The 72,089-nt window shown below is 43.1% G+C and overlaps 1 protein-coding gene and 1 pseudogene across 1 annotated transcript; both read right to left on the minus strand.

Annotated features, from left to right (window-relative positions):
- Positions 1–32,136: 32,136 nt before the first annotated feature.
- On the minus strand, positions 32,137–33,220 carry LOC103646915 (Acyl-CoA N-acyltransferase (NAT) superfamily protein). Its single transcript, XM_008671533.4, has one exon. The coding sequence runs from the start codon at positions 32,927–32,929 to the stop codon at positions 32,342–32,344; it is 588 nt and encodes a 195-aa protein (XP_008669755.1). The 5' UTR covers positions 32,930–33,220; the 3' UTR covers positions 32,137–32,341.
- Positions 33,221–70,052: 36,832 nt separating this feature from the next.
- On the minus strand, positions 70,053–71,134 carry LOC103646916 (uncharacterized N-acetyltransferase p20-like; annotated as a pseudogene).
- Positions 71,135–72,089: the final 955 nt, after the last annotated feature.

A 72,089-nucleotide genomic window follows, 5' to 3' on the forward strand; every position in this document is an offset into this window, starting at 1 on the left:
ATCAAGTGCTTCATTTTTCCTATGTGGCTACAAAAGACACAAAGGAATATTCCAATTAAAAGCAATGTGCACTTAAGAATTAATTGTTACCATCCTTTGGATATCACTTGGTTGTAGGCCTTTTGCTTGATTCGCACAAAGGTTAATCCTTATTTCCTACAACACAAGTTCTTGCTAGAGATGAATATGAAGTTAGTGATATAACAACTCAATTCATCTTTGGGTCAATCTTAAAGGATAGACAATGTAAGATTGATAGCTTGAGATAAGAATTGAGTTGAACCGCTCAAGCACCCCAAAGCTTCATATCATCTCTGGGTACCTGCAAAACTTATTAAGTACATTTTGGTACCCATCTCATGATAGGTCCATCAAGGTTAGCCAATAAGGACTTAGGCACCCAAATAGCCTTGGTCCTAGAATGTGGTGAACTCATCACCTTTCTAGCACAAGAGTCAAATTTGGGTCTCCTAAGCATATTTGAATGTATTGAGAAGTTAGGCTTAGGTGTTTTACCCTTTGGACAAACCTTGAATAGATGACCTTTTTCACGGCAATTGTAGCAAATGCGATGCTTGTCCTTGCAATGCATTTGCCTTTTGATTTCATCCTTTTTGATGGTCATCTTTCTTGATCGTGCAAGGTCTTGATTCTTCATGTGGGGGCATGAATCAATTTCATGGCCCTTCTCCTTGCATCCATAGCACCTCCTATCGCTTCTCTTTGATCTTTCTTTGTTGAAGCACATAGGTACATTGTTAGAGAAAATCATATGAGCATTAATTTTCTCACCATGAATTTTGCTCATGCCCTTCTTGGAAAACTTGGTATTCTTTTGAAGGGGTTTTGTGCATGCTACGGTTGTCCCCTTATCAAGATTTTTCACCATATTATCACGGTTATCTTGAGAATGTTGAGCATGATACTTTCCCTTCAAACGAGTTAAGCTCCTTCTTAGCATTCCAACTTCTTCCTTGAGCTCTTTATTTTCTTGTGTGATAGAAATATCACTAATTCCTGAAATTTCTAGCTCAATGGAAGATTGGCTTTCTTGAGAGCAACATTTGTTAGCACATGATAATATAGTTTCTACTTGAGTACATGTGCATATGTGAGGTTGGTATGATTTCAAATTAGTTAACACAACCTCATGAGCCATTTCTAACATGATATGTGAATCCATCAATTTATTATGAGAGAACACAAGCATATCATGTTTTTCTTGTAAAGCTAGATTTTCAATATTTAGCTTTTCTATTGTGTTCTTGAGCATATCATTTTTACTTTCTAATTGAGCAATATATGATGAATGATTAACAACTTTAATTAGCTCAATTGAAATGTCTTCATACCTTTGGACCAAATCATCATGAGAGCATTTTAGCTTCTCATGCTCTTTGGTCAACTTCTCTAAGTCTTTGATTTTTTCGATGAGGATATCTTCTTGCTTATGAAGCATTTCCTTTTGTTCTTCTGCTCTTTTCATGAGTTTGAGCAAGCTCATCCGGTTCTTCTTGCTTAGTTGAGCGAAGAATTTTTGAAGATCATCCTCATCTTCACTATCACTTTCATGCTCCTTCTCATCCTCACTTTCGCTTTCACTGTCACTCTCATTAGCAACAAAGCACATATGAGAAGTGGATTTGAAAGACGAACCTTGTGAAGAGGTGGATTCATCGTTTGGTCTCCATCGATCATTTTCTTCTTCAATTTTGTTCTTCGCCTCATCTTCCTTCATTTTGAGGAACATCCTTTCGGCGATTCTCATGGCAAGATCTATTGCCCTAGGATCAACATCTGCACCAAAAGATGAAGTCGAGGCAACCTCAACTTTTTCAAGCTTAGAAGCACTTTTGTTTCTTATTCCCCCCGACATGATCTTTCCTCACGCGGTTAAGCGTTAGAACAAGGATTAGGCTCTGATACCAATTGAAAGTTGCCTAGAGGGGGGGTGAATAGGCAAGTTAAAACTTTTTCAACAAAAACTAGAAGCAAACTGGGTAAAACTGAATTGATCTCGAAATTCACCCAGTTAACTTTGGAAATGAGATGTTCTAAATGATCCACAGGGTTCAAAGTAGTAGATCTGAGAAGGGCACTTCTCAAAATTCACACACCAAAAATATATAAACAAATCTTCCACGCAATGGTGAGAGAACGAAGAACACGAATAAGCACAATGAACAAGAACACAAGAGACACAAGATTTATCCCGAGGTTCGGTCACACCACCAAGGTGCCCTACTTCCTCGTTGAGGCGCCCACAAAGAGCCGGGTCTCTTTCAACCCTAATCCTCCCTTTGCCGACCACAAAGGTCAAGCCCACACAATAATCTTTGCTCAAACGAGCGGGTAATACAAACTTTCTTGTGGTCTTCCACAAGATTTGGAGACTCACAAGAGACACCTAGTCGTCTAGGAGCTAGAAACTCCAAGAGTAATGAATCCACAAAGAACTCGATGTAGTACCAAAGCTCGAGTCAAGAAGAGCAAGAGAGATTTGGAGATGAAGCACAAAAACCGCAGCTCTCAATCTCACTCAAAGATTTCTCTCCAAAGATTTGAAATGGGAGAGGCAAGAGGTGTGTGAGAGAGAGTGGGAGGTGTTTCTCAGGTTGGGAATGAAGTTTTGTGCGTGCTATGCTGTGGGGAAGAGTGTGGGAGGTGTATATAAAGGTGGGGCTCCAAAACTAGCCGTTTTTGACTTTTCTGCCCAAAAACCGGTTGAACCGGTCCCAAAACCGGTTGAACCGGTTTTTCAAAAAGCCGTGCACAGCTTTTTGGCTGACACAGCAGACTGGCAGAAAAAAGTGAACAGTGCAAAAACCGGTTGAACCTATTTTAAAACCGGTGGAACCTGTTTCCACCAGACAAAAACCGGTTGAGTGTCTGGTTGAGTGTCCGGCTGAACCAGTATTTTCAAAAAGGTGAACAGTGCAAAAACCGGTTGAACCTGTTTTTCCAAAAATCAATTTTGACCAAAATAGACTTAAAAAGGTTGTACTACATACTTTCACTAAGGATTAACAAGGGTAAAATGGAAGTTTTAGATCAAGGATTTTGAACTTTAGTACCAACACCAACCTTCTTTGTGGACCCCCCTTGATAGTACGACGATTCCTATACTCAAGTTAAATAAAATATAATTAAGTAAACTCCTTGAGTCATTGGTGTCTCAAGTGTGATTTCTCCATGATGTTGCTTCATAAGGATCACAAACATCTTTGTCTCACCTTTTGAAGCAAGCACAAATCGAGCCTGTGACTTGTGCCATTTCACCATATATGAGTTCAAATCATGGCTTCAAGTCACCTTACTGATGCATCAACATGTTGTAACTCTTCATAGCTGATTAGTTCATCGACTTAGTGCAAGTACTCTCTTCTTCACCTTAGCCATGGTACCTCGGTCTACAAGCCGTCGCTTGGCCTTCACCTTCGCTTAGTTCCTCGAAGCCCTTTCCTTGCTATCTTCACCATATCAAGCCATTCTTGAGTCACATGCTATTGAGCATCCATTGAGAGAATCATTTCTTCAATATTGTGAACCTTGCTTGAATGTCATCTAGATATAACTGCTAAGATCAATCAAGCTCTAGTTTGATTCTCATATATTCATATATGGACTAATAGTAATATGGTCAAGCCAATTCACGATTCCTCATATCTTATTCACTTTGTCTTGACCAATCCTCTTAATCACTTCAACCTCTATTATGATCATATTTATGCATAGTGATTTCTCAGGTCTTGTCCATATATTCAAACCAATATAAAGACCATATTATATCCATTTGCATTGTCTCACTGGTTATTTGACCTTGTGTTGAACCTTGTTCACTGATCATTATACACTATTCAAGTATGTTCATCATACTGAATTTCCTGTTCAACACTTAGCAAACTTGTTAGACCTTTAAATGTGTTGTTATCCAAATCACCAAAACTCACAAAAGGGATGAATGCACTTTCACTTTGGCTCTTCGGCCTTATCTTTACCAGTCTTTGCCTCAGGTGCCTTCGGCATGGTAGCCAGTTCTTCAGCTTTATGCGTAGGAGGAATTGGCTCCTTTATATCAATAGCTGAAGAAGTCTTCCTGCCAAACTCGGGCACCACGGCTGGCTCAATATAACAGGGCCGGTGGGTGAGGACTTTTAACTTTTTACTCTTTGGCGCAGGCTCGCTTGGAGCAGCCGAAGCAGCAACCTTTCCAGAGGTTGCACCCTTTCTTTTCTGCCCCCGTGGCGGGTAGCGATAGTTAGGGTACACAAATCCAATAGCATCAAAAACCCTATTTAATCTTTTCTTTTTTCGACCCCCGAAGGTTGCAGATAGTGCATTATCTTCGGATTTGGAATATACTCCAAGTAACTCATCGCTAGTATTTTCAATACACTACAGCCAGTCATCATCTGGTTCGACAAACTTGTCCCCAAACCTGAAGGTGTATTTCAATTGAACCAGGCCGCCTTCGCTAGGGTTAGTGATGGTTTCTTTCGGCATTTCCAAGTTTTCTATAAGTGGCCATATCCTGTAGGCTACATGTTCTTGAAGTAAGTCTCTTGTCCAAATAAAAGAGCAAACTGTGTTGAAGGCCCTTCTGTATGCTTTGGCTGCCTCATCAATTTCTACCTTCGGCTTTCGGAGGCCGAAGCGGGACCAAATGGGGCGCATGATGATCTCTTTAATGTCTTCTCTCGCCTTCAAATCATTTTTCACATAAAACCACTCTTCCATCCAGGCCCCGGGCCATCTCTTCCGAAATGTTGGCACTGGGTAGCTTACGCCAGAGCTAGCAACGAAGCTACAGCAACCGAAATTGTTATGATATTGTTCTTTACCACAGGCCTTCGTCTCATACGAAAGTTCATGCATACTACAAAAACATCTTGCAATTGGCTCTAGACCTTGACTTCTCACAGCCCAGACGAAGATCCCCATTCTAGTAACTGCTTCGGGAGTGATCTGGTGAAGGAAAATCTGGTATGTCTTTAAAACTTCAACCACAAATCTGCTCAATGGGAACCGAAGTCCAGCTTTGAAGAAGTTTCAGAAGATCACAACTTCGTTTTCTTCGGGAGCAGGAACGGCCCTGTCTATGTCAGCCCTCACAATAGACATATCTCGAAAATACCTTCCTCTCATATTATCAAGATGACTCTGTTTGATAGTTGATTTCCCAAAGACTGCATGACTTGGTCGCCAGGGCCGATCTTCAGAGTCTTCGCCTCCACTCTCCACATCATAGCTGTCACTATCATCAGTATCTTCAGACAAGCCTTCCAGTATCTCTTTAGTAATCTTCTCTATATTTGTTTTTGCTATTGACTCAACAAATCCAGCAGTCTTCTCCTCAAGGAGCTTCTCCACTTCGGTTAGATTCGTCTCAGCAACTGTCTTCTTGTCTTGAGACATCTTTTCTTGGGAAATGACGAAAACGTGTCCTTCAAACCGAAACTCAAAAGCTTGAGAGCTATCAAGCACTAGTAAGCACAAGTTATAAAATTGAGAAAATAAGGCAAATGGCACAAGCAGTGTATTAAGTGCAGTCGGTGTGAGTTCCTATTTATACGCCCAGTGCGCTCCAAGTTGGAGGGCCCCGTCTGTCATTGACTGTTGCTATTCTAGCAAAGGGAAGGTGTTTTTTCGGACCTTCGGCTTAGGGCCTTCGTCCATGTCGCAATCTGAATTTGTCATTCTAACAAATTAATATTGCGAGGGGCTACTGTTGGGGGCCTTCGTCTTCCGAAGGTCCTCAAAAACATGATTTAACAATGTTTCCCGAGTGTAATGTATGAACAGGTGCCTTCGGACTCGGATCAGAACCACGCAGTGCGAAAAGCACGAATAATACGAAGGTTGACGCAGCGCCGAAGCTATGCGCAAGGGAGCTTCGGCATAACAATAAAAAAGGGAACCGACTTAAAAGGGAAAAGGTTATTTAGACCTCGGTGGACTACCTTAAAGTCATTAGCAAATGTGAAGGGCATGGATGTAATTTTACACGGGCTGTGTCGTGTGCCTATAAATAGATGAACAGTACCCCCTTACTGTTCACGCTGACCTGTACTTGCTTTTGCGTCACGCTAGTATTTTTGCCTTCTATCAAGCCGAAGGTACTTTTTGTAATTCAAGCCGAAGGTACTTATTGTTCCTGACTTTCCATGATTATATAAAATGAATCAGTAATGTTATGTGATTGTATATATATTGTTTCCCATATTTCATATGCTTCTTCTTCTTTTACTTAACGTATACTGCGGTGATGATGAAGGTATGTCCTTCATGACCTTCGTCTGAAGATTATTATATTCTAAGGGAAATAATGATTCGAAGGACGAAGTAGTTTAACATTTAATATCTTGTGTTGCCTTATTCTTAATTCATAGCATTTGAAAACAAGTCCCCAACAGATAGCTCTTGTCAGTGGTCACTGTCAACTTGCAATTAGAGCATATTTGGTCAGTGGTCACTGTCATATTTGGTTTGAGCCCTGACAATGCCGCTTAAGACCTGGGTCTCTCTTTTTTTTAAGAACGCAGGAGGGGTTTGCACCCTACTCATCAAAATAAATGAAACCGGAAACTTGCGCCTACTTTTGAAGGCCTAGGCGGCTTAAGAGCTTCCACTAATCAAGCAGGTCTACAAGCAGGTCTGGTGCCAACTATTGCCTATAATTAAAATAAGATGTTGTTTGGTTTACCAAATGTAACGTAAATGATAATATTAATAGTTCACACTCGATTATCAGTGGTAACAAGTTTGAATAGGCTAGTATTAGTTTCTAGTGTGGTATCTAATTATGGTTGGATCTAAACAAACATGATTATCCATCACGTTATCATGTAATTACCCTGTTGTACTTGGCAGGAATGTAGTTGGTAGCTAGGGCATTACGGTACTTAGTTTACCAACCCATGGCTACCCTATAAATACCCCGATCCTTTAACATTCACCCTTGGTAATACAATCTCGCCTGCAGTTTGCTGCTTGATTGTGCTACTCGCCTCCGTGCTTTCGAGTGTTAGGTTATGAGTTTCCGTGCTAACAATTATCTATGGGTAATGAAGTTCGGATTCTACTTTCCCAAACTCATATCTAATGAGAGAACAATTTACTCTAAAGTTGTATTCACGGGGGTTTCAAATATTCCCATATTTTAACGCTAATAGAGGAATTCCTCCTAGTTAACGGATATCGGGTCCCATGTAGGGGTGGTAATGGATCATGACCCTAATACTTCCTTCACAAAGCAATAAGACCCTTAATTTTATTAGTTCAAAATTGTATTGTTTTATGATCCGGCCCTAACTTGATCTGATCCTTAAATTTGCTAGGCTAAATTAAATGGCTCGTTACCACCCCTAGTCCCATGGACACCTCTATCTGCAAAGCATCGAGTCACTGGTAACTGGTTGGCTTGTGTTTCGATTGGAGTTGAGAGCCTCACTCTGTGTCTTGGTACATTTTTTCTCTTTAGTTTTTTTTTGGCTTTTCGATGTGGTGAGTGTCCGAATCTATTATCTGAATATACCATGCGTCATCTAGTGAGTGAATGACTCAAGGACACGTAATTGTTAAGGACAACTACTAAATTGAAAGAAATTTTCTCTAACTCCTATTAATTATTCTCCGTTCGTTCTTCCTCAATGTTTAAGATATAAGCTAAATTTGTTTTGATAAATTTTAATCACTTATCCTCTAGTCGCCCCTGGGTCGTTTCACTTGCATCATCAACGAGCCTCACATCCAACGAACCGATCAAAACGAATTCAAGTCGACCGAAAAAATACCAAAAATCCTGACGAGCTGTTGCTTTTATGTAAGTCTGATTGGAGATGGGCGCGTGAGCGTGGTGGTTTTAAATAACAGCCCCTCGCCCCTTGTCAGTGTCCGCCTCCCCACCCCTCCGAGTTTTTTTCATTTTAGCCCCTTTTACGAAGAAATTTCACATTTAGACCCCTGTAGGAACAAATCCCAAATTTAGATCCTTTGCTCGGCGCCATAAGCCGTGGCGCCGAGATAATACGTCTCAGCGCCATAGATCTTGGCATCGAGATTCTGGCCTCGGTGGCGTAGACGGATCGAGCTGGCGGCTCACGTGGCAGACCTCGTCGCCGTAGATCTTAGTGCCGAGGTCTGTGATATAGACTAACGCGTGTTTTCCTATTCCCCGTGCTCGGATCAGGTAATAGAAGCATAGGAGGGTGGATTGGGGTCGCTGACTCGCTGGTGCCTGTGTTGCAGTGGGGTCGTGAACGTGGCTCGCGCCGGGACCTACGGTGCCAAGCTGCTTTCCCTCCTTCACTGCACGTATGCAAGCAAAGAAAGGCTGTGGCACGACGCATCTAGCAGAGGAAAGGCTACGTGATCGACCTGTGACTCGCAATTGACTAGACAATGTCAGCCGTTGGAACGAAAGCAAGCTGTTGGTCACTTGTTCTTAAATGCTCTGAATCAAGAATAAGGCAACACAATTGTTAAAGATTAAGGACCTTTGTCCTCCGAAATATTATCTCCTTTCGAACATAATGATCTTCAGATGAAGGTCATGAAGGACATATCTTCGTTATTTCAATATGAAAGTCGCCTAGAGGGGTGTGAATAAGCGAAACCTGAAATTTATAAAATTAAGCTCGCACTAAAGTCGGGTTTAGCGTTAGAATTAAATTCTACTCCGAAAGAGAGGGGAAAACAAATCAAACAAGAATCAAGGCGAGTGAACACGATGATTTGTTTTACTGATGTTCGGTTCCAGAGAACCTAGTCCCCATTGAGGAGGTCACAAAGACTGGGTCTATTTCAACCCTTTCCCTCTCTCAAACGGTCACTTAGACCGAGTGAGCCTTTCCTTAATCTCACGGGTCACTTAGACCCTGCAAGGACCACAACACACTTAGGTGTCTCTTGCTTCAGTTACATGTCACTTGAGAAATAGAAGTGAAAAAGAAAAGGCCAAACCAAGCGATAAGAGCAACAAAAGAACACAAGTGATCCTCTCACAAGCCCTAATGCACTAGAGTTGATTTTGGGGCTTTGAGCGGATTGATTGCTTTTGATTGTGTCTTGGAGTGTTGGGCTTTTGCTCTTGCAATGAATGAGAACTTAGAAATGCTTGGATGAAAGTGAATGAGGTGGTTGGGAGGTATTTATAGCCCCCAACCACTTTGTATCCGTTGGCAAGGGCTGTTGTCGATGGGCGCACCGGACACCCACTGTTCCTTGTCCCGTGCGCCGCCACGTCAGTTAACCGTTAGGGTTCGAAGCTGGTCGACCGTTGTAGCCTTTGTCTTCTTGCGGCATCGGATAGTCCGGTGCCACACTGGACAGTCTGGTGCCCTCTGACTTTGCTGCTCTGACTCTGCCGCGCACTGTTCACCGTGGCAGGCGCTTTTGCAGTCGACCATTGGCGCGAGCTAGCCGTTGCTCCGCTGGCTCACCGGACAGTCCGGTGGCACACTGGACAGTCCGGTGAATTATAGCGGAGCGCGCTTGGCAGAAACCTGAGAGTGGCTGGTTTGCTGGCTGCCTCTTCTGGCACATCGGACACTTTCCGGTGCGCCAAATTCCAGCACACTCAAGTCCTTTTTGCTCCAAATAAATTGTGTCCCTTACTTGATTTTTTCTTGGTTTGTGTTGAACCTTATGCACCTGTAATACATGAATTCTAGACAAACTAGTTAGTCCACTTGTTTGTGTTGATCATCAACCACCAAAATTAATTATAGGAAATGGTTAACCTTATTTCCCTTTCAAATCTCCCCCTTTTTGGTGATTGATGGCAACACAAACCAAAGCAAATAATAAGTGTAGGAATGTAATTAGTTTGCAATTTATATGATTGTGCAAAGGTTACATGGAATTAAACCAATAAAAGATTTTGTACATATGAATAAGAGTGAATGGTTTGGCTTTTTTTATTTAACATTTTGGACCACATTTGCACCACTTGTTTTGTTTTTGCAAATCGTTTGAAAATCTTTTCAAAAACTTTTGCAAATAGTCAAAGGTATAGGAATATTATTGCAAGAAGCATTTTCAGATTTGAATTTTCTCCCCTGTTTCAAATGCTTTTCCTTTGACTAAATAAAAACTCCCCCTGAATGAATTCTCCCCTTAGCTTTCAAGAGGGTTTTTGAAATAGATACCAATTTGAAAGTTGACTTTTAAAGATACTAATTGAAAGATCAATTGAAAAATTCACTAAAATTTTAAAAGGTGGTGGTGCGGTCCTTTTGCTTTGGGCTTAATACTTTCTCCCCCTTTGGCATTAATCGCCAAAAACGGAGAGCTCGAGAGCCCTTATATATTTTCTCCCCCATTGATAAAAGAAATATAAGTGAAAGATTATACCAATTTGAGAGATTGCGGAGTAACGACAAAGGTTAAATGATACCGTCAGAGTTTGGAGTGGAAGCCTTGTCTTTGCCGAATACTCCATTTCCCTTTCAATCTAAGACTAAGGATAGAAATATACTTGAAAGCACATTAGTCTTAGCCTTGGCACAAGAATAATAAGAAATATGCATTTGTACCAAATGAAAGAGATATGATCAAAGGTATATAAAATAGCTATGTGTGCAATGGTTCAATCAAAATTCCGAGAATCAAGTATATTTAACTCCTTCCTAAGTTTGCTAAAGGTTTCTCATCTAGTGGCTTGGTAAAGATATCGGCTAATTGATTGTGGGTATTAATATAAGCAATTTTGATATCCCCCTTTTGTTGGTGTTCTCTCAGAAAGTGATACCGAATATCTACGTGCTTAGTGCGGCTGTGCTCAACGGGATTATCCGCGATGCGGATTGCACTCTCATTATCACATAGGAGAGGGACTTTGCTCAATTTGTAGCCATGGTTTGCCTCATCCAAAGTAATTGCGCACAGCAATGGCCTGCGGCAATATACTCAGCTTCGACGGTGGAAAGAGCTACGGAGTTTTGTTTCTTTGAAGCCCATAACACCAGGGATCTTCCCAAAAACTATCAAGTCCCTAATGTGCTCTTTCTATCAATTTTACACCCTGCATAATCGGCATCGGAATATCCAATTAAACCAAATGTGGATCCCCTAGGGTACCAAAGCCCAAACTTAGGGGTGTAAACTAAATATCGCATGATTCTCTTTACGGCCCTAAGGTGAACTTCCTTAGGATTTGCCTGAAATCTTGCACACATGCATACAGAAAGCATGATATCCGGTCGAGATGCACATAAGTAGAGTAAAGATCCTATCATCGACCGGTATACCTTTTGATCTACGGATTTACCTCCTGTGTCGAGGTCGAGATGCCCATTTGTTACCATGGGTGTCTTGATGGGTTTGTCGTTCTTCATCCCAAACTTCTTAAGTATGTCTTGAATGTACTTTGTTTGGTTGATGAAGGTGCCCTCTTGGAGTTGCTTGATTTGAAATCCAAGAAAATATTTCAACTCCCCCATCATCGACATCTCGAATTTCTGTATCATGATCCTGCTAAACTCTTCATAAGATGACTTGTTAGTAGACCCAAATATAATATCATCAACATAGATTTGGAATATAAACAAGACTTTTGCAATAGTTTTAGTGAAGAGAGTAGGATCTGCTTTACCGACATTGAAGCCATTAGTGATAAGGAAATCTCGCAGGCATTCATACCATGCTCTTGGGGCTTGCTTGAGCCCATAAAGCGCCTTTGAGAGTTTGTAAACATGGTTAGGATACTCACTATCTTTAAAGCCGGGAGGTTGCTCAACATAGACCTCTTCCTTGATAGGTCCATTGAGGAAGGCACTTTTCACATCCATTTGGTAAAGCTTAAAGCCATGGTAAGTAGCATAGGCAAGTAATATATGAATTGACTCAATCCTATCTACGGGTGCATAAGTTTCATCAAAGTCCAAACCTTCGACTTGTGAATAACCTTTGGCCACAAGTCAGGCTTTATTCCTTGTCACCATACCATGCTAATCTTGCTTGTTGCAGAATACCCATTTGGTACCTACAACATTTTGATTAGGACGTGGAACTAAATGCCATGCCTCATTCCATGTGAAGTTGTTCAGCTCCTCTTGCATTGCCACCACCCAGTCCGGATCTCTTAGTGCATCCTCTATCTTGTATGGCTCAATAGAAGACACAAAAGAGTAACGTTCATAGAAATGAGCAACTCGAGATCTAGTGGTTACACCCTTATGTATGTCACCAAGGATGGAGTTGACGGGGTGATCTCGTTGAATTGCTTGGTGGACCCTTGGGTGTTGTGGTCTTTGGTCCCTTATTTCTTGATCATCTTCCTTGTCTTGATAATCCTCATCTCCCCCTTGATCCATGTCCTCTTCTTGAGGTGGCTCATCCTCTTGATCTTCATCTTCATCATCTTCAGCCTGATCCTCATCTTGGGTTGGTGGAGATGCTTGGTTGGAAGATGATGGTTGATCCTATGCTTCTGTGGGCTCTTCGGATTCCTTAGGACATACATCTCCAATGGACATGTTCCTTAGTGCGACACATAGAGCCTCTTCATCATCTAGCTCATCAAGATCAACTTGCTCCACTTGGGAGCCATTAGTCTCATCGAACACAATGTCACAAGAAACTTCAACTAATCCAGTGGATTTGTTAAAGACCCTATATGCCCTTGTGTTTGAGTCATATCCTAGTAAAAAGCCTTCTATAGCCTTAGGAGCAAATTTAGAACTTCTACCTTTCTTAATAAGAATAATGCATTTACTCTCAAAGACTCTAAAATATGAAACATTGGGCTTTTACCGGTTAGGAGTTCATATGATGTCTTTTTGAGGATTCGGTGAAGATATAACCGGTTGATGGAGTAGCAGGCAGTGTTAATTTCCTCAGCCCAAAATCGGTCCGGTGTCTTGTACTCATCAAGCATGGTCCTTGCCATGTCCAATAGAGTTCTATTCTTCCTCTCCACTACACCATTTTGTTGAGGGGTGTAGGGAGAAGAGAACTCATGCTTGATTCCCTCCTCCTCAAGAAAGCCTTCGATTTGTGAGTTCTTGAACTCTGTCCCATTATCGCTTCTAATCTTTTTGATCCTCAATCCAAACTCATTTTGAGCCCCGGCTTAAGAATCTCTTTAAGGTCTCTTGGTGAATAGTCATCCACAATAACTAGACAGTACTTACTCCCACCGATGCTTATGTAAGCGATCAGGCCGAATAGATCCATGTGGAGCAGCTCAAGCAGCCTGTCAGTCATCATTATGTTCTTGTGTGGATGATGGACTCCAACTTGCTTCCCTGCTTGACATGCGCTACAAATCCTATCTTTCTCAAAATGAACATTGGTTAGTCCTAAAATGTGTTCTCCCTTAAGAAGTTTGTGGAGATTCTTCATCCCAACATGGCTAAGTCAGCGACGCCAGAGCCTACCCATATTAGTCTTAGCAATTAAGCAAGTGTCAAGTTCAGCTTTGTTATCATTAAAATCAACTAAATATAGCTGACCCTCTAACAGTCCCTTAAATGCTATTGAATCACCACTTCTTCTAAAGACAGTAACACCTATATCAGTAAAAAGTCAGTTGTAGCCCATTTTGCATAATTGAGAAATAGAAAGCAAATTGTAATCTAAGGAATCTACAAGAAAAACATTAGAAATGGAATGGTCAGAAGATATAGCAATTTTACCCAAACCTTTGACCAAACCTTGATTTCCATCCCCGAATGTGATAGCTCGTTGGGGATCTTCATTTTTCTCATAGGAGGAGAACATCCTTTTCTCCCCTGTCATGTGGTTTGTGCACCCTCTATCGATTATCCAACTTGAACCACTGGATGTATAAACCTACAAAACAATAGGCCCTATTCTTAGGTACCCAAGCGGTCTTGGGTCCTTTCCCATTAGAAACAAGCACCTTGGGTAGCCAAACACAAGTCTTGGGACTCTTGTGTTTGCCCCAACATATTTGGCAACTATTTTGCCTGATTTGTTAGTTAAAACATATGATGCATCAAAAGTCTTAAATGAAACATTATGCTCATTTGATGCAGCAGGAATTTTCTTTCAAGGCATTTTAACATGTGTGGTATGCCTAGAGCTAGAAGCCTTATTTTTGTACATAAATGCATGGTGAGAGACATTATGAGGTTTCCTATCATGAATCTTCCTAGTTTTGTGCTCAGGATAGTTTGCAGGATATAAAATGTAACCTTCACTATCCTGAACCATGGGAGCCTTGTCCTTCACAAAGTTAGACAACTTCTTAGGGGCATTAAGCTTGACATTGTTTTGGTTCCCATGTTGGAACCCAATGCAATCATTAATGTCATGGCATCTCCCATTATAAAGCATGCTACGAGCAAATTTAAAATTTTCATTTTCGAGCTCATGCTCGGCAATTTTAGCATCTAATTTAGCTATATGATCATTTTGTTGTTTAATTAGAGCAAGGTGATCATTAATAGCTTCAACATCTACATCTTTACATCTAGTGCAAATAGTAACATATTCAACAGAAGATGTAGATGGTTTGCAAATACTCAATTTCTCAATCTTAGCATTTAATTTATCATTCTAAATTCTAAGACTAGAAATTGTATCATTGCAAACATTCAATTTATCAATCTTAGCATTTAGACTAGCATTTTCATTTCTAAGACAGATAATTGAATCATTACAAATGCTATGCTCCTTAGACAGGTTATCACACTTTTCTACTTCTAGAGCATAAGCATTTTTCAACTTAACAAATTTCTTGTTCTCTTTAACGAGGAAGTCCTCTTGGCTTTCCAAGAGTTCATCCTTCTCGTTAATGGTTTCTATTAACTCATTTAATTTTTTTCTTTTGGTCCATGCTAAGGTTAGCAAAGAGAGACATTAAATCATCTTCATTATCGCTAGAGCTACCCTCATCACTAGATGTTGTATATTTGGGGGTGGCTCTAGAGTGTACCTTCTTCTTCTTGTCGTCCTCAGCCTTGAGACACTTGTGGCCGACGTTGGGGAAGAGGAGACCTTTGTTGACGGCGATGTTGCAGGCATCCTCGTCGGAGGAGGAGGAGGTGGAGCTCTCGTTGGAGTCCCATTCGCGGCATATGTGTGCATTGTCGCCCTTCTTCTTCTAGTACCTTTTCTTCTCCTTCTTCTTCCCCTTCTTGTCTTCATCCCTGTCACTTTCACTAGAAATTGGACATTTAGCAATGAAATTACTGGACTTACCACAATGGTAACACACCCTCTTGGAGCGGGACTTGTAGTCTTTTCCCTTCCTTTGCTTAAGGATTTGGTGGAAGCTCTTGATGATGAGCGTCATTTCCTCGTTGTCGAGCTTGGAGGCGTCGATTGGAAGCCTACTTGATGTGGACTCCTTCTTCTCTTCTTCTGTTTCCTTAAATGCAACGGGTTGCACCTCGGGTGTGGAGGTGGCACCTTGCTCCAAGTTGACAATGTGTTTGGAGACTTTGATCATAAGTTCAAATCTCACAAACTTGCCAATTACTTCCTCGAGAGACATCTGTTTATATCTAGGGTCTCCACGGATTAGTTGCACTTGAGTGGGATTACTAAAAACAAGTGATCTAAGAATAACCTTGACCATCTCATGGTCATCCCACTTGGTGCTCCTGAGGTTGCGCACTTGGTTCACCATTATCTTGAGCCAGTTGTACATGGCTTGCGGCTCTTCTCCTTTGTTGAGGAAGAATCGATCGAGCTCGCCCTCAATCGTCTCCCGCTTGGTGATCTTTGTCAACTCGTCCCCTTCGTGCGCGATCTTGAGGACGTCCAAATTTCTTTGGCGTTCTTTAACCCTTGCACCTTGTTGTACTCTTCTCGACACAAGGAAGCGAGGAGTATAGACATGGCTTGAGAGTTAAAGTGCCTAATTTGGGCGGCATTATCCGAGTCGTAGTCCTTGTCCCCCACCTTTGGTACCTGCGCTCCATACTCAACTATATCACAAATACTTTCGTGGAGTGAGGTTAGATGGTGCCTCATTTTATCACTCCACATACAATAATCTTCACCATCAAAATTTGGTGGTTTGCCTAGGGGTACGAAAGTAATGGAGCGCGCTTTGAAATACAAGGATAACGTAGGGGCATCTTACTATACTTCTTGCGCTCATGGCGCTTAGAAGCGATGGACGACTCGAAGCTTGATGTGGAGGGCGACAAAGAGTCAGTCTCATAGTAGACCACCTTTTTCATCTTCTTCTTCTTGTCACCTCTCCGATGCGACTTGATGGAGGAAGAGGATTCCTCCTTACCGGACTCCCTTGAAAGAGTCCTCCCCGAGCTTGCAGGCCTCTCACCGGTCACGATCTCCCTCTTGGCGTGATCTCCAGACATCACTTCGAGTTGGTTAGGCTCTTAATGAAGTACTGGCTCCGATACTAATTGAAAGTCACCTAGAGGGGGGTGAATAGACGAAACCTGAAATTTATAAACTTAAGCTCGCACTAAGGTCGGGGTTAGCATTAGAATTAAATTCAAGTCCAAAAGAGAGGGGAAAACAAATCAAACAAGAATCAAGGCGAGTGAACACGATGATTTGTTTTACCGAGGTTCGGTTCCAGAGAACCTAGTCCCTGTTGAGGAGGTCACAAAGACCGAGTCTATTTCAACCCTTTCCCTCTCTCAAATGGTCACTTAGACCGAGTGAGCCTTTCCTTAATCTCACGGGTCACTTAGACCCCGCAAGGACCACAACACACTTAGGTGTCTCTTACTTCGATTACAAGTCACTTGAGAAATAGAAGGAAAAAAAAGAAAAGGCCAAACCAAGCGACAAGAGCAACAAAAGAACACAAGTGATCCTCTCACTAGCCCTAATGCACTAGAGTTGATTTTGGGGCTTTGAGCGGATTGATTGCTTTTGATTGTGTCTTGGAGTGTTGGGCTTTTGCTCTTGCAATGAATGAGAACTTATAAATCCTTGGATGGAAGTGAATGAGGTGGTTGGGGGGTATTTATAGCTCCCAACCACTTTGTAGCCGTTGGCAAGGGCTGTTGTTGATGGGCGCACCGGACACCCATTGTTCCTTGTTCGGTGTGCCGCCACGTCAGCTAACCGTTAGGGTTTAGAGCTGGTCGACCGTTGCAGCCTTTGTCTTCTTGCAGCACCGGACAGTCCGGTGCCCTCTGACTTTGCTGCTCTTACTCTGCCGCGCACTATTCACTGTGGCAGGCACTTTTGCAGTCGACCGTTGGCGCGAGCTAGCTGTTGCTCCGGTGGCTCATCGGACAGTCCGGTGGCACACCGGACAGTCCGGTGAATTATAGCGAAGCGCCCTTGGCAGAAACCCGAGAGTGGTTGGTTTGCTGGCTGCCTCTTCTGGCGCATCGGACACTATCCGGTGCGCCAAATTTCAGCACACTCAAGTCCTTTTTGCTCCAAATAAATTGTGTCCCTAACTTGATTTTTTTTCTTGGTTTGTGTTGAACCTTATGCACCTGTAATACATGAATTCTAGACAAACAAGTTAGTCCACTTGTTTGCATTGATCATCAACCACCAAAATTAATTATAGGAAATGGTTAATCCTATTTCCCTTTCACAATATATAAACCAGAACAGAAAAGAATATAAAGGAATAAGGATAGTAATTTCATATCATTAATTCATTCAAATTTGTATTCCATAAACATGTATGAATATCAATAACATTCGTATTACATTGATACCTTCGGCTTGCTAGAAGGTGAAGACGCGAGAGTGACGCGAGAGTGATTACAATCCAGCGTGAACAGTACGGTGTTACTGTTCATCTATTTATAGGCACAGGACGTAGCCCGGGTAAAATTACATTCATGTCCCTGACATTCACTTATAATCATAACACAGATTATTAAGGACATATAGTCTTTTTCCCCTTTTGGTCATCATCATCCTTGGTCTTCGTCACCATACTAAGCCGAAGCTCTTCGACCATAGCTTTGGCGTTCTTTCTTATCACCTTCGGACTGCATCTTTACATCGCGCATGTCTTTGCCATGAGAGAAGATCTTCCTCTCGAAGCCGAAGCCTCCTGTAATAATCTATGTCATACTGAAAATATATGGCCAGTCACATTTTTGAGGACCTTCGCAAGAAGAAGGCCCCCAACAGTAGCCCCTCATAGTATTGATTTGTTTCTTTGTAACAAATTTAGACTGTGAGGTGAACGAAGGTCTTTCGCCGAAGGTCTGAAAAAACACCTTCCCTTCGCTAGAATAGCGAATGACACTAACATGCAGGACCCACCAAACCGTGGGGCGCTGGACATATAAATAGGAGCTTGTATTGAAAGCATTTCTTGTGCCATTTCAGTTTCTTGCATTGTGCTTGTCATTTTAAACTCTTACTGTGTCGAGTTTAATTGAATTTCAAGCTTCGGCATTCCAACGACCATCGACTTAATGGATGACGAGAAGAAGATTGTTGATTCGGTGCTATCTTAGTTTTATGAAGCTATGGAAAAAACTAACACAGAGAAGATTGCACATGAGATGTTAGCTAGGATATCTGAGGGTTCTAGTGATAGTGAAAGTTTTGATGTAGAAAGCGAGAATGAAGATGCAAAATATCGGCCCTGGAGACCAAGCCATGTTGTCTTCAGGAAATCAACTATCAAGCAAGGACAAATTGAGGCAATGAGGGGAAGGTACTTCCATGATATCTCTATTGTGAGGGCTGGAGGGGAAAATAATGTCCCTCTGCCTAAAGCCGACGACGTGGTAGTTTATAGGAGCTTCATGAAGGCAGGGCTTCGGTTCCCTCTAGATAAATTGATGGTCGAAGTACTGAAAACTTTTGAGATATACCTTCATCAACTTGACCCCGAAGCTCTTATTAAAGTGGGAGTTTTCATACGGGCCATGAGGAGCCAAGGGTTAGAACCGGACGCATGGTGCTTCTATAATATTCATGTGTTATCTTATCAGACGAAGGCGACTGGGAAAGAGCAATATCACAACAACTTCGGGTGCTACAACTTCGTGCCCCGCTCTGAGGTTAGTTACACTGTGCCTACATTTTGGAAGAAGTGGCCAGGATCTTGGATGCAAGAGTGGTTTTATGTGAAGAACGATCTGGACCAGAGGGAAGATATAAGGGGCATTATTCAACACCCTATTTGGTCGTGCTTCGGCATTAGAAGACCTTCGGTCGCGCTTGGGAATGACGTACAAGCGTGTCAGATGGCTTTTAACACCATATGCACTTACATTGGCACTAGGGTATGGCCTCTTGCCAGCGGATGGGAAATGCCGAAGGAGGCCGCCGCTGGCTCCAGCCAACATGGTCTGGTGTATCTTAAGTATACATTTCGATTCAGGGATCAGTTTGACGAGCCAAATGATGACTGGTTGGGTGCCATAGAGGCAACAAGCGATGAGCTACTTGGGTCCTATTCGAGGACTGAAGACGAAGCCATGATAGCCAGCTTCGGCGCTCGAGGGAAAATGAGACTAAATAGGGTTTTTGATGTCATTGGATTCATGTATCCAGACTACTATTATCCTACGCGGAAGCAAGGGAAGAAGACGAAGACTGTTACTTCGGTGACTTCTAGCGTGCTGAAGTCAAATAAGATTAAAGTTCTGACACATCGACCTAGGCGCATTGAAACGACCGAAGTGTCGATGTTAATTGAGGAGTCCACTTCTATATCTGAGCCTAGTCGCTCTGTGCCTGTCGAAGCTAGAACAGAACCGGTTGAGGAGCCAAAACTGAAGAAGGCAGCGGAGCAGCCGAAAGCCCTGAGTCCACCACGCGAGACGGAATTGCCGAAGGCATCAAGGATTCCTATAATGACTCCGAGGAAGAGGAGAATGGCTAGCGTGCTAGACGCTGTCATGGAATCTGTAAAGGCATCAACTCCTGCCTCTGCCGAAGCGCCTAGTGCAGAAGGCAAAATTTTGAAGAAATCTAACGAAGTTGGTACAGTGCAAGCTGCTGCTGAGGCTGGACCCTCATCTTTTACCGAAGCAAGACATGCGGAGACTGCACCACCAATCTTGGGAAAAGAGGGTGCCGTTGAGGAGTCTCCTGCCACCGAAGCACCTACCAAAAAATTGGAGTTCATTGTGCGACATGCTTCGGGGAAACAATTGTCAAAGAAGCAGATTGCCGAAGCTAGACAATATGTCAAGGATCTGAAGTATCCCCGAGGATCCTTGGTATACAGCGGCAATGATGAAGATGATTTTCTCTATTGCCTACCAGACAACAAAGCGATATCTGTTTGCTGGGAAATTACGAGGAACATGGGATTCCCGAAGCTCGAGCTCGACCTATCTGCAATGTCAAAGGATGATCTTGCAGATATCCTTGCTTACAATAGCTTGAAGGTGCACATACTTTTTCTTGTAAAGATGAATTATGTTTGTAGATTTTTCTTGCAATCGTTGTGTTCTAATATATTTTTGTTATTAGGGTTGATTTTAAGTAGAGCTTTGAGGGCCCAAAAAGAAGCAGAAGATGAGAGCTGCCAAGCTGTGGCGGAACCGCCCGAATTATTCCAGCTTAAGTGCCCACGTCACGCCTTAGAGGCAGCAACACACTTAAATCGGAATAACCCGTCAGTCCCTCAGATCTAGTCTGATAAAGCCACCTCCCTGGGATCGAATACTACTAGCTCACTCGAAGGTGAGTCATAGAGAGAATACAATAATGCATGAAACTACAAATTAAAGTACTAGAGTTATTATATAAATCGGAGTTTTAGATAAAAGGGAACAAGTTCTTGAATAAAGTGCAGCGGATAATTGATAATGTCGAATATTGAGGATTAGGGCAAGGCCTAGCCCACTACTCCTCCTGGTCCTCTCCTGCCGGAGCAGCATCCCACTCGACCGTCCAACACGGTGGCAGGGTGGAGGGCCAAGTCACACCATCAACCATGTCCTGTAGCATACCTGCAAAAATTGTGCCACAAGCAAGGCTGAGTATACTAATACTCAGCTAGACTTACTCGGTGTGAGGAGTCTACTCCTCTACCTCTAGACCATGCAGCTATTTGGCTGAGGGGTTTGTTTTGCCAAAAGCACTAGCTAAGTCTAAAACCAATTTTAGCCTTTCCAATTCTAGCATAATTATTTCAGCTAGGTTTGTTCCTTTCTAAGCATACATGGTACCAATCATTTAGTACAATCAACATGTTATCTCAAGTAAAAACCTCATTTCACTTTTTACTCAATGCAGTACAAGGAGTCAAGCAGTCTCATTAGCTGCGAGAAGCAGACGATTCGAATCAAGTTTTAAACCTTGCAAGGTAAACCGAAACATACAACATGTAGGGGCACTTCGTCCCCACACACGTCAACCATCCCCATCGATTCCCCGTTTGTGGCCAGGACTCACCGCCTTGTCATACAATGCTCCACTGACCCCGGCTGTCGCCGTGCAGTGACCGCACTTGTACCCACCATAGCTAGCATGGGAGACCCAGTCTCAGGATGAGTGAGGGGTAAAGTCCGCGTCCGGCTTCACTCAGGTACTAGGCTTATCGGTTACCATATTTCCTGACATGTGCTTAGTACAATCAAACGCTTGACTCAGGTATCCACACATTAATCCTTAATTCCATTTCTGTCTCATAGACAAGGCATCCACCCTGGATCCATGTCCATAGACCATCATAGATCCCATTATCAAGATGAATACATTCAATGCCTAACCGCACGCGAGTGCTAGAAAAATCACCCGACTTCTACCGAGATCCTGATTAGCAAAGCAGCTACTCGACCTAGTATACTAGTATCCATCTCAAAAAGGAATCCTGAGTTTATGCAACTAAGGGTTTCAAGCAACTCCTACACTTAAGTGCACATTACAAGCCTACAAACATTAAGTGTAGTAAAGTAGCATATATAAACGGTTATACATAAAACCGGGGCTTGCCTTCAAATGCTGGGGCTGCGGGCAGATCCTCGGTGGTAGGCTCGGGAGCTGGCTCCTAGACTTCCTCTTGGATAGCTCCTTGCTCGGGAATGAACACGTACTCTCCATCAGCAAGGTTGCAATCTAATGAATATAATGAGTGAGATATATGTATGCCATGATATGCAATGTAGTAGTAAGAGAAATGGTCAAGTTGATGAGGTAAAGTTTAATCTTACTACTAGAAGTTCTAGTGGTATACTTAGCCATTTTAGGGTCAAGTATGGTCAAGTTTAAGTGGTTAGATTATTTTAGTGTCCCACTATTCTTTTAGCGTCTTAGTGAAAAGTTTATCATGATCCTTGTTGAAATCATCATGGGTGAGATTCATTATTCTTACCAATTCTCTCTCAGTGAAAAGTTTATCATGAGTGTCTTAGTGAAAAGTTTATCATGATCCTTTTTCTATTATGCTTTTTAAAGTGGGTTTGAACTACAACATAGCTTTATAAATTTCCAAAAATTCTGTAACAATTACAATAGTTTTTCAGTGGTCTATAACTCTCAGTATAAAAAATTGAGGCCTAAAATGATAAGGGTTCACTCTGTGCAAAAATATTAAGTTTTAGGACAGAAGGGTGCTTTGAACTACAACTCTCCTCTAACAGTAGATTATTCCCTAAGTATTATTTTTGCTGGCATTTAGGTGCAATGATATGACTTTCTACCAAGTTTTAGCCACTTATACCCATTGGTCATTTTATTTTGATTTTCTAAAGTTTTTGGCCATAGTGGTGCTTTCTACTACCACTATACTTGAAAAATGTCAAACAACAGATTTCCTAATTTTTATATTTTCTTCTTTGTGCAATAGCAATCATTCTAGAGTTGGGCAACTTTTTGCTCAAGGGAAAGGGTGGTAAAATTTCTTGGAATATATGGCCTTTTTCTTAGGGTAGGGGGTAATGTGTGTTACCTTACATTTTTACTTAAATGTTATATTTTTCCCTTGTGGTTTACATCATAAGTAATTGTGTAAAAATTTGTTTGCCCACTGTTGCACATTTTTAGGCTTTCTCATGATTTATTTTAAGCATGGGCAAATTTCAAGTTTTAATTGTTCAACTCACTTATTGTGATGGGTTGGGGTGTTTATCATTTTTGTAGTGGTGTTCTAGTAGTTAGAAGTCCACTTAATTTTTCTTGCCATTTTTGTATTTGTCCTTATATTTTTCATCATGGCTTTTCTTTATTTCTTAGTGCCTAATAAAATTTATAACCTTGTACTAGCTCTGGACTAGGGTTCCCTAAATTTTTTCTATGTTCTTTATCACTTAATATACTAGGAAAAATGTGTTCATCCTCTAGTTATTATTCTCCATTACCTTTCTTAAATTTCTAAACTTTGGGCAGAAATAGTTTTTAATGGGCATTCTTGGGTTATTCTTGTATACTGGGTACTTGGTAATTTTAAACAGTGTGTATGTTGGGTATGTATCTCTACAAATTTTCTTTAGCCTAGTATAGAAGTATTCCTATTTTTCTTTGGATTAATAAGGTTTGGGTATTTTCCTAATTTAAATCAAAACTCTATAAAGTATTGCAAGAACCATGGGGTTTACTATTTTTGCTTGATAGTTTATAATATGTAGGTCCTAGCAAAATTTGTTTGACCAAATTTGGTTGAATATAACTCAAGTTATGAATATTCTAAGTTCTCTGCTCATTTGGAAAAGAATAAACATAAAGGTTTAAAGGAAAACGACTTTGCATCGGGGTCCCTGGACTTATTCCTATCTGAGTCATTTAAACCGTGCCCCTGAAGAACTATTCAAATGTGTCACTGACTTAGCACTTAACCCCCTGGCCTTTTACCCCCTCTAATTCGTGCTCCTCCCTCGTCTGAACAGTAACCGAGGAGGAAAGAGCGGTGGCGTGGCTTACCGGCGACGGTAGAGGTCCGATGAAGGGTCGGGTGAGGTCCAGGGGTCTCTGGCGATCACGTCGAGGTGCGGGTCGTCGGTGGTGGTGACCAGAGGTGGGCTGGCCGCGTGCGCAGGCGGTCGGGCTCGCCGGCGGTGCGTGCTCCGGCCTGCTCACGGTGGTAGAGTCAAATCAAAGTGCTTGGGGAGCGTCATGGGATATTAGTGATGCCGTGGGTGCAAGGAATTGGAGAATGGCTCACCGTGTGACACGGTCCACGCACGGTGGCGGGTGGCCGAAGTCCGGCGAGGTCGCACTCGCTTCTCCGGTGAGGCAATGTCTCGACTCGAGCTTGGGAAAGCATCACAGCCTCTCGGGGAAGCCGTCCCGGGGCTAGGGCGAGGCTGGGGGTCGACGAGAAGGGCTGGCCACGGCGACCGTGCTCGGGTAGTGATGGCGGGCGATGCAGAGCTCGTCGGAGTTGGAATTTCTACTCAAGGAGTGAGGCGGAGTGAGGGGTGGACTATTGCGCACCAAGGGCACTTATAGGCGCCCTCGGGCATAGATGGGTGTGGGGATAGAAGCCGACTATGCGCGGAGCCCGAGCAGAGAGCGGCCAGTGCGCAGCTGAGCGCTTGAGCATGCGATCAAACACGCGGAGGTTTGTTTCTGCCCTAGTTCAAACACCTGTTGGTCGACCTAAACGTGCATATCTTGCCAAGTATCATGTGTATCGTCTCTTCTCCGTACCAAGGGCTCTCTGTCTTGTGTGAGTCCCGAGTGAAGATATGGTTTGCGTGGGAAGATATGGTGGTGTGAAGTCAGCTCTATCTGCAATGTTCAAACCGAGACAAAACTCTTGCCAAATCGTGTCAAACGATTTTGGTTTGCTTTCAAACTTCACCAGAGTGTGCCTAGGGTATTTTGGCACCACTTTGATATTTGTACTTTGTGGATTCGAGCTTTGGAAAACAGAGAACATATCTGAACTTTGGAATGGGGTTAAAATTCAGATTTCTGAATGTTCTAAAAATTTTTATAGAGTTCTCACTTGAATGGTTATTTTGATAATTTTGCCGGGCCTTTCTTAAAAATCTTTCTTACTATGCTTTGTAGCTTATTTAGTATACTATAACTTTGTTATTTAGTCCTCATCATGATTTAGGGTTTTTCATGATTTTTCACAACCTTTTCCTTTGTGCTTAAATGGCTCATTTATGGTCATCTTAAGTTTTGTGCATTTTTCTTACCTTGGGGTGTATGAAGGGGCTAGGATATGACTTCCAGGATGATTAACACTAGGTTAAGACCTTACTCCTCAAGTTTGGTGTCTTTTTTCTCAAACTAAACCACATGTGATAATAGACCACAGGTGTATGTGTTGAGTAAAGGCCTGAGTAACACCTAGGGTGTTACAACAAATAGCTCTTGGGAATCTTCGGACAGAGGTCATTTACCTAAGGAACGAAGCCCTCAAAAGGATAAGATACAGCTTTCCTTGGTGGACAGACTGAAAGCTAGCGAAGTCAAGCTTAATGCACAAACCGAAACACACAAAGCTGAAGTCGAAGATTTGATGAAAAAGCTTGCAGAAATGAATGAAATTTTTGAAGTCGCAAAGGCGAAGCAGGAAATAAGTGAAATGGAAAGATCAAGGGTGCAAAATAATGTTGAAGAGCTTCGGGGTTCCAAGGAGAGATGCTACAAAACATCCTTGGAATGCGCCAAGAAGCTAAAAATAGTTTTGCAAGAGTGGGAGCATACTCTTCAGAACAGAAGTTTATTCGCGGTGATCCCGAAGGGGTTATTCAGTGGATTGGTGAAGAGGCCGAAGCTTTTGATGAAATACTCAGCGATCGTGGGGATTTTTGTGCTTTCGTCGGTGCACGAGGGGTCGTGGCAATTTTAGAGAAGGCCAGTTGTGAACATGTTAAGGCCACAACCCAGCCAGAATCTATTTTCTCAGCAGATGACACCAAGGACCCCTCAGCTGAAGCCTCTTTGCTAGGTGGGAGGTTTTACTCTGATGTTTGGATGAAGGGCGGTCATGAGATGGCTGATGAAGCCATTAAAAAGAATGAGAAAGAATCTCACGACGCCCGAGAAGAGTCTAAACGAGCTGAAGAAGCTGCAGAACGCGCCAGGATCAATTGTACTTTTTATTTAAGGTTTTGCTTCGTTGTTGGTTTCTAGCTTCGAAATTCACCAACATATTTTTTATTGCAGCTGGCATTTCACCACCTCCGGAGCCGTACAATCCCGAAGCCGACCCGGCTATGAAAGAAGCATTGTATATAATGAAGATTGCTAACGATGTTGTTGATGAAGTCATCGACAGACTATTACACGAAGCTCCTGAAAATGTGTTAAAGGAAGATTAAATTTTTGTATGTTTGAAAATGTAATGCTTGTGTATGGCTATCACCTTGTGTTAGGAATAAACATCAAGTATTTGTATGTACATTAATGTAATATATCTCTTTGTGATGCATGAAACCTTCATATGTACCGTTTTTGAGCCGCTGGCGAAAAAACACCTTCCCTTCTTTTCATGCTTCATGAAGAGAAATTATCCCTTCTAACGATTGAATACCACATGTTTTTCCATGGTTGTTGTATAGTGATACTGCTGATGAAGATTCCCCTACTGTGTAAGAATATATCTGCCGAAGGTATACTTTGTGCTTCAGCACATTCTTTCAAGATCCGACAGGTGTTTTCGAAGGAGCATTTTCCTTTTCCACAGCTTTTTTGCTGATGCAAAATGATGTATGATGCGATGCTATGCGATATAATGTGATGGTATGATGCAATATGATGTTTATGCCAAAGATGAAATCCACACGAAGACACACCAGGACTCTGCATCCCCTTAGGAACGACTTTGGAGTCTCTTCACCTTTTACCTAGGTGGTATTTCAGCTCTGCATCCCCTTAGGAACGACTTTGGAGCTAAGCTTTGCATCCCCTTAGGAACGACTTTGGAGCTTATTCACCTTTGATTTAGGTGGCATTTAAGCTCTGCATCCCCTTAGGAATGAATTTGGAGCTTCTTCACCTTTAATTTAGGTGGTATTCTAGCTCTGCATTCCCTTACGAACGACTTTGGAGCTTCGGAACTTACTCTACGTTCCCTTAGAAATGACTTTGGAGCTTTGGAACTTAGTCTACGTTCCCTTAGGAACGACTTTGGAGTTTTGTGATGTATTCTTGTTACACTCGATGGTATAATCGCAGGCTTATTACATCAAGATGAAGGTTAAACCTTCTTGGAGTGTTTTTCTTACAAGAAAACACAAAGACAAAAATATTAAAGATACATTAGATCAAGACGATATTTGATTGAGCCGATGTATTCCCTTCAATAGATGTGCTTCGACTCAGGCACAATGATGTTAACTGTGCGAGCTTCAGACTCCTCCCGAAGATCACACCGCTGCTGAGTGTGATGATGCCCTTCTGGCTGCTGACTGTGAACCAAAGCAGGCGCTAATGGTGGTGGTGCTAGCAACTGAGCCCAGGAAGCTTGGGAATGACTCGCCAAAGCAACAGAGGCCGTGGGATGTTGGTTGCCCTCGTATTCTGGGATGTATGGAGAGTAGCACGAAGTAGTATGGAGCACCTGCTTCGGCTGATTCTGCCGTGCCTCAGCCTCAGCAATTTCCTTTTGCTTTTGGATTATGACCTGACACGTCCTCGTTGTGTGCCCCTTGTCCTCGCCACATAAAAGGCAGAACAACTTCCTGGGATGATTATTGAACCTTCCTCCACTGAAGCTTCTTCCTCCTCTACCTCTCAGAGTTAGTGGTCTGTAAGAAGTTTGCTGCATGCCCGAAGACTGTGAGCTACGATGACTGCTCTGAGCATTGTTGGCCCTTTCATCGTTGGCATTGGAATTATGGATTGACCTGACATGCCTGTGATGAAGTCTTCCTCCGAAGCCCCTAGTCATTTCAGAAAACCTGTATGCTTCCTCCCTTCTTTGGCATAAATCATTATCATCCCGGATGTACTCATCCATCTTCTGAAGGAGTTTTTCCAAAGTCTGGGGTGGCTTCCTTGCAAAATATTAGGTTGTAGGTCCTGGCCGAAGCCATTGATCATAGCCTCAATAACAATTTCATTGGGCACTGCAGGTGCTTGAGCTCTCAAACGCAGGAACCTTCGGACGTATGCTTGCAGGTACTCCTCATGGTCTTGCGTGCATTGAAATAAGGCCTGAGCAGTGACTGGCTTCGTCTAAAAACCTTGGAAACTGGTGACTAGCATGTCCTTCAGCTCCTGCCATGATGTGATTGTTCCTGGACGAAGGGAGGAATACCATGTCTGGGCCACGCTTCTGACTGCCATGACGAAGGACTTTGCCATGACAACAGCATTGCCCCCATACGAGGATATTGTTGCCTCGTAGCTCATCAGAAATTGTTTTGGATTCGAATGCCCATCATACATGGGCAACTGAGGTGGCTCGTAGGATTGTGGCCATGGGGTAGCCTGCAATTCTGCTGCCAGAGGAGAAGTATCATCGAAAGTAAAGTTACCATGATGAAAGTCGTCATACCATTCGTCTTCGTTGAATGGGCTTTCCTAACGAAGCTCCCTATGCTGAGGCCTTCGGTCCTGGTCATCTTGAGTAAGATGACGCATCTCCTCAGCTGCTTCGTCAATCTTCTTTTGAAGGTCAGCCAGCCAGAGCATTTTCTCCTTTTTCCTTTGTACTTGCTGATGGATTTCCTCTAGATCCCTGATCTCCTGGTCAAGCTGCTCCTCCTAAAGAGTCAGGCTGGTGGCCTTTCTCTTTTGGCTCCTAGCCTCTCGCAGGCAGAGTGCGTCCTGATTTGTGTCCAGAGGCTACAGAGCAGCCCCTGGCTCTGTTGCCCTCTTCGGTGGCATGTCGAAGGTGAATGCCTGACGAAGGTTGTGGAAGTGAGTTCACTGGAGGTGGGCGCTAATGTTGGTCACTTGTTCTCAAATTCTGTGAATCAAGAACAAGGCAACACAATTGTTAAAGATTAAGGACCTTCATCCTCCAAAGCATTATCTCCTTTCGGATATAATGATCTTCAGATGAAGGTCATGAAGGATATACCTTCGTTATTTCAATATATAAACAAGAACACAAAAGAATATAAAGGAATAAGGATAGTAATTGCATATCATTAATTCATTCAAATTTGTATTCCATAAACATGTATGAATATCAATAACATTCGTATTACATTGATACCTTCGGCTTGCTAGAAGGTGAAGACACGAGAGTGACACGAGAGTGATCACAATCTAGCGTGAACAATACGGTGTTACTGTTCATCTATTTATAGGCACAGGACGCAGCCTGGATAAAATTACATTCATGTCCCTAACGTTCACTTATAATCATAACACGAATTATTAAGAACTAAGTAGTCTTTTTCCCCTTTTCGTCATCATCATCCTTGGTCTTCGTCACCATACTAAGTCGAATCTATTCGGCCATAGCTTTGCCGTTCATTCTTATCACCTTCAGGCTGCATCTTTTACATTGCGCATGTCTTTGCCATGAGAGAAGATCTTCCTCCCGAAGCCGAAGCCTCCTGTAATAATCTATGTTATACTGAAAACATATGGTCAATTACATTTTTAGGACCTTCAGAAGAGGAAGGCCCCCAACACAAGCGATGGTGTGCCTGGTATGCAAGCGATGAAGTGTCAGCCGCTAGAACGAAAGGAATTGACTAGACCCGTGACTCATTGGATTTTTAATTGTTATAAGTGCACTTCTTGCCGACATGGTGCTTGGGAGCCCACACATGCATGGTCGTGCCCAGCTCCAGCTCGATCTCGATGGGACGGAGCCCTGCCATTTTCTTCAACCGCGACAGCAACGACTTCTATGCGTAGCTAGCTTTGTATCGTTGTTCTCTCTTCTCGGTCGCAGTTCCACATCCTAGCTTGGCACCAAGATCTGTGGCGTCGAGCTAGGTGTCACGTCGGTTGCCACCTTGACCCGTCCACGCCAGCGGAGCAGGCACATTGGCACCATGGGTCATGGCCTAGCTTTGTATCGTTGTTCTCTCTTCTCGGTCGTAGTGCCACATCCTATCTCGACGCCAAGATCTGTGGCGCCAAGCTAGGTGTCACGTCAGTTGCCACCTCGACTCGTCCACGCCAACGGAGCAGGCACCTCGGCGCCATGGGTCACGGCGCCGAGAAAAGGTTCCAAATCTGGAATTAGTTTCTCTAGGGGTTTAAATGAGAAATTTCTTTGTAAAATGGCTAAAATGTAAAAAATTTCTTTGACAACATGCATGATCTGCTAGATCTGAACCACACAACAACAAAAGCAAAATAAACACGTTTAGACACGAGGTGTATGTATGTGTCACCAGTTTATAATAAGACTTTAAAAGGATGTAGCAGGACGCTTCCTATACTAAAATTGACAGCACCCAATAATGCCCTCACAGTGTATAATTTTTCTCATCACTGATGCAGGGATGTAAAAATAACGCCGAGCTCATAAACCCGGCTTAGATGATAAGAGAATACACCAAAATTTCAGATATATACGGGAATTCATAGGTTCGATGCCCTATCAAAGTGAATTTAGGCTAGCAATAGCATGGTTGATTTCTTTTGATGTACCTTAACAGCAATTTCTTTTGTGGACTGGTGAGTAGTTCTAATGTAGGAGTCGCTTATGACTTTCTAATTGGGGTGTGGATCATACGGTACTTAGTGGACTTTATGAAGATTATACCAGCTTTAATCTGACCAATCTTCACTGGCAGTTTGACACCTTTTTTAAAAAATAATACTAGACACCGCTAGCTCACCGAAAACAACTTGCCTGCTCATCTGAGATTGTGTTGCCTGTCGCTTTCGAAGTGGAAATATTGCTCCTTCTTTACTGAGCAAGCTGTGTATTGAAAATACAACATCGCGAACCACCGTGCATCAAGATGTCCCTTTTGTACGTATGTATGTTTGATTCGAATATGCTGCTTATAAGGTTTTAGAATTCAAGATTGTTATTACATCTCGCTTTCACGTCGGAAACCACGCAGAGGAGTTCCATTACCCTATGGCTCTGCACCTGCATGCATTTGATGTTGCTAAACGAGGTCCACGTCTCAAGTCTTGGTTTTTCATGGTGCTCCCAACTCGTCCTAACCATGAGCAGGAGGCAGGAGCAGCTTATAAGAAAAAAAGAACGCTCTTGGCACCAAAGAAAAAAAGATATACCAAGAGCTTGGTTGGAGAGGGACTCCCGCCTTGTCTTGTTATCGTATTCCCTTGATTGTTGTGTGCGTGTGACTGTGATCCATGAGAGCGCTAAAGAAGCTAGCTTCGAGATGTGCTCCCGAAAACATCTTTGAGATAATCGTTCCTTTTTTTCCTCCCGAAGACGTTGCGCGAGCATCGCTTCTCTCGGAAAGCTGAACACGTTTTATAATCCATCGCTTAGGTCATCGTTGTTCTGTTATGATTTGATATAATCGTTCCTTTTTTATGTTTTAATGTCCTCTGTCTCTTTTCTCCAGCGGTGGTAAAGCGTTCTGCAGCATCGAGTGCGGGTACCAGGACCAGGAGATGGTCTTCGACGAAGTAGCAGGGGACGGTTTGCGCTAGGCGATGAAGGCAGAGGAGGAGGAGGAGGAGGAGGAGGGGTGTTAGTGGGGAGGAGAAGGCGACGACGATGATCGTCCCCGAAGAATAACCTTTATTTGCGAGATCGCATGCAGTTTCTGGTCATGGAGGAGGGGGAGAATGATCTAGTCTTTTTTCACTTCTGTAAGAGGTTGAAGAAGATGGATGAGCGAGCTGGGTTTGTTCCTTATGCAACTTTCCCCGTTAGTTAGTTAGTTCCGAGTTACCATGCTCCTCTCTTCTACTTCGATGCGTCGTCACCCGCTCGTTCAGAGCATTCTATCCCGGGGGTAGAGGCACACACAAATATGGTTGTCAAGTCTCAGCTTTATATTTAGTGACGCGTCAAGGTCTTGTGATTCTGAAGTAAACTTAAAGGGAAGAAGAAGAAAAAACCTTAGCTCCTTTGCCCCGTTTCTATTTGCCCATCATCATATTCATCATCACATTTTGTGCTTGGTAATCCATCAGAATCAGATTTGTATCCTTCAACTACTTATAAAGTGTTTTGTCTCTATTAATTGCAGCTGCACCCAACAGCTGTCTTAAATCAAATCGAATAACACATTGTAAGCCCACCCCACAAGTAAACTAACATGTCAACAACCCCCTAATCATTGTAGTGTTTTCTGTAAACGGAGGATGGTGGACCGATGCTAGCTGATTGCGATTTGTCCTGGCATGGCATTGTTTATTACTACGAGTGTTGGTCTCCACGCTTTGCCCCGTAGACGGTTTGGTTCTTCCTTCACAAGTATCTTTATCCTGCTCTTCTTTTGACTTCCCAATTCCCACGGTGGTACGGTTATTCATTTTCCTATTTCCTTTCAGATTATCACATACACACGGTGGTATACTATCATCATACATACAGTACATGATACATGGCTGCCTAGAACGTTACACTACATACGTGACGTATGCCGTATGCGCAGCAGCGAAAGGCCAGGAGCCCAGGAGCCCATAGCATCGCGGCGATCTATGGCCCATCCGGTTTGTCCTGCTCCGTCTCGACGACGATGCTGAACATGACCATGTCCCTGGGCTGGCCCTTGAGCAGGACGTACTTCCGCAGCACGCCCTCCCTGGCGAACCCGGCCTTCTCCAGTACGCGCTGCGACGCCGGGTTGTCCACGTCCGCCACGGCCTCCAGCCGCAGCAGCCAGGGCCACGCCGCGAACACGGCCGCGGCCGCCGCTCGCACCGCGCGTGTCGCGATGCCCCGCCCCCAGTGCGCGCGCGCCAGGCGGTACCCCACGGACGCCCTGAACGGCCGCCCGTCCTCGGTGGGCCCGGGCTTCACGGAGATGGAACCCACCACAGGGAGGGGCGCGCCCGCGCCGACGCAGATGGCGCGGTACCACGGGTGCGGCAGGATGTGGTCGGCGATGTAGCGGCGGGCCTGGTCCACATGTTCGTAGGCGTCGCGGCGCTGGAAGCGGACCACGCGAGGGTCGGACGCCCACGACATGAACGCCTCCGCGTCCGACATGGTGAACTCGCGGAGGGAGACCTCCAGCTCTGCCGCGGGGGCAGGGGATCCTCTCTGCTGGACCTGGACCTCCATGCTCTCGTCGTCACCGGCCTCAACGACTCTGGCTCGAGCTGTATCGTGTATATGTAGCCGGTCTTGGTATGGGTCCTAGCCACAAAGAAGTAAAGGATGTAGGTGTAGTGTATGTTAGAGCATCTCCAAGAGAGTGCCTTATAATTATGCCCTTAATTTTAAAACATGTCTAATCTAGAGAAAATAGAGCCAAAACCAAACGGCAACCTCCAACAGTGTGCCCTTTAATTAATCTAATTAGTCGTTTTTGGCCATCATCACATTCTGTGCTTGGTAATCCATCAGAATCAGATTCGTATCCTTCAACTATTTATAAAGTATTTTGTCTCTATTAATTGCAGCTCCACCCAACAGTTGTCTTTAACCAAATCGAACAACACATTGTAAGCCATCTAATTAGGTTGTATCTGATCTGATTTTGTTTCTTCCTCTTTTTTCCATCCCTCGGTCAAGCATAATCCCTTAAAAGTGATAGTGCATTAATTAGGTAGAAACTAGAACAAAATCCGTACGTTGTGACGGCACACTATTTGATACCTATAAAAGTAAACTTAATATTAGAGTCGGTATATAATTCATATACTTAATATCTGGACTAATATTTGATCTGTGTATTTCATATTCTACATGTTAATATTATAGAAATTCAGGTGTACCATCTGCTACATCATTTATGGCGTGTCTACCGTCTTATCAGCAGCTGGGTTAATTGCTACCACCACGGAACATCTGGGAACTGGATACTCTGTTCTATGATTAGGACGTCCATTGATAGCCAGCCACTACAGTACCTCACAATTAATTGCTCTGCTCAAACGTCATCATACCACTCGAGGCTGAAGAGGATCGGAGACAGCCTGACAAATGGGCGTGATCTGTGACTTACGTCTGTTCCAATTTTTAAATTGTAGGCTGGTCTGGGTTTTCATAGATGCATCATTTTTATTTTATATATAAATATTAATGTGCATTATAGATATGTGACAAAAAAATATACTATATCTAGAAAAGCCACATACAATTTCGAAACAGAGGAAATACAACATAAAATAAATACTGTCCCGAGCCACGTGGCATGCATTTACGTAGTGATATTTACCAGTTTGTTTGGGGTTTTTTCAGCTTCTGGCCACCAAAAACTACTGAGGACTGTCAAACGCCTCAGTTTTTCAGCCTGATTCTATAGAAATCGTTTTGTTAACATCCGTTCAAAATCAACATGAACATAGAATCGGTCAAGTCATCGTGATAGTACAAATCCATCGCTTTTAGATCCTAAACCCTTTGGACCACTGTATCTTCCTTCGTACATAATCCCCACGATAATCAGATTTTCTTTATATCTAGATTATCAGAAAAGCTGGTCAGAAAAAAGCTGAACCAAACATGTCCATAATCATCTGCACAATCATTGCTGCATGCCTGCATATATGCATGGTCGAATCAAAGTTTTGGCCACCTGCTGGTCTGATTGAATTGAACTTGTTTCACCACGTAGAGTGTTGTACAACATCACATTCAAATTCAGTCAAAATCATGGCATGAGACATGGAGCTAGTAGTGGGCTCAAGGCAGGAGTACTATGAATTAGTACTACAGATCGCCGCTTTAGTTTCTTCCTTTAGTTTCTTTCTGGTTCAAGGCTAGCTTTTTGTTAGCATAAGGCATCACCGCCAGTAGCCATTGATTCTAATCCACTTGACCCTAGCTTTTGTCCTTAGGCTTGGGCCAAGCACCAAGCAAGGACACACTATATAAGTAAGACACCACTACCTTATTCAACCTCTGCCGACAAAGTGGTTTTTAGTGTTTTGTCGACACACAACATAGTACTATATATATACCTGAGTATATATAATGAAGGTCAGGTGGATGTGATGTTCCTTTTCTTAATAAGTACAGTATATTTGAGGGTAAGATTATTAGGCTATTTTTTTCCAATGCCAATAGGCTATAGCATGGGGTGTACCATAATTAGTTTGGTTCACTGCCTTGTCAGTTTCATTCTCTGAGAGGCAATAATTATCGCATTCATAGAAAACTTGTTAAAATGCGGGTCACCAACGGAAATGTTTTGTTGCATACTATCATATTGATGCAGTCAAACATCTAGATAGATAGCTCTGGTCAGTGGTCACTGTCAACTTGCAATTAGAGCATATTTGGTCAGTGGTCACTGTCATATTTGGTTTGAGCCCTGACAATGCCGCTTAAGACCTGGGTCTCTCTTCTTTTTAAGAACGCAGGAGTGGTTTGCACCCCTAGTCATCAAAATAAATGAAACTGAAAACTTGCGCCTAGTTTTGAAGGCCTAGGCGGCTTAAGAGCTTCCACTAATCAAGCAGGTCTGGTGCCAACTATTGCCTATAATTAAAATAAAGTGTTGTTTAGTTTACCAAATGTAACTTAAATGATAATATTAATAGTTCACACTCGATTACCAGTGGTAACAAGTTTGAATAGGCTAGTATTAGTTTCTAGTGTGGTATCTAATTACGGTTGGATCTAAACAAACATGATTACCCATCACGTTATCATGTAATTACCCTGTTGTATTTGGCAGGAATGTAGTTGGTAGCTGGGGCATTACGGTACTTAGTTTACCAACCCATGGCTACCCTATAAATACCCTGATCCTTTAACATTCACGCTTGGTAATACAATCTCGCCTGTAGTTTGTTGCTTGATTATGCTACTCGCCTCCCTGCTTTCGAGTGTTAGGTTATGAGTTTCCGTGCTAACAATTACCTATGGGTAATAAAGTTCGGATTCTACTTTCCCAAACTCATATCTAATGAGGAAACAATTTACTCTAAAGTTGTATTCACGGGGGTTTCAAATATTCTCATATTTTAACTCTAATAGAGAAATTTTTCCTAGTTAACGGATATCGGGTCCCATGGACACCTCTATCTGCAAAGCATCGAGTCACTGGTAACTGGTTGGCTTGTGTTTCGATTGGAATTGAGAGCCTCACTGTGTGTCTTGGTACATTTTTTTCTCTTTAGTTTTTTTTTTGGCTTTTCGATGTGTTGAGTGTCCGAATCTATTATCTGAATATACCATGCGTCATCTAGTGAGTGAATGACTCAAGGACACGTAATTGTAAAGGACAACTACTAAATTGAAAGAAATTTTCTCTAACTCCTATTAATTATTCTCTGTTCGTTCTTCCTCAAAGTTTAAGATATAAGCTAAATTTGTTTTGATAAATTTTAATCACTTATCCTCTAGTCGCCCCTGGGTCGTTTCACTTGCATCATCAACGAGCCTCACATCCAACGAACCGATCAAATCTATAAGTACCAAATATTATAAACATAGTTTAGCAAATGTTACATTAATATTCTAGAAATGTTTTTACAATAGCTACTCTTCTTCCTTCAGAACTTTTTCTGCAGCTTCGGTTAGCAGTTTGGTAACAACTTCGTCTACAATAGCTTCGACCATATTAATAATTTCTATTGCTTTCTTTGTCTCTGGGTCGGCCAGTGGGTCGAATGGCTCTGGTGGAGGAGATAGTTCAGCTGCGGTAGAAGACACAAATTAGTTCGAAGTCACAAAAATAAACAACAAAGCAAAAAGCCATTAAGTAATACCTATCCGTCTTTCGAGTTCCGCAGTTTTTTCAGCTTCTTTCGTTGCTTCTCGAGCATCATGAATATCTTTTTCGCTCTTCTTCATTATTTCATGAGCCATCCCTCGGCCGCCATTTTCCCAGATATCAGTGAAAAATTTTCCACCTATTGAACTCGCTTCGGCCGAGGGGTCCTTTGTATCGTCGACGGAGAAGGCAGCTTCGGCCTGGGCCAAGGTTTTAACATGTTCACAACCTGCCTTCTCCAAAATGGCTGCAACCCCCTCGCCCTAGAGAATGCATAGACGTCCCTACGGTCAGTCAAAATCTCCTCAAAAGCTTCGGCTTCATTACTGATCCACTCGATGACGCCCTCAGGGTCGCCCCGTATGAAGTTGTCTTCGTTTGAGTAGGCGCCCACGTTGGCGAAGCTAGTCTTTATCTTTCTTACGCATTCCACAGATTTTTCAAAACATATTTCTTTTGATGCGCGAAGCTCTGCAACTGTTTTTTAAAAATAATTTTCCAGTACTCACTGGCATCTCGATCAGCTTCGGCAACAACGCCTTTTAATTTGGCCTCAGCTAATTGTTTCCGAAGATCTTCAATTTCACTCTTTTGGGCCTCAGCTTGAACTTTGGAACTAGCTTCGTCTTCTTTTATCTTGTTTACCAATGAAATTAATATTTTATCCTTTTCAAGGCCTTCGTTCCTTAGTTCAATAACCTCTGAGCGAAGGTTGTTCAGAGCCATTGTGCACCCTTCATCTTCGATACTTTTCTGTGCCCTGAGGGCATTGCTAAGGATCAAGCCCTGGAAGAGGAGTATAGTATTAAGTATAAGCAAATGAAATAATTTGTTTTTAAAATACAAAAATTGATTTTCACACCTTTATACTATTATATGCCAAACTATCAGCCAATTCATCCTTTGACAGTACTGAGAGTCCATCTTCCAAAGTTGGGAATCCGAAGCTTCTACCCATCTCCTAGCAAACAGATATCTCTTTACTATCCGGGAGACAGTACAAAAAATCTTCTTCTCCGCTGTCGTTAAACACTAGTGCCCCCTTCGGATATTTCAGCTTCTGGGCATAGTGTTGAGCTTCTCGTTCTTCTTCTTTAGAGAGTCTTTTTCCCGAAGCATGATGAATGATATATTCAATACTTTCTTTTAAAGCTTCGGGAGCAGGAGCGGCAGCTTTTTCAGGCAAAGTCTGTTCTATAGCCTCTTCCTCCGCTGCCTTCTCTTCAACTTCCGAGGGTTTTTTCTTAACAGGCTCTGAAGGCCCACCTTCGGCACTAGCCTAGCTCATTGCAGCTTCGACTTCGGTCAGTTTTGTTTTAGCTTCGATTTGCATTTTTGAAGCCTTGGCAATTTTCCCTGGAGTAGGGCTTGAAGCCTTTACTGTTTCTAGCACATCTAGTACACTTGCCATCCTTCTTCTTTTGGAAGTGGCCGCAAGACCTTTTTGTATCTTCGGCACTGTTACTTCCGCCGAAGGGCTTAAAACTTCTAACATTTTTGTTCCTTCAGTCTTTGGCTCTTCGGCCTTATCTTTACCAGTCTTTGCCTCAGGTGCCTTCGGCATGGTAGCCAGTTCTTCAGCTTTATGCGTAGGAGGAATTGGCTCCTTTATATCAATAGCTGAAGAAGTCTTCCCGCCAAACTCGGGCACCACGGCTGGCTCAATATAACGGGGCCGGTGGGTGAGGACTTTTAACTTTTTACTCTTTGGCGCAGGCTCGCTTGGAGCAGCCGAAGCAGCAACCTTTCCAGAGGTTGCACCCTTTCTTTTCTGCCCCCGTGGCGGGTAGCGATAGTCAGGGTACACAAATCCAATAGCATCAAAAACCCTATTTAATCTTTTCTTTTTTCGACCCCCGAAGGCTGCAGATAGTGCATTATCTTTGGATTTGGAATATGCTCCAAGTAACTCATCGCTAGTATTTTCAATACACTACAGCCAGTCATCATCTGGTTCGACAAACTTGTCCCCAAACCTGAAGGTGTATTTCAATTGAACCAGGCCACCTTCGCTAGGGTTAGTGATGGTTTCTTTCGGCATTTCCAAGTTGTCTATAAGTGGCCATATCCTGTAGGCTACATGTTCTTGAAGTAAGTCTCTTGTCCCAATAAAAGAGCAAACTGTGTTGAAGGCCCTTCTGTATGCTTTGGCTGCCTCATCAATTTCTACCTTCGGCTTTCGGAGGCCAAAGCGAACCAAATGGGGCGCATGATGATCTCTTTAATGTCTTCTCTCGCCTTCAAATCATTTTTCACATAAAACCACTCTTCCATCCAGGCCCCGGGCCATCTCTTCCGAAATGTTGGCACTGGGTAGCTTACGCCAGAGCTAGCAACGAAGCTATAGCAACCGAAATTGTTATGATATTGTTCTTTACCACAGGCCTTCGTCTCATACAAAAGTTCATGCATACTACAAAAACATCTTGCACTTGGCTCTAGACCTTGACTTCTCACAGCCCAGACGAAGATCCCCATTCTAGTAACTGCTTCGGGAGTGATCTGGTGAAGGAAAATCTGGTATGTCTTTAAAACTTCAACCACAAATCTGCTCAATGGGAACCGAAGTCCAGCTTTGAAGAAGTTTCGGAAGATCACAACTTCGTTTTCTTCGGGAGCAGGAACGGCCTTGTCTATGTCAGCCCTCACAATAGACATATCTCGAAAATACCTTCCTCTCATATTATCAAGATTACTCTGTTTGATAGTTGATTTCCCAAAGACTGCATGACTTGGTCGCCAGGGACGATCTTCAGAGTCTTCGCCTCCACTCTCCACATCATAGTTGTCACTATCATCAGTATCTTCAGACAAGCCTTCCAGTATCTCTTTAGTAATCTTCTCTATATTTGTTTTTGCTATTGACTCAACAAATCCAGCAGTCTTCTCCTCAAGGAGCTTCTCCTCTTCGGTTAGATTCGTCTCAGCAACTGTCTTCTTGTCTTGAGACATCTTTTCTTCGGAAATGACGAAAACGTGTCCTTCAAACCGAAGCTCAAAAGCTTGAGAGCTATCAAGCACTAGTAAGCACAAGTTATAAAATTGAGAAAATAAGGCAAATGGCACAAGCAGTGTATTAAGTGCAGTCGGTGTGAGTTCCTATTTATATGCCCAGTGCGCTCCAAGTTGGAGGGCCCCGTCTGTCATTGACTGTTGCTATTCTAGCAAAGGGAAGGTGTTTTTTCGGACCTTCGGCTTAGGGCCTTCGTCCATGTCGCAATCTGAATTTGTCATTCTAACAAATTAATATTGTGAGGGGCTACTGTTGGGGGCCTTCGTCTTCCGAAGGTCCTCAAAAACATGATTTAACAATGTTTCCCGAGTGTAATGTATGAACAGGTGCCTTCGGACTCGGATCAGAACCACGCAGTGCGAAAAGCACGAATAATACGAAGGTTGACGCAGCGCCGAAGCTATGCGCAAGGGAGCTTCGGCATAACAATAAAAAAGGGAACCGACTTAAAAGGAAAAAGGTTATTTAGACCTCGGTGGACTACCTTAAAGTCATTAGCAAATGTGAAGGGCATTGATGTAATTTTACACGGGCTGTGTCCTATGCCTATAAATAGATGAACAGTACCCCCTTACTGTTCACGCTGACCTGTACTTGCTTTTGCGTCACGCTAGTATTTTTTGCCTTCTATCAAGCCGAAGGTACTTTTTGTAATTCAATATTGTTCCTGACTTTCCATGATTATATAAAATGAATCAGTAATGTTATGTGATTGTATATATATTGTTTCCCATATTATTTCATATGCTTCTTCTTCTTTTACTTAACGTATACTGCGGTGATGATGAAGATATGTCCTTCATGACCTTCGTCTGAAGATTATTATATTCTAAGGGAAATAATGATTCGAAGGACGAAGTAGTTTAACATTTAATATCTTGTGTTGCCTTATTCTTAATTCATAGCATTTGAAAACAAGTCCCCAACAGATAGCTCTTGTCAGTGGTCACTGTCAACTTGCAATTAGAGCATATTTGGTTAGTGGTCACTGTCATATTTGGTTTGAGCCCTCACAATGCCGCTTAAGACCTGGGTCTCTCTTTTTTTAAGAACGCAGGAGGGGTTTGCACCCTACTCATCAAAATAAATGAAACTGGAAACTTGCGCCTACTTTTGAAGGCCTAGGCGGCTTAAGAGCTTCCACTAATCAAGCAGGCCTGGTGCCAACTATTGCCTATAATTAAAATAAGATGTTGTTTGGTTTACCAAATGTAACGTAAATGATAATATTAATAGTTCACACTCGATTATCAGTGGTAACAAGTTTGAATAGGCTAGTATTAGTTTCTAGTGTGGTATCTAATTACGGTTGGATCTAAACAAACATGATTATCCATCACGTTATCATGTAATTACCCTGTTGTACTTGGCAGGAATGTAGTTGGTAGCTAGGGCATTACGGTACTTAGTTTACCAACCCATGGCTACCCTATAAATACCCCGATCCTTTAACATTCACCCTTGGTAATACAATCTCGCATGCAGTTTGCTGCTTGATTGTGCTACTCGCCTCCCTGCTTTCGAGTGTTAGGTTATGAGTTTCCGTGCTAACAATTATCTATGGGTAATGAAGTTCGGATTCTACTTTCCCAAACTCATATCTAATGAGAGAACAATTTACTCTAAAGTTGTATTCACGGGGGTTTCAAATATTCCCATATTTTAACGCTAATAGAGGAATTCCTCCTAGTTAACGGATATTGGGTCCCATGTAGGGGTGGTAATGGATCATGACCCTAATACTTCCTTCACAAAGCAATAAGACCCTTAATTTTGTTAGTTCAAAATTGTATTGTTTTATGATCCGGCCCTAACTTGACCTGATCCTTAAATTTGCTAGGCTAAATTAAATGGTCCGTTACCACCCCTAGTCCCATGGACACCTCTATCTGCAAAGCATCGAGTCACTGGTAACTGGTTGGCTTGTGTTTCGATTGGAGTTGAGAGCCTCACTCTGTGTCTTGGTACATTTTTTCTCTTTAGTTTTTTTTTTGGCTTTTCGATGTGGTGAGTGTCCGAATCTATTATCTGAATATACCATGCGTCATCTAGTGAGTGAATGACTCAAGGACACGTAATTGTTAAGGACAACTACTAAATTGAAAGAAATTTTCTCTAACTCCTATTAATTATTCTCTGTTAGTTCTTCCTCAATGTTTAAGATATAAGCTAAATTTGTTTTGATAAATTTTAATCACTTATCCTCTAGTCGCCCCTGGGTCGTTTCACTTGCATTATCAATGAGCCTCACATCCAACGAACCGATCAAAACGAATTCAAGTCGACCGAAAAAATACCAAAAATCCTGACGAGCTGTTGCTTTTATGTAAGTCTGATTGGAGATGGGCGCGTGAGCGTGGTGGTTTTAAATAACAGCCCCTCGCCCCTTGTCAGTGTCCGCCTTCCCACCCCTCCGAGTTTTTTTTCATTTTAGCCCCTTTTACGAAGAAATTTCACATTTAGACCCCTGTAGGAACAAATCCCAAATTTAGATCCTTTGCTCGGCGCCATAAGCCGTGGCGCCGAGATAATACGTCTTCAACGAGCCTCACATCCAACGAACCGATCAAAACGAATTCAAGTCGACCGAAAAATACCAAAAATCCTGACGAGCTGTTGCTTTTATGTAAGTCTGATTGGAGATGGGCGTGTGAGCGTGCTGGTTTTAAATAACAGCTCCTTGTCAGTGTCCGCCTCCCCACCCTTCCGAGTTTTTTTTCATTTTAGCCCATTTTACGAAGAAATTTCACATTTAGGCCACTGTAGGAACAAGTCCTAAATTTAGACCCTTTGTTCGGCGCCATGATCCGTGGCGCCGAGATAATATGTCTCAGCGCCATAGATCTTGGCATCGAGATTCTAGCCTCGGTGGTGTAGACGGATCGAGCTGGCTGCTCATGTGGCAGACCTCGGTGTCGTAGATCTTGGTGCCGAGGTCTGTGATATAGACCAACGCGTGTTTTCCTATTCCCCGTGCTCAGATCAGGTCATAGAAGCATAGGAGGGTGGATTGGGGTCGTTGACTCGCTGGTGCCGGTGTTGCAGTGGGGTCGTGGACGTGGCTCGCGCCGGGACCTACTGTGCCAAGCTGCTTTCCCTCCTTCACTGCACGTTTGCAAGCAAAGAAAGGTCGTGGCACGACGCGTCTAGCAGAGGAAAGGCTACGTGATCGACCTGTGACTCGCAATTGACTAGACAATGTCAGCCGCCGGAACGAAAGCAAGTTGTTGGTCACTTGTTCTTAAATGCTCTGAATCAAGAATAAGGCAACACAATTGTTAAAGATTAAGGACCTTCGTCCTCCGAAGCATTATCTCCTTTCGGACGTAATGATCTTCAGATGAAGGCCATGAAGGACATATCTTCTTTAGAATTAAATTTGCCTAGAGGGGGGGTGAATAGACGAAACCTGAAATTTATAAACTTAAGCTCGCACTAAGGTCGCGTTAGCATTAGAATTAAATTCAAGTCCAAAAGAGAGGGGAAAACAAATCAAACAAGAATCAAGGCGAGTGAACACGATGATTTGTTTTACTGAGGTTCGGTTCCAGAGAACCTAGTCCCCGTTGAGGAGGTCACAAAGACTGGGTCTATTTCAACCCTTTCCCTCTCTCAAACGGTCACTTAGACCGAGTGAGCCTTTCCTTAATCTCACGGGTCACTTAGACCCTGCAAGGACCACCACACACTTAGGTGTCTCTTGCTTCGATTACAAGTCACTTGAGAAATAGAAGGGAAAAAGAAAAGGCCAAACCAAGCGATAAGAGCAACAAAAGAACACAAGTGATCCTGTCACAAGCCCTAATGCACTAGAGTTGATTTTGGGGCTTTGAGCGGATTGATTGCTTTTGATTGTGTCTTGGAGTGTTGGGCTTTTGTTCTTGCAATGAATGAGAACTTAGAAATGCTTGGATGGAAGTGAATGAGGTGGTTGGGGGTATTTATAGTCCCCAACCACTTTGTAGCCGTTGGCAAGGGCTGTTGTCGATGGGTGCACCGGACACCCACTGTTCCTTGTCCGGTGCGCCGCCACGTCAGCTAACCGTTAGGGTTCAAAGCTGGTCGACCGTTGGAGCCTTTGTCTTCTTGCGGCACCGGACAGTCCGGTTGAGAGCACCTAGAGGGGGGGGTGAATAGGTGATCCTGTGTAAACTTAAACTTATAGCCACAAAAACTTGGTTAATCGTTAGCACAATAATTGCCAAGTGGCTAGAGAGGAGTCAAAACACAATCACCACAAGAAATCAATCACAGAGATGGCACGGTGGTTATCCCGTGGTTCGGCCAAGTACAAAACTTGCCTACTCCACGTTGTGGCGTCCCAACAGACGAGAGTTGCACTCAACTCCTCTCAAGTGATCCAATGATCAACTTGAATACCACGGTGTTCTTCTTTACTTTGATCTTTTCCCGTTTGCGAGGAATCTCCACAACTTGGAGTCTCTCGCCCTTACAATTGAATATCACAAAGAAGTACGGAGTAAGGGAGGGAAGCAACACACACAAATCCACAGCAAAATGCACACACACACGGCCAAGAATCGAGCTCAAAAGACTATCTCAAAGTTCTCACTAGAACGGAGCTCGAATCACTGAGAATGACAAACGAATGCGCAAAGACTGAGTGTGGATGATAAAGAATGCTCTAAGGTTGCTTGGTGTACTCCTCCATGCGCCTAGGGGTCCCTTTTATAGCCCCAAGGTAGCTAGGAGCCGTTGAGAGCAAAACTGGAAGGCTGATCTTGCCTTCTGTCGACTGGTGCACCGGACAGTCCGGTGCACACCGGACACTGTCCGGTGCCCGATTTCCTTCCTTAAACAGCGCAGCCGACCGTTGCAGATCTGGGAGCCGATGGCGCACCGGACATGTCCGGTGCACACCGGACAGTCCGGTGCCCCCTTCCGACCGTTGGCCCGGCCACGTGTCGCGCGCAGATTCCGCGGCCGACCGTTGGCCCGGCCGACCGTTGGCTCACCGGACAGTCCGGTGCACACCGGACAGTCCGGTGAATTTTAGCCGTACGCCGTCGGCGAATTCCTGAGAGTGGCTGCTTCACGCCGAGTCAGCCTGGCGCACCGGACACTGTCCGGTGCACCACCGGACAGTCCGGTGTGCCAGACTGAACTGAGTCTTGGCTGTACACAGCCAGGTCTTTGCACTTCTTTTCTTTTCTTCTTCTTTCTGTTTCTAACACTTAGACAAGTATATTAGTACACAAAACCAATGTACTAAGACTTAGAAACATACCTTTACTCTTGATTTGCACTTTGTTCATCCATGAGCATAAATTCACACTTAAGCACTTGTGTTGACAATCAATCACCAAAATACTTAGAAATGGCCCAAGGGCACATTTCCCTTTCAATCTCCCCCTTTTTGGTGATTTATGCCAACACAACATAAAGAAACTAGAACAAGTGCAAAATCACTTCAAATGAAACTCAAATTTATATTGATTCAATTTTGACATATATGGATCATCCTTTGCCACCACTTGGTTTGTTTTTGCAAATCAAACTCAAATCTCTATCTCTAAGTCAAACACACATGTTGAAGCATAAAGAGAGTCATTTCAAAAGAGATTGATCAAAGATTTCAAAAACTCCCCCTATTTCCCATAATCAACACTTCTCCCCATAAGAGGCCATCTTTTGACAAAAGAGACAAAAAGAGTTTTGACAAAACAAAAAGCTCTATTCTACTATTTTCAAAAACTCAAGTGGTAGCTGATCCATTTATCACTTTGGCCTTTATTTTCTCCCCCTTTGGCATTAAGCACCAAAACGGGATAAATCTTGACCTCTTTAACCCCATTGCCTCACCAAAGTCTTCAATTAAGAGCAAATGGCAATAAGAGTTCATGAGATGAACTTGGAATAAGTTACCCTCTCATCGGAGTGCAGTGGAAGTCTTTCATGGTCCAAGTCCACCTTTGCCCTTTCAAGCAAACTCAAGCATATGGTTAGTCTCAAAGGGTCAAGTTGTAACACAACTCCCCCTAAATATGTGCATCACTTACACAAGGACTTGTGAGGTCCAGGGAATGTTTGTACAACTTGAGCACCACAATAAGCAACAAAATGCAGAATGAACATGATCAAAGGCATAAACACATGTATGCTACAATTCAATCCAAGTTCCGCGAATCTAAGACATTTAGCTCACTACGCAGCCTGCAAAAGGTCTTCTCATCTAGAGGCTTGGTAAAGATATCGGCTAGCTGGTTCTCGGTGCTAACATGAAACACTTCGATATCTCCCTTTTGCTGGTGGTCTCTCAGAAAGTGATGCCAGATGTCTATGTGCTTTGTGCGGCTGTGCTCAACAGGATTTTCCGCCATGTGGATAGCACTCTCATTATCACATAGGAGTGGGACTTTGCTCAGATTGTAGCCAAAGTCCCTAAGGGTTTGCCTCATCCAAAGTAGTTGCACGCAACACTGTCCTGCGGCAACATACTCGGCCTCAGCGGTGGATAGGGCAACGGAAGTTTGTTTCTTAGAGTTCCATGACACCAGGGACCTTCCTAAGAATTGGCACGTCCCCGATGTACTCTTCCTATCGACCTTACATCCAGCATAGTCGGAATCTGAATATCCAATTAAGTCAAAGGTAGACCCCTATGGATACCAGAGCCCGAAGCAAGGCGTAGCAACTAAATATCTAAGGATTCGCTTCACCGCCACTAGGTGACACTCCTTAGGATCGGATTGAAATCTAGCACACATGCATACGCTAAGCATAATATCCGGTCTACTAGCACATAAGTAAAGTAATGACCCTATCATTGACCGGTATGCTTTTTGATCAACGGACTTACCTCCTTTGTTGAGGTCGGTGTGTCCGTCGGTTCCCATCGGAGTCTTTGCGGGCTTGGCGTCCTTCATCCCGAACCGCTTTAGCAAGTCGTGCGTGTACTTCGTTTGGGAGATGAAGGTGCCGTCCTTGAGTTGCTTCACTTGGAACCCAAGGAAGTAGTTCAACTCGCCCATCATTGACATCTCGAATTTCTGCGTCATCACCCTGCTAAACTCTTCACAAGACTTTTTATTAGTAGAACCAAATATTATGTCATCGACATAAATTTGGCATACAAACAAATCACCATCACATGTCTTAGTAAAAAGAGTTGGATCGGCTTTCCCAACCTTGAAAGCATTAGCAATTAAGAAATCTCTAAGGCATTCATACCATGCTCTTGAGGCTTGCTTAAGTTCATAGAGCGCCTTAGAGAGCTTACACACGTGGTCGGGGTACCGTTCATCCTCGAAGCCAGGGGGTTGCTCCACGTACACCTCCTCCTTGATTGGCCCGTTGAGGAAAGCGCTCTTCACATCCATTTGGAACAACCTGAAAGAATGGTGAGCGGCATATGCTAGCAAAATTCGAATGGACTCTAGCCTAGCCACAGGAGCAAAAGTCTCCTCAAAGTCCAAACCTGCGACTTGGGCATAACCTTTTGCCACAAGTCGAGCCTTGTTCCTTGTCACCACTCCGTGCTCGTCTTGTTTGTTGCGGAACACCCACTTAGTTCCCACAACATTTTGCTTGGGACGAGGCACCAGTGTCCAAACTTCATTCCTCTTGAAGTTGTTGAGCTCCTCTTGCATTGCCAACACCCAGTCCGGATCTAGCAAGGCTTCTTCTACCCTGAAAGGCTCAATAGAAGAGACAAAGGAGTAATGTTCACAAAAATTAACTAATCGAGACCGAGTAGTTACTCCCTTGCTAATGTCACCCAGAATTTGGTCGACGGGATGATCCCTTTGAATCATCGCTCGAACTTGGGTTGGAGGTGCCGGTTCCGCTTCTTCCTCCATCACATGATCATCTTGTGCTCCCCCTTGATCACACGCCTCCTGTTGATGAACCTGTTCATCGTCTTGAGTTAGGGGAAGCACCATAGTTGAGGAAGAAGGTTGATCTCGTTCATCTTGTTCCTGTGGCCGAACTTCTCCAATCGCCATGGTTCGTATAGCGGCCGTCGGAACATCTTCTTCATCTACATCATCACAAACAACGACTTGCTCTCTTGGAGAGCCATTAGTCTCATCAAATACAACGTCGCTAGAGACTTCAACCAAACCCGATGATTTGTTGAAGACTCTGTACGCCTTTGTATTTGAGTCATAACCTAACAAAAACCCTTCTACAGCTTTGGGAGCAAACTTAGAATTTCTACCTTTCTTCACTAGAATGTAGCACTTGCTCCCAAATACACGAAAGTAAGATACATTGGGTTTGTTACCGGTTAGTAGCTCATATGAGGTCTTCTTGAGGAGGCGATGAAGGTAGACCCTGTTGATGGCGTGGCAAGCCGTGTTCACGGCTTCCGACCAAAAACGCTCGGGGGTCTTGAATTCTCCAAGCATCGTCCTCGCCATATCGATTAGCGTCCTGTTCTTCCTCTCTACCACACCATTTTGCTGTGGTGTGTAGGGAGCGGAGAACTCGTGCTTGATCCCTTCCTCCTCAAGGAACTCCTCCACTTGAAGGTTCTTGAACTCGGACCCGTTGTCGCTCCTTATCTTCTTCACCTTGAGCTCAAACTCATTTTGAGCTCTCCTGAGGAAGCGCTTGAGGGTCTCTTGGGTTTCAGACTTATCCTGCAAAAAGAATACCCAAGTGAAGCGGGAAAAGTCATCAACAATAACTAAACCATACTTACTTCCTCCTATGCTCAGATAGGCGACGGGTCCGAAGAGGTCCATATGCAGCAGCTCCAGAGGTCTTGAAGTAGTCATTACATTCTTGCTGTGATGTGCTCCTCCCACTTGTTTACCTGCTTGACAAGCTGCACAAGGTCTATCTTTTTCGAATTGCACATTACTCAAACCTATCACGTGTTCTCCCTTTAGAAGCTTGTGAAGGTTCTTCATTCCCACATGTGCTAAGCGGCGATGCCACAGCCAGCCCATGCTAGTCTTAGCTATTAAGCATGCATCTAGACCGGCCTCTTCTTTTGCAAAATCAACTAAATAAAGTTTGCCGTCTAATACACCCTTAAAATCTAGTGAACCATCACTTCTTCTAAAGACAGACACATCTACATTTGTAAATAGACAGTTATATCCCATATTGCATAATTGACTAACCGATAGCAAATTATATCCAAGAGACTCTACTAAAAACACATTAGAGATAGAGTGCTTATTAGAAATTGCAATTTTACCTAACCCTTTTACCTTGCCTTGATTCCCATCACCGAATATAATTGAATCTTGGGAATCCTTATTCTTGACGTAGGAGGTGAACATCTTCTTCTCCCCCGTCATATGGTTTGTGCATCCGCTGTCGATAATCCAGCTTGAACCCCCGGATGCATAAACCTGCAAGGCAAATTTAGGCTTGGGTCTTAGGTACCCAACTCATGTTGGGTCCTACAAGGTTAGTGCAAATATCCTTAGGGACCCAAATGCATGTTTTGTCTCCCTTGCATCTTGCCCCTAACTTCCTAGCAACTATTTTCCTATCCTTTCTACAAATAGCAAAGGAAGCATTCAAAGCATGATATATTGTAGAAGGTTCATTAACTCTCCTAGGAACATTAACAGCATTTCTCCTAGGCATTTTGTGAACAGCATTTCTCCTACCAACATTTCTATCATGCACATAGAAAGAACTAGAAGCAAACATGTCATGAGAATCAAAATCATCATAAGCATTGTAACTCCTATGAGCATTTCTAGTTTGTCTCTTATCATGGTACATAAACGCATGGTTCTTTTGCACACTACTAGCCATAGGGGCCTTCCCTTTCTCCTTGGCGGAGATGGGAGCCTTATGGCTTGTTAAGTTCTTGGCTTCCTTTTTGAAGCCAAGTCCATCCTTAATTGAGGGGTGTCTACCAATCGTGTAGGCATCCCTTGCAAATTTTAGCTTATCGAAATCATTCTTGCTAGTCTTAAGTTGAGCATTTAGACTAGCCAATTCATCATTAAGCTTGGAAATTGAAACTAGGTGTTCACTACAAGCATTAATGTCAAAATCTTTACACCTAGTACAAATTTCAACATGTTCTACACAAGAATTAGATTTATTTGCTACTTCTAATTTAGCATTTAAATCATTGTTGACACCTTCTAAAGTAGAAATGGTTTTATGACAAGTAGATAATTCACCAGAGAGCATTTCATTCCTTTTAATTTCTAGAGCAAGAGAATTTTGTGCACTAACAAATTTATCATGCTCCTCATATAAAAGATCTTGTTTTTCTAGTAATCTATTCTTGTCATTCAAAGCATCAATCAACTCATTAATCTTATTAATTTTAGATCTATCTAATCCCTTGAATAAGCATGAGTAATCTATCTCATCATCATCACTAGACTCATCCTCACTTGAAGAAGCATAAGTACTAGTGTCATGAGTGCTTACTTTCTTCTCCCTTGCCATGAGGCAAGTGTGATGCTCGTTGGGGAAGAGAGATGACTTGTTGAAGGTGGTGGCGGCGAGTCCTTCATTGTCGGAGTCGGAGGAGGAGCAATCCGAATCCCACTCCTTTCCGATATGTGCCTCGCCCTTGGCCTTCTTGTAATGCTTCTTCTTCTCTCTTTTGTTCCCCTTTTCCTGATCACTTTCATTATCGGGACAGTTAGCAATGAAATGGCCAATCTTACCACACTTGAAGCACGAGCGCTTCTCCTTCGTCTTGGTCTTGCTTGGCTGTCCCTTGCGACCTTTAAGCGCCGTCTTGAAGCGCTTAATGATGAGGGCCATCTCCTCATTATTTAGCCCGGCCGCCTCAACTTGCGCCACCTTGCTTGGTAGTGCCTCCTTGCTCCTCGTTGCCTTGAGAGCAATGGGTTGAGGCTCATGAATAGGACCGTTCAACGCGTCGTCCACATATCTTGCCTCCTTGATCATCATTCGTCCACTTACGAACTTCCCTAGAACTTCTTCAGGCGACATCTTGGTGTACCTAGGATTTTCACGAACATTGTTCACCAAATGAGGATCAAGAATGGTAAAGGACCTTAGCATTAGGCGGACGACGTCGTGATCCGTCCATCGCGTGCTCCCGTAGCTCCTTATTTTGTTGATAAGGGTCTTGAGCCGGTTGTATGTTTGAGTTGGCTCCTCGCCCCTTATCATTGCGAACCGTCCAAGCTCGCCCTCCACCAACTCCATCTTGGTGAGCAAAGTGACATCATTCCCTTCATGAGAGATCTTGAGGGTGTCCCAGATCTGCTTGGCATTGTCCAAGCCGCTCACCTTATGGTACTCGTCCCTGCACAAGGAGGCTAGCAACACAGTAGTAGCTTGTGCATTTTTATGAATCTGTTCATTAATAAACATGGGACTATCCGTACTATCAAAGTGCATTCCACTTTCTACAATCTCCCATATGCTAGGATGGAGAGAGAACAAGTGACTACGCATTTTGTGACTCCAAAATCCGTAGTCCTCTCCATCAAAATGAGGAGGTTTACCAAGTGGAATAGATAATAAATGAGCATTAGTACTTTGAGGAATGCGAGAGTAATCAAAAGAAAAGTTCGAATTGACCGGTTTCTTTCTCTCGTATTCGTTGTGGTCGTCGTCCTTTTGGGAGGAAGTAGACTCATCGCTGTCGTAGTAGACGATCTCCTTGATGCGTTTTGTCTTCTTCTTCTTCCCATCTTTGCGTCTGTGGCCCGAGCCCGAGTCGTTGGACTTGTCATCCCTTGGCTCGTTGACGAAGGACTCCTTCTCCTTGTCGTTGATCACGATTCCCTTCCCTTTAGGATCCATCTCTTCGGGCGGTTAGTCCCTTAGTGAAGAGAACGGCTCCGATACCAATTGAGAGCACCTAGAGGGGGGGTGAATAGGTGATCCTGTGTAAACTTAAACTTATAGCCACAAAAACTTGGTTAATCGTTAGCACAATAATTGCCAAGTGGCTAGAGAGGAGTCAAAACACAATCACCACAAGAAATCAATCACAGAGATGGCACGGTGGTTATCCCGTGGTTTGGCCAAGTACAAAACTTGCCTACTCCACGTTGTGGCGTCCCAACAGACGAGAGTTGCACTCAACTCCTCTCAAGTGATCCAATGATCAACTTGAATACCACGGTGTTCTTCTTTACTTTGATCTTTTCCCGTTTGTGAGGAATCTCCACAACTTGGAGTCTCTCGCCCTTACAATTGAATATCACAAAGAAGTACGGAGTAAGGGAGGGAAGCAACACACACAAATCCACAGCAAAATGCGCACACACACGGCCAAGAATCGAGCTCAAAAGACTATCTCAAAGTTCTCAATAGAACGGAGCTCGAATCACTGATAATGACAAACGAATGCGCAAAGACTGAGTGTGGATGATCAAGAATGCTCTAAGGTTGCTTGGTGTACTCCTCCATGCGCCTAGGGGTCCCTTTTATAGCCCCAAGGCAGCTAGGAGCCGTTGAGAGCAAAACTGGAAGGCTGATCTTGCCTTCTGTCGACTGGTGCACCGGACAATCCGGTGCACACCGGACACTGTCCGGTGCCCGATTTCCTTCCTTAAACAGCGCAGCCGACCGTTGCAGATCTGGGAGCCGATGGCGCACCGGACATGTCCGGTGCACACCGGACAGTCCGGTGCCCCCTTCCGACCGTTGGCCCGGCCACGTGTCGCGCGCAGATTCCGCGGCCGACTGTTGGCCCGGCCGACCGTTGGCTCACCGGACAGTCCGGTGCACACCGGACAGTCCGGTGAATTTTAGCCGTACGCCGTCGGCGAATTCCCGAGAGTGGCTGCTTCACGCCGAGTCAGCCTGGCGCACCGGACACTGTCCGGTGCACCACCGGACACTGTCCGGTGCACCACCGGACAGTCCGGTGTGCCAGACTGAATTGAGTCTTGGCTGTACACAGCCAGGTCTTTGCACTTCTTTTCTTTTCTTCTTCTTTCTGTTTCTAACACTTAGACAAGTATATTAGTACACAAAACCAATGTACTAAGACTTAGAAACATACCTTTACTCTTGATTTGCACTTTGTTCATCCATGAGCATAAATTCACACTTAAGCACTTGTGTTGACAATCAATCACCAAAATACTTAGAAATGGCCCAAGGGCACATTTCCCTTTCACCGGTGCCACACTGGACAGTCTGGTGCCCTTTGACTTTGCTGCTCTGACTCTACCGCGCACTGTTTACCGTGGCAGGCGCTTTTGCAGTCGACCGTTGGCGCGAGCTAGCCATTGCTCCGCTGGCTCACCGGACAGTCCGGTGGCACACCGGACAGTCCGGTAAATTATAGCGGAGCGCCCTTGGTAGAAACCCGAGAGTGGCTGGTTTGCTGGCTGCCTCTTCTGGCGCATCGGACACTTTCCGGTGCGCCAAATTCCATCACACTCAAGTCCTTTTTGCTCCAAATAAATTGCGTCCCTTACTTGATTTCTTTCTTGGTTTGTGTTGAACCTTATGCACCTATAATACATGAATTCTAGACAAACTAGTTAGTCCACTTATTTGCGTTGATCATCAACCACCAAAATTAATTATAGGAAATGGTTAACCTTATTTCTCTTTCAAATCTCCCCCTTTTTGGTGATTGATGCCAACACAAATCAAAGCAAATAATAAGTGTAGGAATGTAATTAGTTTGCAATTTATATGATTGTGCAAAGGTTACTTGGAATTAAACCAATGAAAGATTTTGTACATATGAATAAGAGTGAATGGTTTGGCTTTTTTTATTTAACATTTTAGACCACATTTGCACCACTTGCTTTGTTTTTGCAAATCTTTTGAAAATCTTTTCAAAAACTTTTGCAAATAGTCAAAGGTATAGGAATATTATTACAAGAAGCATTTTCAGATTTGAAATTTCTCCCCCTGTTTCAAATAAACCCCCCCCCCTGAAATTTCCTTTGACTAAATAAAAACTCCCCCTGAATGAATTCTCCCCTTAGCTTTCAAGAGGGTTTTTGAAATAGATACCAATTTGAAAGTTGACTTTTAAAGATACTAATTGAAAGATCAATTGAAAAATTCACTAAAATTTTAAAAGGTGGTGGTGCGGTCATTTTGCTTTGGGCTTAATACTTTATCCCCCTTTGCCATTAATCGCCAAAAACGGAGAGCTCGAGAGCCCTTATATATTTTCTCCCCCATTGATAAAATAAATATAAGTAAAAGATTATACCAATTTGAGAGATTGCGGAGTAACGACAAAGGTTAACTGATACCGTCAGAGTTTGGAGTGGAAGCCTTGTCTTTGCCGAATACTCCATTTCCCTTTCAATCTAAGACTAAGGATTGAAATATACTTAAAAGCACATTAGTCTTAGCCTTGGCACAAGAATAATAAGAAATATGCATTTGTACCAAATGAAAGAGATATGATCGAAGGTGTATAAAATAGCTATGTGTGCAATGTTTCAATCAAAATTCCGAGAATCAAGTATATTTACCTCATTCCTAAGTTTGCTGAAAGTTTTCTCATCTAGTGGCTTGGTAAAGATATCGGCTAATTGATTGTGGGTATTAATATAAGCAATTTCGATATCCCCCTTTTGTTGGTGATCTCTCAGAAAGTGATACCAAATATCTATGTGCTTAGTGCGGCTGTGCTCAACGGGATTATCCGCCATGCGGATTGCACTCTCATTATCACATAGGAGAGGGACTTTGCTCAATTTGTAGCCATGGTTTTCCTCATCTAAAGTAATTGCGTACAGCAATGGCCTGCGGCAATATACTCAGCTTCGGCGGTGGAAAGAGCTACGGAGTTTTGTTTCTTTGAAGCCCATGACACCAGGGATCTTCCCAAAAACTGATAAGTCCCTGATGTGCTCTTTCTATCAATTTTACACCCTGCATAATCGGCATCGGAATATCCAATTAAACCAAATGTGGATCCCCTAGGGTACCAAAACCCAAACTTAGGGGTGTAAACTAAATATCGCATGATTCTCTTTACGACCCTAAGGTGAACTTCCTTAGAATTTGCCTGAAATCTTGCACACATGCATAAAGAAAGCATGATATCCGGTCGAGATGCACATAAGTAGAGTAAAGATCCTATCATCGACCGGTATACCTTTTGATCTACGGATTTACCTCCCGTGTCAAGGTCGAGATGCCCATTTGTTACCATGGGTGTCTTGATGGGTTTGTCGTTCTTCATCCCAAACTTCTTAAGTATGTCTTGAATGTACTTTGTTTGGCTGATGAAGGTGCCCTCTTGGAGTTGCTTGATTTGAAATCCAAGAAAATATTTCAACTTCCCCATCATCGACATCTCGAATTTATGTATCATAATCCTGCTAAACTCTTCACAAGATGACTTGTTAGTAGACCCAAATATAATATCATCAACATAGATTTGGGATATAAACAAGTCTTTTGCAATAGTTTTACCGACATTGAAGCCATTAGTGATAAGGAAATCTCGCAGGCATTCATACCATGCTCTTGGGGCTTGCTTGAGCCCATAAAGCGCCTTTGAGAGTTTGTAAACATGGTTAGGATACTCACTATCTTCAAAGCCGGGAGGTTGCTCAACATAGACCTCTTCCTTGATAGGTCCATTGAGGAAGGCACTTTTCATGTCCATTTGGTAAAGCTTAAAGCCATGGTAAGTAGCATAGGCAAGTAATATACGAATTGACTCAAGCCTAGCTACGGGTGCATAAGTTTCATCAAAGTCCAAACCTTCGACTTGTGAATAACCTTTGGCCACAAGTCGGGCTTTATTCCTTGTCACCACACCATGCTCATCTTGCTTGTTATGGAATACCCATTTGGTACCTACAACATTTTGATTAGGACGTGGAACTAAATGCTCATCTTGCTTGTTGCGGAATACCCATTTGCTGGACCCTCATCTTCTACCGAAGCAAGACCTTCGGAGACTGCACCACCAATCTTGGGAGTCTCCTGCCCCCGAAGCACCTACCAAAGAATTGGAGTTCATTGTGCGACATGCTTCGGGGAAACAATTGTCAAAGAAGCAGATTGCCGAAGCTAGACAATATGCCAAGGATCTGAAGTATCCCCGAGGATCCTTGGTATACAGCAGCAATGATGAAGATGATTTTCTCTATTGCCTACCAGACAACAAAGAGATATCTGTTTGCCGGGAAATTACGAGGAACATGGGATTCCCGAAGCTCGAGCTCGGCCTATCTGCAATGTCAAAGGATGATCTTGCAGATATCCTTGCTTACAATAGCTTGAAGGTGCACATACTTTTTCTTGTAAAGATGAATTATGTTTGTAGATTTTTCTTGCTATCGTTGTGTTCTAATATGTTTTTTTATTAGGGTTTGATTTTAAGTAGAGCTTTGAGGGCCCAAAAAGAAGCAGAAGATGAGAGCTACCAAGCGGTGGCGGAACCGCCCGAATTATTCCAGCTTAAGTGCCCACGTCACGCCTTAGAGGCAGCAACACACTTAAATCGGAATAACCCATCAGTCCCTCAGATCTAGTCTGATAAAGCCACCTCCCCAGGATCGAATACCACTAGCTCACTCGAAGGTGAGTCACAGAGAGAATACAATAAAGCATGAAACCACAAATTAAAGTACTAGAGTTATTACATAAATCGGAGTTTTAGATAAAAGGAACAAGTTCCTGAATGAAGTGCAGCGGATAATCGATAACGTCGAATATTGAGGATTAGGGCAAGGCCTAGCCCACTACTCCTCCTTGTCCTCTCTTGCCGGAGGAGCATCCCACTCGACCGTCCAACACGGTGGCAGGGTGGAGGGCCAAGTCACACCATCAACCATGTCCTGTAGCATACCTGCAAAAATTGTGCCACAAGCAAGGCTGAGTATACTAATACTCAGCTAGACTTACCTAGTGTGAGGATTCTACTCCTCTACCTCTAGACCATGCAACTATTTGGCTGAGGGGTTTGTTTTTGCCAAAAGCACTAGCTAAGTCTAAAACCAAATTTAGCCTTTCCGGTTCTAGCATAATTATTTTAGCTAGGTTTGTTCCTTTATAAGCATACATGGTACTAATCATTTAGTAGAATCAACATGTTATCTCAAGTAAAAACCTCATTTCACTTTTTACTCAATGCAGTACAAGGGGTCAAGCAGTCTCATTAGCTGCAAGAAGCAGACGATTCGAATCGAGTTTTAAATCTTGCAAGGTAAACCTAAACATACAATATGTAGGGGCACTCCGTCCCCACACACGTCAACCATCCCCATCGATTCCCCATTCGCGGCTAGGACTCACTGCCTTATCATACAATGCTCCACTGACCCCAGCTGCCGCCGTGCAGTGATCGCACTTGTACCCACCATAGCTAGCATGGGAGACCTAGTCTCAGGATGAGTGAGGGGTAAAGTCTGCGCCCGTCTTCACTCAGGTACTAGGCTTATCGGTTACCATATTTCCCGACATGTGCTTATTACATTCAAACGCTTGACTCAGGTATCCACACATTAATCCTTAATTCCATTTCCGTCTCATAGACAAGGCATCCACCCTGAATCCAAGTCCATAGACCATCATAGATCCCATTATCAAGATGAATACATTCAATGCCTGACCTCACACGAGTGCTAGAAAAATCACCCGACTTCTACCGAGATTCTGATTAGCAAAGCAGCTACTCGACCTAGTATACTAGTATCCATCTCAAAAAGGAATCCTGAGTTCATGCAACTAAGGGTTTCAAGCAACTCTTACACTTAAGTGCACATTACAAGCCTACAAACATTAAGTGTAGTAAAGTAGCATATATAAACGGTTATGCATAAAACTGGGGCTTGCCTTCAAATGCTGGGGCTGCGGGCAGATCCTTGATGATAGGCTCGGGAGCTGGCTCCTAGACTTCCTCTTGGATAGCTCCTTGCTCAGGAATGAGCACGTACTCTCCATCAGCGAGGTTGCAATCTAATGAATACAATGAGTGAGATATATGTATGCCATGATATGCAATGTAGTAGTAAGAGAAATGGTCAAGTTGATGAGGTAAAGTTTAATCTTACTACTGGAAGTTCTAGTGGTATACTTAGCCATTTTAGGGTCAAGTATGGTCAAGTTTAAGTGGTTAGATTATTTTAGTGTCCCATTGTTCTTTTAGTGTCTTAGTGAAAAGTTTATCATGATCCTTGTTGAAATCATCATGGGCGAGATTCATTATTCTTACCAATTCTCTCTTTTCCCTTTTTCTATTATGCTTTTTAAAGTGGGTTAGAACTACAACATAGCTTTATAAATTTCCAAAAATTCTATAACAATTACAGTAGTTTTTCAGTGGTGTATAACTCTCAGTATAAAAATTGAGGCCTAAAATGATAAGGGTTCACTCTGTGCAAAAATATTAAGTTTTAGGACAGAGGGGTGCTTTGAACTACAACTCTCCTCTAACAGTAGATAATTCCCTAAGTATTATTTTTGTTGGCATTTAGGTGCAATGATACGACTTTGTACCAAGTTTTATCCAGTTATACCCATTGGTCATTTTATTTTGATTTTCTAAAGTTTTTGGACATAGTGGTGCTTTCTACTACCACTATACTTGAAAAATGTCAAACAACAGATTTCCTAATTTTTCTATTTTTTTCTTTGTGCAATAGCAATCTTTTTAGAGTTGGGCAACTTTTTGCTCAAGGGAAAGGGTGGTAAAATTTCTTGGAATATATGGCTTTTTTCCTAGGGTAGGGGGTAATGTGTGTTACCTTACATTTTTAATTAAATGTTATATTTTTCCCTGGTGGTTTACATCATAAGTAATTGTGTAAAAAATTGTTTGCCCACTGTTGCACATTTTTAGGCTTTCTCATGATTTATTTAAAGCATGGGCAAATTTCAAGTTTTAATTGTTCAACTCACTTATTGTGATGGGTTGGGGTGTTTATCATTTTTGTAGTGGTGTTCTAGTAGTTAGAAGTCCACTGAATTTTTCTTGCCATTTTTGTATTTGTCCTTATATTTTTCATCATGGCTTTTCTTGATTTCTTAGTGCCTAATAAAATTTATAACCTTGTACTAGCTCTGGACTAGGGTTCCCTGAATTTTTTCTATGTTCTTTATCACTTAGGTATACTAGGAAAAATATGTTCATCCTCTAGTTGTTATTTTCCATTACCTTTCTTAAATTTCTAAGTTTTGGGCAGAAATAGTTTTTAATGGGCATTCTTGGGTTATTCTTGTATACTGGGTACTTAGTATTTTTAAACAGTGTGTATGTTGGGTATGTATCTCTACAATTTTTCTTTAGCCTAGTATAGAAGTATTCCTATTTTTCTCTGGATTAATAAGGTTTGGGTATTTTCCTAATTTAAATCAAAACTCTATAAAGTATTGCAAGAACCATGGGGTTTACTATTTTTGCTTGATAGTCTATAATATGTAGGTCCTAGCAAAATTTGTTTGAACAAATTTGGTTGAATATAACTCAAGTTATGAATTTTCCAAGTTCTCTGCTCATTTGGAAAAGAATAAACATAAAGGTTTAAAGGAAAACGACTTTGCATCGGGGTCCCTGGACTTATTCCTATCTGAGTCGTTTAAATCGTGCCCCTGAAGAACTATTCAAATGTGTCACTGACTTAGCACTTAACCCCCTGGCCTTTTACCCCCTCAAACGCGCGCTCCTCCCTCGCCTGAACAGTAACCGAGGAGGAAAAAGCGGTGGCGCGGCTTACTGGCGACGGTAGAGGTCCGACGAAGGGTCGGGTGAGGTCCAGGGGTCTCTGGCGATCACGTCGAGGTGCGGGTCGTCGGCGGTGGTGACCGGAGGTGGGCTGGCCGCGTGCGTAGGCGGTCGGGCTCGTCGGTGGTGTGTGCTCCGGCCTGCCCACGGTGGTAGAGTCAAATCAAAGTGCTTGGGGAGCTTCATGGGAGATCAGTGATGCCGTGGGTGCAAGGAATTGGAGAATGGCTCACCGTGTGACCCGGTCCACACGCGGCGGCGGGTGGCCGAAGTCCAGCGCGGTCGCGCTCGCTTCTCCGGTGAGGCAATGTCTCGACTCGATCTTGGGAAAGCTTCACAGCCTCTCGGGGAGGCCGTCCAGGGGCTAGGGCGAGGCTGGGGGTCGACAGGAAGGGCTAGCCACGACGACCGTGCTCGGGTAGTGATGGCGGGCGATGCAGACCTCGCCGGAGTTGGAATTTTTACTCGAGGAGTTAGGCGGTGTGAGGGGTGGACTGTTGCACACCAGGGGCACTTATAGGCGCCCTCAGGCATGGATGGGCATGGGGGATAGAAGCCGACCGTGCGCGGCGCACGAGCAGAGAGCACGCGATCGAACACGTGGAGGTTTGTTTCTGCCCTAGTTCAAACGCCTGTTGGTCGACCTAAACGTGCATATCTTGCCAAGGATCCTGTGTATCGTCTCTTCTCCATACCAAGGGCTCTCTGTCTTGTGTGAGTCCCGAGTGAAGATATGGTTTGGGTGGGAAGATATGGTGGTGTGAAGTCAGCTCTGTCTGCACTGTTCAAACCGAGACAAAACTCTTGCCAAATAATGTCAAACGATTTTGGTTTGATTTCAAACTTCACCAGAGTGTGCCTAGGGTATTTTGGCACCACTTTGATATTTGTACTTTGTGGATTCGAGCTTTGGAAAACAGAGAACATATCTGAACTTTGGAATGGGGTTAAAATTCAGATTTCTAAATGTTCTAAATTTTTTTATAGAGTTCTCACTTGAATGGTTATTTTGAGAATTTTGTATGGCCTTTCTTAAAAATCTTTCTTACTATGCTTTGTAGCTTATTTGGTATAATATAACTTTGTTATTTAGTCCTCATCATGATTTAGGGTTTTTCATGATTTTTCACAACCTTTTCCTTTGTGCTTAAATGGCTCATTTAGGGTCATCTTAAGTTTTGTGCATTTTTCTTACCTTGGGGTGTATGAAGGGGCTAGGATATGACTTCCAGGATGATTAACACTAGGTTAAGACCTTACTCCTCAAGTTTGGTGTCTTTTTTCTCAAACTAAACCACATGTGATAATAGACCACAGGTGTATGTGTTGAGTAAAGGCCTGAGTAACACCTGGGGTGTTACAGCAAATAGCTCTTGGGAATCTTCAGACAGAGGTCATTTCCCTAAGGAACGAAGCCCTCAAAAAGGATAAGATACAGCTTTCCTTGGTGGACAGACTGAAAGCTAGCGAAGTCAAGCTTAATGCACAAACCGAAACACAAAAAGCTGAAGTCGAAGATTTGATGAAAAAGCTTGCAGAAATGAATGAAAATTTTGAAGTCGCAAAGGCGAAGCAGGAAATAAGTGAAATGGAAAGATCAAGGGTGCAAAAGAATGTTGAAGAGCTTTGGGGTTCCAAGGAGAGATGCTACAAAACATCCTTGGAATGCACCAAGAAGCTAAAAATAGTTTTGCAAGAGTGGGAGCATACTCTTGAGAACAGAAGTTTATTCGCGGTGATCCCGAAGGGGTTATTCAGTGGATTGGTGAAGAGGCTGAAGCTTTTGATGAAATACTCAGCGATCGTGGGGATTTCTACGCTTTCGTCGGTGCACGAGGGGTCGCGACAATTTTAGAGAAGGCCAGTTGTGAACATGTTAAGGCCACAGCCCAGCCAGAATCTATTTTCTCAGCAGATGACACCAAGGACCCCTCAGCCGAAGCCTCTTTGCTAAGTGGGAGGTTTTACTCTGATGTTTGGATGAAGGGCGGTCATGAGATGGCTGATGAAGCCATTAAAAAGAATGAGAAAGAATCTCACGACGCCCGAGAAGAGGCTAAACGAGCTGAAGAAGCTGTTGAACGCGCCAGGATCATAGGTACTTTTTATTTAAGGTTTTGCTTCGTTGTTGGTTTCTAGCTTCGAAATTCACCAACATATTTTTTATTGCAGCTGGCATTTCACCACCTCTGGAGCCGTACAATCCCGAAGCCGACTCGAGCTTTGGATATAATGAAGATTGCTAACGATGTCGTTGACGAAGTCGTTGATAGACTATTACACGAAGCTGCTGAAAATGTGCTAAAGGAAGATTAAATTTTTGTATGTTTGAAAATGTAATGCTTGTGTATGGTTGTCGCCTTATGTTAGGAATAAACATCAAGTATTTGTATGTACATTAATGTAATATATCTCTTTGTGATGCATGAAACCTTCGTATGTACCGTTTTTGAGCCGCTGGCGAAAAAACACCTTCCCTTCTTTTCATGCTTCACGAAGAGAAATTGTCCCATCTAACGATTGAATACCACGTGTTTTCCCATGGTTGTTGTATAGTGATACTGCTGATGAAGATTCCCCTGCTGTGTAAGAATATATCTGCCGAAGGTATACTTTGTGCTTCAGCACATTCTTTCACGATCCAACAGGTGTTTTCAAAGGAGCATTTTCCTTTTCCATAGCTTTTTTGCTGATGCAAAATGATGTATGATGCGATGCTATGCGATATGATGTGATGGTATGATGCAATATGATGTTTATGCCAAAGATAAAATCCACACGAAGACACACCCAGACTCTACATCCCCTTAGGAACGACTTTGGAGTCTCTTCACCTTTTAGCTAGGTGGTATTTCAGCTCTGCATCCCCTTAGGAACGACTTTGGAGCTAAGCTTTGCATCCCTTAGGAACGACTTTGGAGCTTCTTCACCTTTGATTTAGGTGGGATTTAAGCTCTGCATCCCCTTAGGAACGACTTTGGAGCTTCCTCACCTTTAATTTAGGTGGTATTCTAGCTCTGCATTCCCTTAGGAATGACTTTAGAGCTTCGGAACTTACTCTATGTTCACTTAGGAATGACTTTGGAGCTTTGGAACTTAGTCTACGTTCCCTTAGGAACGACTTTGGAGTTTCGTGATGTATTCTTGTTACACTCGATGGTATAATCGCAGGCTTATTACATCAAGATGAAGGTTAAACCTTCTTGGAGTGTTTTTCTTACAAGAAAACACAAAGACAAAAAGATTAAAGATACATTAGATCAAGACGATCTTTGATTGAGCCGTTGTAACCCCTTCAATAGATGTGCTTCGACTCGGGCACAATGATGTTAACTGTGCGAGCTTCAGACTCCTCCCGAAGATCACACCGCTGCCGAGTGTGATGATGCCCTTCTGGCTGCTGACTGTGAACCAAAGTAAGCGCTAATGGTGGTAGTGCTAGCAACTGAGCCCAGAAAGCTTGGGAATGACTCGCCAAAGCAACAGAGGTCGTGGGATGTTGGTTGCCCACGTATTCTGGGATGTATGGAGAGTAGCACGAAGTAGTATGGAGTACCTGCTTCGGTTGATTCTGTCGTGCCTCCGCCTCAGCAATTTCCTTTTTCTTTTGGATTGTGACCTGGCACGTCCTCGTTATGTGCCCCTTGTCCTCACCACATAAAAGGCAGAACAACTTCCTGGGTTGATTACCGAACCTTCCTCCACTGAAGCTTCTTCCTCCTCTACATCTCAGAGCTGGTGGTCTGTAAGAAGTTTGCTGCATGCCCGAAGACTGTGAGCTACGATGACTGCTCTGAGAATTGTTGGCCCTTTCATCGTTGGCATTGGAATTATGGATTGACCTGACATGCCTGGGATGAAGTCTTCCTCCGAAGCCCCTAGTCATTTTAGAAAACCTGTATGCTTCCTCCCTTCTTTGGCGGAAATCATTATCAGCCCGGATGTACTCATCCATCTTCTGAAGGAGTTTTCCCAAAGTCTGGGGTGGCTTCCTTGCAAAATATTAGGTTGTAGGTCCTGGCCAAAGCCCCTTGATCATAGCCTCAATAACAATTTCATTAGGCACTGTAGGTGCTTGAGCTCTCAAACGCAGGAACCTTCGGACATATGCCTGCAGGTATTCCTCATGGTCTTGCGTGCATTGAAATAAGGCCTGAGCAGTGACTGGCTTCGTCTAAAAACCTTGGAAACTGGTGACTAGCATGTCCTTCAGCTTCTGCCATGATGTGATTGTTCCTGGACGAAGGGAGGAATACCATGTCTGGGCCACGCTTTTGACTGCCATGACGAAGGACTTTGCTATGACAGCAGCGTTGCCCCCATATGAGGATATTGTTTCCTCGTAGCTCATCAGAAATTGCTTTGGATCCGAATGCCCATCATACATGGGCAACTGAGGTGGCTCGTAGGATTGTGGCCATGGGGTATCCTGCAATTCTGCTGCCAGAGGAGAAGTATCATCGAAAGTAAAGTTACCATGATGAAAGTCGTCATACCATTCGTCTTCGTTGAATGGGCATTCCTGACGAAGCTCCCTGCGCTGAGGCCTTCGGTCCTGGTCATCTTGAGTAAGATGACGCATCTCCTCAGCTGCTTCATCAATCTTCTTTTGAAGATAAACCAGCTAGAGCATTTTCTCCTTTTTCCTTTGTACTTGCTGATGGATTTCCTCTAGATCCCTAATCTCCTGGTCAAGCTGCTCCTCCTAAAGAGTCAGGCTGGTGGCCTTTCTCTTTTGGCTCCTAGCCTCTCGCAGGGAGAGTGCGTCCTAATTTGTGTCCAGAGGCTACAGAGCAGCCCCTGGCACCGTTGCCCTCTTCGGTGGCTTGTCGAAGGTGAATGCCTGACGAAGGTTGTGGAAGTGAGTTCACTGGAGGTGGGCGCTAATGTTAGTCACTTGTTCTCAAATGCTGTGAATCAAGAACAAGGCAACACAATTGTTAAAGATTAAGGACCTTCGTCCTCCAAAGCATTATCTCCTTTCGGACATAATGATCTTTAGACGAAGGTCATGAAGAACATACCTTCGTTATTTCAATGTATAAACAAGAACACTAAAGAATATAAAGGAATAAGGATAGTAATTGCATATCATTAATTCATTCAAATTTGTAATCCATAAACATGTATGAATATCAATAACATTCATATTACATTGATACCTTCGGCTTGCTAGAAGGTGAAGACGCGAGAGTGATTACAATCTAGCGTGAACAGTACGGTGTTACTGTTCATCTATTTATAGGCACAGGACGCAGCCTGGATAAAATTACATTCATGTCCCTAACATTCACTTATAATCATTACACGAATTATTAAGAACTAAGTAGTCTTTTTCCCCTTTTGGTCATCATCATCCTTGGTCTTCGTCACCATACTAAGTCGAAGCTCTTTGGCCATAGCTTTGGCGTTCATTCTTATCACCTTCGGACTGCATCTTTTACATTGTGCATGTCTTTGCCATGAGAGAAGATCTTCCTCTCGAAGCCGAAGCCTCCTGTAATAATCTATGTCATACTGAAAACATATGGTCAGTTACTTTTTTAGGACTTTCGGAAGAGGAAGGCCCCCAACACAAGCGATGGTGTGCCTGATATGCAAGCGATGAAGTGTCAGCCACTAGAACGAAAGGAATTGTCTAGACCTATGACTCATTGGATATTTAATTGTTATAAGTGCACTTCTTGCCGACATGGTGCTTGGGTTCCCACACATGCATGGTCGTGCCCAGCTCCAGCTCGATCTCGATGGGATGGAGCCCTGCCATTTTCTTCAACCGCGACAGCAACGACTTCTATGCGTAGCTAGCTTTGTATCGTTGTTCTCTCTTCTCGGTCGTAGTTCCACATCCTAGCTTGGCACCAAGATCTGTGGCACCGAGCTAGGTGTCACGTCGGTTGCCACCTTGACCCGTCCACGCCAGTGGAGCAGGCACCTTGGCACCATGGGTCATCGCCTAGCTTTGTATCGTTGTTCTCTCTTCTCGATCGTAGTGCCACATCCTATCTCGGCGCCAAGATCTGTGGCGCCAAGCTAGGTGTCACGTAAGTTGCCACCTCGACTCGTCCACGCCAGCGGAGCAGGCACCTCGGCGCCATGGGTCACGGCGCCGAGAAAAGGGCCCAAATCTGGAATTAGTTTCTCCAGGGGTTTAAATGAGAAATTTCTTTGTAAAATGGCAAAAATGTAAAAAAAATTCTTTGACAACATGCATGATCTGCTAGATCTGAACCACACAGCAACAAAAGCAAAATAAACACGTTTAGACACGAGGTGTATGTATGTGTCACCAGTGCACCAATTTAGAAAACCCATAATAAGACTTTAAAAGGATGTAGCAGAACGCTTCCTATACTAAAATTGACAGCATCCAATAATGCCCTCACAGTGTACAATTTTTCTCATTACTGATGCAGGGATGTAAAAATAACGCCGAGCTCACACTAGTAGAAAAAGGCTCAAAGCCTGTGGTGCGATACATTTTTACAGGCGGATTCGGTTATCAACCGCCTGTGCTATTTTTAGTGGTGGTTTCTTAAGAAAACTGCCATTAAAAATCGTATTTCTAGAGGCAGTTCCTTATGAAAACCGCCAGTAGAAATCCATGATTTCTATTGGCGGTTTTCTTAAGGAACCGACTGTAAAAATACGATTTCTAGTGGCGGTTTTCTTAAGGAACCGCCACTAGAAATCATTTTTATCCTTAATTTTTCGAGTTTTTCAAACGACCTCGTATGATGAAACCACCAAAATAAAAGTTGTAGATGTCTGAAAGTTATAAAACTTTGTAGTTGATAACTTTTTTATTTGAAATCTTTTCGGCTCTCAAAAATTGTATCTAAATTTGTCAAATTTAAAATTCAAATTTTGCAAACGACCTCGGATGAAAAAAGTGTCAAAATGAAAGTTGTAGAACTTCAAAAATTATTCAACTTTGTAGTTGACAACATTTTTATTTGAATTCGTTTACGGTCTCAAACAAGTAATTTACACTTTTGGTTGTAATATGTGGGCAACAAAACTACAAACTAGACACAAAGCATGCCATAGGCGGAGTGGTAGAGGAGGGTACGCGTGAAGGTGAGGTTAGAGGTTCAATTTCTAGCAACCACGTAGTGCTCGAAAAAAGCCTGACTTGCGACTTTGACGGAGACAGACATGTGGGATGGGTTCAATTTCTAGCAACCACGTAGTGCTCGAAAAAAGCCTGACTTGCGACTTTGACGGAGACAGACATGTGGGATGGGTGGGCCGAGGCCTCCCCTAATAAAAATAATTTTTTTGCTATTTTTAAAATCTGTTTTATGTTTCCTGGAAACGACTTGCACTGGCAGTTTTATTACGCCGACCACCAGTGAAAATCGATTTTCACTGGCGGTCTTCAGTTACCCGTCTGTAAAAATGATGATTTCTACTGGCCCCTAGCACTGGCGGTTACGAAAAACACCGCTGTAAATAGGTTTATGACCGTCACTACAAGAGCTTCTCTGTACTAGTGTCATAAACCCGGCTTAGATGATAAGAGAATACACCAAAATTTCAGATATATACGGGAATTCATAGGTTCGATGCCCTATCAAAGTGAATTTAGGCTAGCAATAGCATGGTTGATTTCTTTTGATGTACCTTAACAGCAATTTCTTTTGTGGACTGGTGAGTAGTTCTAATGTAGGAGTCGCTTATGACTTTCTGATTGGGGTGTGGATCATACGGTACTTTGTGGACTTTATGAAGATTATACCACCTTTAATCTGACCAATCTTCACTGGCAGTTTGACACCTTTTTAAAAAAATAATACTAGACACCGCTAGCTCACCGAAAACAACTTGCCTGCTCATCTGAGATTGTGTTGCCTGTCGCTTTCGAAGTGGAAAAATTGCTCCTTTACTGAGCAAGCTGTGTATTGAAAATACAGCATCCCGAACCATCGTGCATCAAGATGTCCCTTTTGTACGTATTTATGTTTGATTCGAGTATGCTGCTTATAAGGTTTTAGAATTCAAGATTGTTATTACATCTCGCTTTCACGTCGGAAACCACGCAGAGGAGTTCCATTATCCTATGGCTCTGCACCTGCACTCATTTGATGCTGCTAAACGAGGTCCACGTCTCAAGTCTTGGTTTTTCTTGGTGCTCCCAACTCTGTCCTAACCATGAGCAGGAGGCAGGAGCAGCTTATAAGAAAAAAAAGGACGCTCTTGGCACCAAAGAAAAAAAAAGATATACCAAGAGCTTGGTTGGATAGGATCATTGGACGACGAGAGGGACTCCCGCCTTGTCTTGTTATCGTCTTCTTCCCTTGATTGTTGTGTGCGTGCGTGTGATTGTGATCCATGGGAGCGCTAAAGAACGCTAGCTTCGAGATGTGCTCCCAAAAACATCTTTGAGATAATCGTTTCTTTTTTTCCTCCCGAAGACGTTGTGTGAGCATCGCTTTTTTCGAAAAGCTGAACGTGTTTTATAATCCATCGGTTAGGTCATCCTTGTTCTATTATGATATGATATAATCGTTCCTTTTTTATGTTTTAATCTCCTCTGTCTCTTTTCTCCAGAGGTGGTAAAGCGTTCTGCAGCATCGAGTGCGGGTACCAAGACCAGGAGATGGTCTTCGACGAAGCAACCACTACCAGAATTTGGCTCTTTGCCGAGTGCCATATTCTTTGCCGAGTGTTTTATTTCGGGCACTCGGCAAAGAAGCTCTTTGCCGAGTGCCACGCAAAAAACCATCGGTAAAAGAAAACACTCGGCGAAGAGGCTCTTTGCCGAGTGTTTTATTTTTGACACTCGGCAAAGGGCTCTTTGCCGAGTGTCACAAATACAACACTCGGCAAAGAGCTCTTTGCCGAGTGTTTTTTCTCCAACACTAGGTAAAGACAATTTAAAAATCGCATTTTAAAGTAGTAAATTAATTCAAATGAAAAAAATTTCAACTACAAATTTGTATAACTCATCATGATGTACAATTTATATATTGAACATTTCTTCATATGATAAAATAAAAATAAATTTGTTCATGAAACCTATATCTCTCTCGTAGTTTATGAAAGTACGAGAGAGACGTATAGAATTTGTGCATATTGTTAGAACCATCATGTGAGATAAACAATTGACCAAACAACCAAAATAAACTTTGTAGATCTTGAGAAGTTATAGAAGTTTATAGTTGACAACTTTTTCATTTGAAGTCATATTGTCAACGAAAACTACGTCTGAATTTAAAAATTTAAAAATTTAAAAATTTGAATTTTGAAAGCTACTTCGAAAGAAAAAACCACCAACATGAAAGTTGTGGGTATTGAAGAGTTATGAAACTTTGTAATTGACAATGTTTTGGTTTGAAATCATCTTGTTATGCAAAACTATGTTTGAATTTTGAAATTTGAATTTTTCAAACTGTCTCGGATGGAAAAACCACCAAAATAAAAGTTGTAGGTCTTGAAATGTAATGAGACTTTGTAGTTGACAATTTTTTTGATTTGAAATCATCTTATCATTGAAAAATTCGTGTGACGTTTTCAAATTTAAAATTCAAATTTTGTAAACGGTCTCAGATGTAGAAACTATTAAAATAAAACTTGTAGATCTCAAAAAGTTGTGTAACTTTATAGTTGGTCACATTTTCAAATGAACTTATTTAGTGCCTTAAATAATCAAATTACTCTCGATTTGTTATAGTACATGGGGAATGAAAACGTAATATAGACATAATTGGTGTAGTAGTGTAGTGGTATAGAAGGTTATGCGCGAGAGAGATGTTGCGAGTTCGAATCTTAATATTTACAAAACATATAAGTTTGATTCAAAATAATAGTGAAAATAATAGAGCAACGGGTAAGGTAATAAAGGTGTAGGTTGTTGGAGAGTGGTCCTAGAATTTAAAAAAATGTTTTACTGTTTTTTTAAAAAAATCCGATTCTTAATTTGCCGAGTGCTTTTTGACACTCGGCAAAGTATTTGCCGAGTGTTCGAAAAAAGTACTCGACAAAGAACCATTTGCCGATGAAATATTTGCCGAGTGTTCTTTGCCGAGTGTTACACTCGACAAAGGCTTTGCCGAGTGTAAAATTGCCTTTGCCGATTGTCTTAGACACTCGGCAAAGAACGCGATTCCGGTAGTGAGCAGGGGACGGTTTGTGCTAGGTGATAAAGGCAGAGGAGGAGGAGGAGGGGTGTTAGGTGGGAGGAGAAGGCAACGACGATGATCGTCCCCGAAGAATAACCTTTATTTGCGAGATCGCATGCAGTTTTTGGTCATGGAGGAGGGGGGAATGATCAAGTCTTTTTTGCACTTCTGTAAGAGGTTGAAGAAGATGGATGAGCTGGGCTTGTTGCTCATGCAACTTTCCCAGTTAGTTAGTTCCGAGTTACGATGCTCCTCTCTTCTGCTTCGATGCGTCGTCACTCGCTCGTTCAGAGCATTCTGTTCCAGGGGCGGATGAGCGAAGGCACACACAGATATGGTTGTCAAGTCTCAACTTTGTATTTAGTGACGCGTCAAGGTCTTGTGATTCTAAAGTAAACTGAAAGGGAAGAAGAAGAAAAAACCTTAGCTCCTTTGCCGCGTTTTTATTTGCCCATCATCACATTCTGTGCTTGGTAATCCATCAGAATCAGATTTGTATACTTCAACTACTTATAAAGTGTTTTGTCTCTATTAATTGCAGCTGCACCCAACAACTGTCTTTAATCAAATCGAACAACACATTGTAAGACCCCACCCCACAAGTAAACTAACATGTCAACAACCCCCTAATCATCAGTGTTTTCTGTAATCGGAGTATGGTTGACCGATGCTAGCTGATTGCGATTTGTCGTGGCATGGCTTTGTTTATTACTACAAGTGTTGGTATCCACGCTTTGCCCCGTAGACGGTTTGGTTCTTCCTTCACAAGTATCTTTATCCTGCTCTTCTTTTGACTTTCCAATTCCCATGGTGGGACGGTTATTCATTTTCCTATTTCCTTTCCAGATTATCACATATACACGGTGGTATACTATCATCATACATACAGTATACATGACTGCCTGGAACGTTACACTTCATACGTGACGTATGTCGTATGCGCAGCAGCGAAAGGCCAGGAGCCCATAGCATTGCGGCGATCTACGGCCCATCCGGTTTGTCCTGCTCCGTCTCGACGACGATGCTGAACATGACCATGTCCCTGGGCCGGCCCTTGAGCAGGACGTACTTCCGCAGCACGCCCTCCCTGGCGAACCCGGCCTTCTCCAGCACGCGCTGCGACGCCGGGTTGTCCACGTCCGCCACAGCCTCCAGCCGCAGCAGCCAGGGCCGCGCCGCGAACATGGCCGCGGCCTCCGCTCGCACCGCGCGCGTTGCCATGCCCCGCCCCCAGTGCGCGCGCGCCAGGCGGTACCCCACGGACGCCCTGAACGGCCCCCCGTCCTCGGCGGGCCCAGCCTTCACGGAGATGGAACCCACCACGGGGAGGGGCGCGCCCGCGCCGGCGCAGATGGCGTGGTACCACGGGTGCGGCAGGACGTGGTCGGTGATGTAGCGGCGGGCCTAGTCCACGTGCTCGTAGGCATCGCAGCGCTGGAAGCGGACCACGCGAGGGTCGGACGCCCACGACATGAACGCCCTCGTGTCCGCGTCCGACAGGGCGAACTCGCGGAGGGAGACCTCTAGTTCCGCCGTGGGGGCAGGGGATCCTCTCTGCTGGACCTGGACCTGGACCTGCATGCTCTCGCTGCCACCGGCCTCAACGACTCCGGCTCGAGCTGTATCGTGTATATGTAGCCGGTCTTGGTATGGGTCATAGCCACAAACAAAGGAGTAAAGGATGTAGGTGTAGTGTATGTTGAAATTAGGCCCACTAGTGTGTGACCTAATTCAATAAGTAAGTCAAGGTGGTGTGTAGAGATGGCACAGAATTTTAGTCTCATATCGCCTATCTAAATAGAACAGAACCAACTTATATGTGGGAGTGTTCCTTACTCTTCACATGAGAGAAATAAAAGGCTATGAATGTTGCCACATGCGCGCGCTCGCTCGTGTTTCACGTTATTTATCATGTGACTTGTTACGATACGTGATCGCATCGTGACGAGTTCTAAACGACAATTTTAATTTTTGACTTTTGTTTATTTGGTTATCAAATATCACAACTAGACTGCCACATAGAGGTATTCCAGAGGCGGTTCCTAGAATATAGTAGATCGAGAGCCTGTTTGGTTCGTCTTTTTTCTGAATAGCTTTTCTGAAAAGCTGGCTATGGAAAAAAGTTGGCTGTGGGGAAAAGCTGTTCGTTAGAATCTGGTTGTTTGGTTGGACTGTTGTGGAGAGAAGCTGGTGGTTAGAATCTAGGTGTTTGGATACACAGATTATGAGATTGTAGATTCTGATTCAAAAAAGGAAATAGATAAATACACACAGGCAACACACCATTATATTAAAATAAGTAGAGTCCATTACAACATAATTATCGATAGGTTCACTTAATAACCTACGACACTAACGCATTAGCAATTGCATCTCTAAATGCACTCATGTCTAACTCATCAGATGTGCTAGTACTACTCTCACCTACAGGTACATCATGAACATGGCTCGTACTAGGTACATATTGGTCAAAGTCTCGATCGTGTATAGCACTATCTCGAATGAAGTTATGCAATACCATGCATGCAATAATTATCTTACATTGTTTCCTAAGTGAAAATGATGGTAGATTGAGAAGGATTCTCCACTTCATTTTGAGCACCCCAAATGATCGCTCTATAACATTCCGCAGGAATGAGTGTGCAAAGTTGAAAACTTCTTTTGCACCAACTAGTTGCCTCCCATGTTACCATTCAGAAATGTGGTACTTTTGACCCTTATAAGGTGTAAGGTATCCCTTCCTGTTTGGATACCCAGAATCTACAAGATAGTATTTACCTGCAACAACAAGGATGTGTACTTAAGTACATATAAAACACATT

The sequence above is a fragment of the Zea mays genome, chromosome 2 (assembly GCF_902167145.1).
Source record: "Zea mays cultivar B73 chromosome 2, Zm-B73-REFERENCE-NAM-5.0, whole genome shotgun sequence".
Taxonomy (NCBI): Eukaryota; Viridiplantae; Streptophyta; class Magnoliopsida; order Poales; family Poaceae; genus Zea; species Zea mays.

What these genes read in the sequence shown, in the direction of transcription:
- LOC103646915 (XM_008671533.4), bottom strand. Translation starts at nt 32,929, where the DNA reads ATGGAGGTCCAGGTCCAGCAGAGAGGATCCCCTGCCCCCGCGGCAGAG.